Source organism: Mesocricetus auratus, unplaced genomic scaffold (genome assembly GCF_017639785.1).
Source record: "Mesocricetus auratus isolate SY011 unplaced genomic scaffold, BCM_Maur_2.0 Super-Scaffold_100008, whole genome shotgun sequence".
Classification (NCBI taxonomy): domain Eukaryota; kingdom Metazoa; phylum Chordata; class Mammalia; order Rodentia; family Cricetidae; genus Mesocricetus; species Mesocricetus auratus.
Window position 1 is genome coordinate 78,302,585 of NW_024429192.1, and position 69,962 is coordinate 78,372,546.

The window sequence follows — 69,962 nt, forward strand, 5'->3', positions numbered from 1 at the left end:
TAAATAAATCTTTTTTTTAAAAGGCGAACAGTGGAGCTGGAGAGATGGCTTAGAGGTTAAATGCACATGCTGCTCTTTCAGAGGACTGGAGTTCAACCCCACACCCACATCAGGTGGCTGACAATCACCTGTTACTCCAGCTCCAGGAGCATCTGACACCCCGGGCCTCTGTCAGCCTCTGCACTCATGTGCACATACCCACACAGATGGAAAGGATGCGTATTTTAAAATAATAATAAAAGGTGGATGAGGCCGGGCGGTGGTGGCGCCCGCCTTTAATCCCAGCACTCGGGAGGCAGAGGCAGGCGGATCGCTGTGAGTTCGAGGCTGGGCTGGACAGACAGCCTCCAAAACAATACAGAGAAACCCTGTCTCGTAAAACCAAAAAAAAAAAAAAAAAGGTAGATGAGCCAGGTGTGATGGTACACGCCTTTAATCCCAGCACTTGGGAGGCAGAGGCAGGCGGATCTCTGTGAGTTCCAGGCCAGTCTGGTCTACAGAGGGAGTTCTACAACAGGATCCAAAGCTACACAGAGAATCCCTGTCTCGAAAAACCAAAAAAAAAAGTAGAAAAGCAACTGGAGAAGGCACCTGACATGGATCTCTGCCTGTCTCCAACATGCACTCATACCCTCGCCTGTATGTGCCCATGCTTTTAACCACTGAGCTAATTTTCCCGTTGTTTTTGAGATAGAATCTCACACCATAGCCTCAGACTTAGAGTTCCTCTGCCTCCTCTTCCAATGGCTGGTGAGAAAAGCATGCCACCACGCCACCTTGAAACAATCAGCCTATTATCGGCCACAGGTCATTGGGTCAGTGTGATGGCTCTCCTTGATTGTCAACTTGACTGCATCTGGAATGAACTAAAACCCGAGTTAGTGGCTTGGGTACACCAGTGAGGAATTTTTTTCCTAATAAAGTCATTCAAAGTGTGAAGAGCCACTTTTAACCCAGGCTTTAAACACAAGGTTTCTTTGTGTAGTCTCGGTTGTCCTGGAACTCACTTTGTAGATCAGGCTGGCCTAGAATGTAGAGATCTGCCTGCCTCTGCCTCCTGAGTGCTGGGATTAAAGGCGTGTGCCACCACTGCCTGGCTTAATCCATATCTATTGAGACTGGAAGACATAGATTTAATCCAGATCTTCTGAGATGGGAAAATCCATCTTTAATCTGGGCCACACTTTCTGTTGGCAGCCTATATAAAGGACGGGGAAGCAGGAAGCTTTTGATCTTTGACTGCTTGCTCTCTTTCTTGCTGGCGAGCCCGTTCTTTCACTGGTATTAGAGCCTACTTCTCCAGGATTTCAGTGTTTGCTGAAGACTAGCTGAGACATCCAGCCTCGTGGACTAAACAAATACTGGATTCTTGGACCTTCAGTTGTTAGACAGCAGTTGTTGGACTAGCTGGACCACAGCCTGTAAGCCATTATAACAAAGCCCTATATATTTATAAATTGAATAAATATATAGATATAGGTATATCGACTCAGTTTTTCAGTTCTGTTCCTCCAGAGAACTGAGACTAATACAATCAGGCATCCAGTTATTGGCAGCAAATGACATCTGGGGCCAGGGTGGCAGTTGGCTTAACCTGGAGGCTGCCTGGAGCTTCCTCCTCCCTGGTGTTTCCTTGTGGCTATGTCCAATGCCATTAACTTAACCAGGAGAGGACTTGGCTTTCAGGAGCTCATGCAAGGTAGTGACAAGGCACAGGATAGTCTGCTGTGGAGAGAGGCCCATTGGTTACTGGCTGTGTAGTATGATGTCATGTCTTGGCTACAGTTGTTATTGCTGTGACAAAACAACATGGCCAAAATGCAAGTTAGGGAGGAAAAGGCTTACTCAGCTTACACTTCCACATCTCTGTTCATCACCAAAGGAAGTCAGGATGGGAACTCAAGCCGGGCAGGACTTGGGGACAGGAGCTGATGAGCAGACCATGGAGGAGTGTTGCTTACTGACTTGCTCAACCCGCCTTCCTATAGAACCCAGGACCACCAGCCCAGGGATGGCACTATCCACCATGGTCTAGGCCCTCCCCCACTGATAACTAATTAAGAAAATGCCCTACAGCTGGATCTCATGGAGGCATTTCCTCAACTAGGTCTTCTTCCTCTTTGATGACACTAAATTGTGTCAAATTGACACAAAACCAGCCCAAAAATTCGTGTTTCATCTCTGGCCTCAGTTTACTGATCTGTCAAATGGATTATCACTGGTGTTGCTGAGAGGCCCGGGGAGAAGCTTCATAGTGGTGGATGCTCTAGATGCCTTGGATGTGGGATTTCTTTCCCAGCCTCTCAGCCCACTAAATTCAGCTTCTCTGTCTAGAAAGTCTCATGCTCACTAGGTCTCAGAGCCATAAGCCAGTAACATGTCTTTGTCCCCGAGAGCAGCTTGGTGCCCATCTGTAGTTCAGGGAAGTGTTCAGGATTTCCTCTGAGGAAGAATGTTCCTAACAGAGGGCTCAGCGTAGGCTAATTAAATTCCCTGCTGCAATGTTGCAGCAGCAGCAACAACTTCAGGAGACCCATGACCCAGGCATGGTGGTGCATGCCTGTAATCTCAGCACTGAGGGCTTGAGGAAGGAAGATCTTGAGTGCTGGACCAGTCTGGCTACATAGCAGGACCTTGTCTCAAAGATCCAAGGGCTGGGACAGAGAAATGGCTCAGTGAGTAAAGTATTTGTTACACGATGGATATATTCTCCATTCTTCATTATTTTAAAATTAGAGGAGGCTATGGAGTGTGGCTCAGTGGTAGAGCCCCTGCCTAGAATTCCCCCAGTCAGGGGCTCGGGTGTGTGGCTTAGCGGTAGAGCACTTCTGTAGAAGTGGGACCAGGCAGCCATGGCCCAGCAAACAGTCCCTGCACTTGACACCTGAGACCTGTTGGGCAGCTAGCATCCAGCCCTGGGCAAGAGGAAGTCCAGAGAGGCAGCTTTGCCCAGGCAGGGACCGAGACCTGCTTTTCAACAATTGTCTGAAAATAGCCCAGGCAGCTCACAAGGAAATGAATCTTCGTCATGGTCACGGGTAGGGACAGTGGGACAGGAAGAGTTATTGACGCTGGTAGCATGCAGGGGAGGCACCTCTAGGCCTCCTGACCTCAAGAGACTCCTGTGCACTGATTTGTCAGCCCTGGATCCCAAATGCCTGGGGGAAAACAACTAAGAAATCAGGAACGGGGGTGTAGTCAGTGGTCTCCCCTCGAGCCTCCTGGGATGACAGTGAATGTGTGACAGGTCTTTTTCTCCAGGATGGGTGGGCGGGAAGGACTGGCCAGAGCTGGGAGACATTTGGTCCCACCTGACCATGTGTCTATCTTAACTCACCCTCTCCAGGCATCAGGCTTCCTTTCTGTTCTTTTATTTTTAAGATTTCATTTTATTTTCTATATGGGTGCTTGACCTGCATGTCTGTCGATGCACCACATGTATGCCTGGTGCTCTCAAAAACCAGAAGAGCGTATCAGATCTTCTGGAACTGGAGTTATAGACAGTTGTAGGTGCTGGGCACCAAACCTGGGTCCTCTATAAGAGCAGCAAGACTTCTCACCTACTAAGCCATTTCTCTACACCATTCTTTGGTTCTCGTGTGTATATATGTGTACATGCTCCTGTGTGCAGGTGCATGTATGTGTGTGTACATATGCTTGTGTGTGCATATGAATGTAGAGGCTGGAGATTAACTTCAGTGTCATTCCTCTGGCTTCATCTACCTTAAAATATTTATTTATTCATGTATTGTATGTATATGAGTGCTTTGTCTTCATTCACACTAGAAAGAGAAGTCTGATCCCATTACAAATGGTTGTCAGTCACCATGTGGTTGCTGGAAACTACACCCACACCTGCTGGAAGAACAGTCAAGTGCTCTTAACCACTTACCTATCTCTCCAGCCTCATGCATTCTTAAAAAAAAGGATGTTTGCCTTGTCAGGTAGTAATGGCGCACACCTTTAACCCCAGCACTCGGGAGGCAGAGGCAGGCAGATCTCTGTGAATTCAAGACCAGCCTGATCTACAGAGTGAGTTGCAGGACAGCCAGGATTGTTTCACAGAGAAACCCTGTCTCAAAAAGCAAAAAGAAAGAAGAAAGGGAAGAAAGGAAGGAAGGAAGGGAGGGAGGGAGAGAGGGAGGGAGGCAGGGAGGGAGGGAGGGAGGGAGGGAGGGAGGGAGGGAGGGAGGGAGGGAGGGAGGAAGGGAGGAAGAAACTAAACTCAGGTCCTCTGCAAGAGCAGCACACATCCTTAACTCTTGAGCCATCTCTCCAGCTCCCATCTTCTTTGTGAAAAACAGGGTCTTTCACTAGCCAGGAACTCACTCATTCACTAGGCGGGCTGGCCAGTGAACCACAAGGATCTGCCTGTCTCTGCTTTCCCAGTCCTGGGATTACAAGCGCAAGTCACCATGCCTGTGTTTTTCTGTGTGTGTGAGTATAAAACACTGAATTCGGGACCAATAGAACTATCTCTCCAGCCCTCTTTTCTTTTTCTTCTTAAAAAATTATTAGTGTGTGTGTATGTGTGTGTGAGAGGGGAGGGGAGGGAGGGAGGGAGGGAGAGAGGGAGAGAGAGGGAGGGAGGGAGAGAGGGAGGGACGGACGGAGAGGGAGAGAGGGAGAGGGAGAGAGAGAGAGAGAGAGAGAGAGAGAGAGAGAGAGAGAGAGAGAGAGAGAGAGAGAGAGAGAGAGAGAGAGAGAGAGAGAGCGCACCTACCGGCATGCATGTGTGGTGGAGGTCAGAGGACAGCTTTGAGAGTCAGTTCTCAGTTTCCACCCTGTCCCAGCAATGTCTTCTTGTTGTTTCTGCAGCATTGCAAACCCGAGAGTACCAGGCTAGGAGCTTTTGGGTAAAGCCCCTGTCCATTGCTTCCCATCTTTTCATAGGAATGCTGGGATTAAAAATGTGTACCACCTAGGGGATGGAGAGATGGCCCAGGGGTAAGAGCCCTGTCTGCTCTTCCAGAGGTCCTGAGTTAACCCCTGGGCCATCTCTCCATCCCCTAGGTGGTACACATTTTTAATCCCAGCATTCCTACGAAAAGATGGGAAGCAATGGATAGGGGCATTACCCAAAAGCTCCGAGCCTGGTACTCTCGGGTTTGCAATGCCCAGCAGCCACAAGGTGGCTCACAACCATCTGTAACAAGATCTGGTGCCCTCTTCTGGCTTGCTGGGATACATGCAGGCAGAACACTGTATATATAATAAATAAATCTTTAAAAAAAAAGTGCACCACCACATCCATCTTTTCATGTGGACTCCAGGGTTGTCAGGCTTGTGTGGCAAGTACTTTAACTGGTTGATCCATCTCACTAGCCACCTCATTTCTCTTTTGAGACGGGTCTCATTGTGCAATCCAGGCTGTCTTCAAATTCAGGTCCTGTGATAGCTATTCTTTGTGGTCAGCTTGACTACATCTGGAATTACCTAAAACCCAAATGACTGGGCACATCTGTGAGGAATTTTTTCTTTTTTTGTTTTGCCTTTTTAATTTATTTTTAATATGCATTGGTGTTCTGTTTTGCCTTCGGAAAGGCATTGGATTATAGTTACAGACAGTTGTGAGCTGCCATGTGGGTGCTGGGAATTGAACCTGGGTCCTCTGTAAGAACAGCCAGTGCTCTTAACTGCTGAGCCATCTCTCCAGCCCCGGAATTTTTTTTCTTAATTAAATCATTAGAAGTGGGAAGACCCACTTTTTTTCAGGGAGGGGTTTGAGACAGATTTTCCTCTCTGTAGCCCTGGCTGTCCTGGAACTCAGTCTGTAGACCAGGCTGGTCTCGAACTCAGATCCTTCTGCCTCTGCCTCTAGAGTTCTGGGACTAAAGGCATGTGCCACCACTGATCCGCCAGGCAAGATCCACTTCTAGTGCAGATCTTTGAGGTGGGAAGACACACCTCTAATCTGGACCACGCCTTCTGCTAGCAGCCTACATAAAGGACATGGAAACATCCCTTCCCCCATCTCATATTATTCTATAAGCTCTGTTCCTCTAGGGAACCCGAACTAATTCAGGTCCCCTTGCTGGAATAACAGGCCTGGCCTATCACAATGAGCACAGCCTCTTTCCATTCCTAATAACTCCAAGGCCACGCCACAAGGACAAACAGAAGTTCAGGTCTCAACATGTGTCTCTGGAAGCTGGAAAGCACCAACATTTAGACCATGGAAGGCTGTGGGAGGGATTCCTGCCAAACTGGACCATGCAGAGATCAACACAGCACTCCAAAGTCAAGTCAAGCAGAAGAGTTTAGAGGAGCTGGACTAGAGTCGGGTTAGGAATGGTGGACATTGGAGAGGCATCTCTGGCAACCCAGCATACAGGAAGCCGAGGCAGGATTCTGTCTCCAGAAAAAGGACTGGGGCTGGGGGCATAGCCCAGGCAGTAGAGTGCTTGCCTAGCATACACAGGGCTCTGGGTACCATTCCCAGCACTGCATAAACCTAGGATGGTGGCCCACACCTGTAATCCCAGAGTTTGGGAGGTGGCGGCAGGAGGATCAGAAGTTCATGGCTATCCTAGGCTACATAGAGTGCGTGAGGTCAGGAAGATCTGGCTGGGAAATCACCTGCTCACAGTGTCTCCAATCACCCCTAGATGAAATCTACTATAGAACTCTCTAGATCTTTGACGCTTCGCAGAGTGAGCAGCACTGGTGGCTTCCTAGGTAGTGGGAATGTACCTCCCTGAGAGGTACCCCACTCCAGATACACTGCTAAGATACCCAGGGGGAGGGGTGTGCTCTCATAATTGTGACCACCTCTGGCCCATCTCCTCTGTGACTCACGAGGGTTGGTCCACATGTGGGTCCTTGTAGGAATGAATTTGGCCACTTTGGCCACTGAGATGGTGGCTTTGTCACAAGAAACTAAAACAGGTCTGGGTGCTTGCCTAGCAAGCATGAAACTCTGGGATCCATTCTAGTACCACATAAGCCAAACACGATGAAAGGCTCACACCCATACTTCCAGCTCTCAGAGGTAGAGACAGGAGGATCAGGAGTTCAAGGTCATACTTAGCTCCACAGAAGTTCCAGGCCAGCGCTACAACAGAACAAAGTAATGATCGCACCAAAGTCCAAATTGGTAAGCTAATCAGTTTTTTGTGGCATTACTAATGGGAGTATGGGTGTATGTGGGGGGAGGGGATGTTACTTGTGGAGCAGGGATACCCAAAAGTGATTGCATCACAAAAAGTCCACGCCAACAAAGGAGACAACACAGGAAAGCTGCAACCCCGGAGCTCTCTGAAAGACATACAGGCAGCTCGACAGTCTGAGAATCTGTCCTCTCTGTAGGTCAGCTTGTCACATTACTTCACCCGACAGCTATTCCTTTTATAAAACTGGGGACGGGTCTTCAAGAGTGCTCCATATTTTCACTTTCCTGGACACAGTGGCCTTTTGTTTGCCTCCACGAGTCTCCTGGAGGGAATGGTTTAAAGCCAAGGAAGCTGCCATACAATAGGTGCAGTGGCTGCCCCTCAGGAGGCTGAGGCAGAAGGATTACGTGGAATCACAGGAAAGTCGAAAGACTGTTATCTTAAAGAAGAGGTCATGGGCACAGAGATGGGGACAAAAGCCAGGGTGCTTTAGAAAACCTAATTCTACCCACCCCTCTCTCCTATACAGCACTAAGACCCCTCTTCTGGCAGCCCTAGCCAGTCCACCTTCCTTACCCCAGAAGCCATCGTGGGTAAGATGCCTGTAGCTATTCTCCGAGCCCTCAGGTAATGCCGGGATGGGAGCTCAGCACCCCTACTCTTCTGGGAGAGACTGGACTCAGAGAAACACCCCTGAGGGCATAGCTGTGGCTAGACAAGTGAGCTGTGTCTGCTCAGTCTCCATTTGTCCACTCTTTGATTCACCCCCCAGGAAGATGAAGGAGCAGTCCTGGCTAAACACTACATTCCTCATTAGAACAGGAGGCAGTCATTGCACTGGCATGAACTTTCACCTGCCATGACATCCATCTCACGGCCGAGGCAGCAGACTCTGCCCTATCAGCACTGGGAGGGGCCATGCTCCAATGTCTAAGGGGATGCCAGAGAACACCCTGGAGTCTGGCCTCTCCAAGGATCTAGTCTCTTTTTTCAGGGGGTCTGAGCTCATGGGAAAGGAGTTTTAGGGTCACCAAAGTCAATAGAACTGCTACCCTTTCCTATTGGGCTGGTGCTAGCCCACTGCTGTCTGCAGCCTTATTGATTAATGGTCTCTGTTGCTAGCCTCAGTTTACCTCCCCTTTTCCAGCTTTGCCAGGTCTGTCTGAGTTCTTCCCATTTCCTGCTCTCTGGAGGAGGGTAGGGGTGCACTTAATCCTCTTAGGATACCCAGCCTCCCTATGAAGGTGGATTTTCCTTCCCATGATGCCCAATCTTACCATGAAGGTGAATTTCACTCTCCAGGATGCCCAGCCTCCTATGAGGGTGGGTTTCACTCCCCAGGATGCCCAGCATCCCTATGAGGGTGGATTTTCCTCCCCAAAGGACCAGTCTGGCATGAAGGGGCTTGTCTTGTTTTAGCCTCAGGCACTGGTGGTTACAGGACCCTTCCCAGCGCAACAAGGGACAAATTACCAGGGTGTAACCAACATCACCTCTGCCATAAAAGCCATCATAAAAGGGAGCATTTACCTGGGCAAGCCAAGCCATGGCCACCAGTCTCCACAGCCACTCAGCAACTCAACCCATGGGAAATGGGTCGGGTGGGGCACTCGGTCATAATCCCAGCTTTGGGGAGTGGAGATGGGAACCCAGAGTTCCAAAGTCTTGATATATAGATCAGATTGTTAAACTCATGGCCCTCCTGCATCAGCCTCCGGGTGTTGGCATTACAGGTGTGCACCACCACAGCGGGCTGTGACTCTCTCTCTGTCTGTCTGTCTGTCTGTCTGTCTGTCTGTCTGTCTGTCTCTGTGTGTATGTACTCCAGCATGTTGAGACCAGAGGGAAAGCTCAGGTATTGTGTCTTAGTGTTACCCACCTTGTTTCTTCTGACAGGGCCTCTCACTGGTTTGTCAAGTGAGCTCCAGAAATTTGCCTACCTCACCCCTCCAGTGCAGGAATAACATAACACGTGTATACCACCACAGTTGTTGTTATTTATTTAAATGCATATTTTTTTCATGACAGGGTTTTTCTGTATTGTTTTGTAGACCAAGTTGGCCTCAAACTCACAGAGATCCGCCTGCCTCTGCCTCCCGAGTGCTGGGATTAAAGGCGTGCGCCACCAACACCCGGCTTGCATATGGTGTTTTGCTTTCATTTATGTCTGTGTACCACATGCGTGCCTGGTGCCCTCAAAGGCCAGAAAAGGGTGTGTAATTCCTTGGAACTGAAGTTACCGGCAGTTAAGAGTGGCCGTGTGAGTCTTGGAAACTGAAGTTGCCTCTTTTGCAAAACAAACAAACAAAAAAAAGCAAATGCTCTTAACCATTGAGCCATCTCTCCAGTACCATATCTTTTTATTTGGGTTTTTGGACCAAACTCAAATCCTCATGTTTGCCCTGCCCCTGTTTGTCTGGGTTTTTATTTTTGAGACAGGGTCTCTATATGTAGCTCTGGCTGTCCTGGAGCTCGCTATATAAACAAGGTTTAGCACCGAACTCACAGAGATTCACTTCTGCCTCTGCCTTCCCAATGCTGGGATTAAAGGTGGGAGTCACCACCATGCCTGTGTTTTCTGGATCTCTTGCTTTGAGGGAACTAAGTAGCATAAGATAGCCTAACAAAATCTCCACGAGAATAGATTCATGGAGCCAGATAAATGGTACCAAAACCATCTCACCTCAGGGAGAGAGTCCTTCAGAGAGGACCAACTGGAATGGGTCCTGCTGTGCATGGGATTGTGGGAGCACTGGTGAGGATGAAGGAAAGCATCCTCCAAATCTTGAGATAGGCCTTGCTGTCACTGCTGTTGTAGGCAGGTCTTACCTGGCACTGACAGACTTGGATGGCTCCCCCTTGTGGTCAGTGCTGGAAGAATACTTAGACGGAAGACTAGATTGGACCCCTTGTAAGTGGTCATGGTGTCAGCAGCATACTGGGCTACAGCATGAACTGACCATACAGAAAGCCAAGGGCTTCCAGGTACTTACTCACATTGTCCCAACATATGTCCAGAGTGCCTCAAGGCCGTGCGTTGGTGGCGCACGCCTTTAATCCCAGCACTTGGGAGGCAGAGGCAGGCGGATCTCTGTGAGTTCGAGGACAGCCTGGTCTACAGAGTGAGTTCCAGGACAGCCTCCAAAACAATACAGAGAAACCCTGTCTCGAAAAACCAAAAACCAAACCAAAACAAAACAAAACAAAAACAAAGACAAAAACAAAAACAGAGTGCCTCAAGACTCACTTCAAAAAGTCCTGGGAAGGCTCGGTGTTCGGGCTTGAGAGCCTTGGTCACTGTTGCTAGGGCTGGGGAGGAGAGGTGCCTCCTGTTCACCGGGTTCTCAGTCCTGGGCATCATTTAGGTCTGAAAGAAGAATGTTAAAATGCATTCTGGGCATTGCCTCCCATCCAAGGGTGGCAGGACCATCACCCTCCAACTCCGTCCTTCCTTTGAGACAGGAAGAGGGAGGACGTCTCCCATCTGAGGACATCTGGGCACACACTTGGTCTAGGACTCAGACTACTGCATTAGGCTGGAGTAAAGGGGGCTTCGTGTGGGACAGTGTTCTTGTTCTCCACCGAGGCCTAAGGAGGAGAGTCATATGTCAGCATATTCCCACATCGGAGAGAAATGGCTCCCCATTCATTGCTTACTAAATGAGAAATGAAGGTGGGCATGGTGTTGCATGCTTGGGACCCTAGCACTCAGGACGTGGAGGCAGGAGGATCAAGAGCTCCAGGCCAATGCCAGTGAGACGGCTCAGTGGGTAAGGGTACCTGCTGCCACGGCTGACGACCTGAGTTCACTCTCTGGAACCCATATGGTAAATAAAGAACTGACTCCCTAAAGTCACCCTCAGACTTCCACATATGCGAGATAGCATGTACATACCAGTTCACATACATACACACATGTAAGTAAGTAAATATTTTAAAGTTTTATAAGCGTCCCAGCCAGTCTGAGCTGCATACTTAATTAAGACCCTATGCTATCTGTCCCAGACAAGTCAAAAGGTGAGGGTGTGGGTCAGAAGAGGAGGCTAGGTACTCCTTCCCTCTTTGTAGGGTACACCTACCCTGCAGACTATGTGGTGTGACTAACCCACATCGCAGCGCCCAGCTCCCTCTGCTTCCTTCAACTGGAATTGGTATTACGTCCAGAACATGGTCAACGCCCAACTGGTTTCCATCCCGTCTGCCAAGGCCCCGGGAGGACCTGCAGTCGCAGTCTCAGGACCACAGTGGGTAGCACAGACGACAGTGGGTGGTATAGAGACATGGTGCCCAGGCTGAAAAGTCTGAGAAACGTGGGGCGCAGACACCCCGGGTGAGTGTCACGCTCGCCTATCATCCCCCACCTTGGGAAGGGCGCACTGACCCCGCACCGGGCGTGCTGGAGATGAACAGGGACCGGGATTCAGCATCGAGACAACAGCACGTGGATCTAGGTGGAGCCAGCGACTGGGCAGAGATGGGTGTGGCCAATAGGGGGCATGGCTCTAGTGTGTGAAGAGGCGTGAGCAGCTAGAGGCGGGATCGGATAGGGGCGTGGCCATCACGGGGGCGGGTCGGGTCGGTGACGCGCTTCGACGCGCGATCCCGGAAGCGGTGTCAGTACTGGGGAGCCGGCGGCGGGCGGCGGGCGGCGGGGACTTGTTGTTCTTTGCGGAGTCGGAGCGTGGAGTCCGGAGCGCGCAGGCGGAGGCGGCGACTACAGGGAGAGCAAGAACAGAAGCGCGCGTGAAGAGTGCGTGTCCACGAGGAGCCGCCGCGCCCGGCCCCGCGCGCGACCCGGGTAAGTGAGGGGCTTCGGGGACTGGGTAGGGGACCCCAAGTTCGTGCACCTGAAGGCGCCGCACTCCTAAGGCCGTGGGGCCCAGCCTGGGCCTCGAGCACGTGCCACGCGGGACCTCGCTTAGGGCCCACGCGGGACCCGCCACGTGCGGGAGAGCGGTTCCCGGGAGCCTTGCGCACCTGGCCACTTCCGTCGGCGTAGGACCCCCCCCCCAAAGCAGCGATCCCGTAAGGGCCTGGGTAACTGGTGTCCCTTTATAATCAGCTGACCGGCCAGCGGTGCCGGATGTGGAAGCTGTGGGTGGGGAGCAAGGCAGGTGACCGTCTTGGCCAGCCTATCGCTTCCGCCACTTTCTTCAGGTGTGGTCAGGGGCCAAGGTCTCTTCAAACTCTTAAGTGTGAGATCCCCTTGTAGGCTGAGCGGATAGGTGTGTTGAGAGTGTGCGACGAGAAATCGGAAGCAAAATCTAGCAGACCACAGATGGAGAGAGCCTTGTGGGTCCTAGGTTCCTGGATTAGGTCCCTTTGCATTCTGGCATTCTTAAACCCGGAGATGGCAGCCACTCCAGCCTTCCAGAGCGTGCCCTGTTCACAGGCAGTCGATTGTTTGGGAGGGCAGGCAGCATGGTGCTCGTGTTTCTCTTGTGAAGTTGTGCCGAGCCTTGCTTTTCACACAGCTCTTACAGCCAACACAGATGCACTTTAATAATTCATCCGCAGACTGGCCGACACCTTTCTCTTGCCCGGTGCCCCTAGTCCCAAAAAGCCAGCTTATGCCCCAGCTGGTAGTTAGTTCAGAGCATGCCTTTCTGTGGAATCACTAGGAACAGCCCTGGGACCCCGGGGTTGGCGCTGCTGAGGTCTTACTGTGACAACCACGTTTTGGAAAGCATCTGGTGGCTTGCACGTGGGTACTGTGATGCCTCAAGCTGGCATTTTCAGCCTGGTGTTTTTAGATCGAGGGAGCTTTTTTTTTTTTTTTAAGGTATTGATCCAAAACTGTTATGTTATGGTGGGGCCATGCCTGTAATCGGGAGTCTGAGGCAGGAAGATAATGAGTTTGAAGTCAGCTGAGTCTACATGGCTAGTTCAAGACTAGCTTCGGTTACAGGGTGAGACTCTGTCACCAAAAAACCAAATCAAAACAAAAAGGTCTGGATTTAAGCATGAGGATGGAGTCAGGAAAGTTAGTTAGGCAGGGCATACCTACAGCCTGTGTCACTGTGGACAACCCCTACTGATGACAAAACCTTCCTGGCTCCTCAGATAAATCAACAGGTTCTCCTGTCATGAGTTTGACCTTGGTAATGGATATAAGTCCAATGTTATAACTTAAAACTAAACTTCTTGGGATTCCAAAATAAAACATTTATTAGAGCAAAAAAATCAAGCCAGGCTTCTCTGGAGTACATTCCCCTCTTGTTCTTGAACTGAGCTGGGCTTGCAGGGCCGAGTTCCAATTTCAGGGCTGTGTACTTTCCAGGTAGTTGCTAAAAATGGGAGTTGGACAGAGGGTCCCTGGAGGCCATGTTTCCCCGACAGTTGGCTCTTTCTGTGTCCCAGCCCTTTCTCTAGCACCCTGAAGCTTCTGGTGAGACTTTCCGGGTCACTCTATCTCAGGGACCCTCAGTTTTCAATCCTGGACTCTGCGGGCTCCAGGGTTTGTTTACTGTCTCTGGCAACTCTTGATCGCAGTCTAGACCAAGAAGTTGTGTCTGTTGCTGCCCTGGCTGTTCCGAGTCTAAAGGTTTCTTGGAGTGGACTTTCTGGATCTCGGGTCTAGTCCACACGGGAAATGGAAATCAGGCCAGCTGGGAGAATTCTCTGTGTGGCCGATCTCGGGAGCTATAAACAGTGACTCATTCTCCCGCCCCACCCTCCCTGTCCCCCGCTCCAGGAAGATGCCTGGTTGCTTCGTATTTACTTTTGCTTTTTATAAGTCACACATGCGTTATATTTCCTCTTAACTGCAGTTTCAGGAAACTGAAAGTGTTATCTGAAAATCTAGAATTTCACAGAGGTAGACCTGAGCCCTGGTGATCTTGCTCCCAGCTGCCTGATATAGGGGAGGAGACTAAAGCCAAATTGCTTGTTTGATGGCCTGGCCTGAAGTCAGAGGTCAGGGTGAGAGGCTAGGGGCTGCCATGCCTGGTAACACACCTGCCTGTTCTTCCATGGGGCCATCTGGTATGGTAAGGAGAGGGCACACACCCTCTCCTAGGCTTCCTTCCCTGTCTGAATCCCTGGTTCTGCCTCTAACACAGACCTTTTTTAGTGCCTTGATACCCTGAGGGAGCTGGTGTCAGTAACACATGTTCTCTGCTTGACAGGGGCTCATTGTGCAGCAAAGCTACTGAAAGAAAATTCTAGAACCAACTCTAGGTCTGACTCCCCAAAGAGAGCAGTTAGGAGGGCTTTCTGGGGGAAGTGGAAGTTGAGGTAGTGTAGAGACCCCTCATTCACCACAGCCCAGAGGACTCATCAGCCAGAGAAGGAAGCCCAGAGCAGGAAGTTCAGAAGGGAACTCCAAGACCTATGTTATCTGTAGGACTAAGTTTGAGGCACCAAGATCAGAGTTGGGGATCTGTTGTGCCAGGGAGAGAAGCTGAACTATGCTTGGGGCTGGGCAGGAGACCTTGGGGCTGAGGTTAAGAGCTGGTTCTGTAATTCCAGCACTTGGAAGGTGGAGGCAGGAGAAGGTCCGTTCCAGGCTAGCCTGGCCTATATGGACCCTGTCTTAAACAAACTAACAGGTCTGGAGAGATAACTCAGTCGATAAAGTGCTTGCTTGAGCCCATGTAAAGATGTTAGGTGTGGTCACACACTCTGTTATCCTAGTGTTGGGGAAGTAGAGCTAGGAGGATCATCGGCTGGTCCGCTAGCCTAGCCTTAGTGGCTAGTTCCAGGCCACTGAGAGACCCTGTTTCAAAAAGTGAGGCGTGGCTAGTGAGATGGCTCAGGGGGTAAAGGTGCTTGTCATGGAGCCCGATGACCTGAGTTCAGTCCCCAAGACCTACGTCGTGGAAGGAAAGAACTGACTGCTTCAAATTATCCTTTGACCTTTACACACACTTTGGCAAGTATACACATATACATACACACGCTCATGACAGCACACACACATGTGCACGCACCCCCCCCCCCAGATCCACCTGCCTCTGGTACCCAAATGCTAGGATTAAAGGTATACATTACTGAGCCTCAGCAAATAAATGTAATTTTTAAAGGTTTATAGATCAAGACACAAGGTAAACCATCTGAGGAATGACAGCACACACGTACAACATACACAAATATGGGCATAGCTGTTCCCAAGGGACATCGCCAGCGAAACATGGAGGTTAGAAGGTGGCTGAAGGCCGAGGACCACTCAGCTGGTCAGGGAGGGGATGTCTGGGTTAGAGGCAGAGGGAGGGCAGCCACAGCTGAGGGGACTGTGCCATGCAGCCTGCTTGTCAGTCTGGAAGCTGCTTAAGTCACCTCTGGATGTAGCTGGGATGACACAGCTTCCTGAGATTGCAAATGCAAGGTGACCAGACGTCCTCTAGGCTAGGCAGACAGTTGTGGCTTATGGAGGGCGGCCAGCCAGAGCTGGGCGGAGGTGCCCAGCTATGCTCTGTGGGAGGACAGCACAGTATTATCTTAGTGGTCTGTAGTGGGAGGAGGCTCATTTGACTAGCTGTGGTGTGGTTCAGCAGCATGTGCTCACAGTGTGCTGGTGATTGTCAGCCCCTTGTACCCTTGGGGTTCTAGAAAGGGTGCTTGGCTCTGGACACTTGTCAAAGGCTCCCAAGCAGAGGTGGCCACATCCTTAGTGGCTTTAGGTCCTGTGGCTCACAGCTGTTAGAGTGCCCTTGCTGTCTGGGGTTTGAACCTGTTCCCTTGGACAAAATGGGTCTCCTATCCTCCTCCTCATCCACCACGCTCCCTGCTCTGTTTCCCCATTTTGAGAGACCAGGAACCTGAAGAGCACACATTCTTGTCAGCTGGACTGGGCCGCAGGAGCCAGGGGCAGGAGCTGTAGTTTCTATCATATCACCCTGTGGAACAGGGGGCATCATCCAGAACCCTCAGGTTGGTGTCACAGTTGCAGCAGAGAGTGAGATGGGTTATCCAGGCTCACATTACCTTGGAGAACGTGGAGACCCTTTGAGACTGTGGTACCTTCTTTTCTGATCCACCATAGGCCTGGAACAAGGTCCCCATGGCTACCTGTCTGTTTCTCCTTTAGACCTGGACATGGTCCTTCTTGCTGTGTGCTAGGATGGCATGCAGGGAGGGAGGTCCGAGACTGTAAATGCCCTCAGTAGGGTAGTCAGGGCAGTGCAGAGCTATGGGACAGCTAACGGAGAAGTGAGAGAAGTAGGATGGGAGATACTATGCCTGGCTCGCTTACTCTCTGAGAAGGACAGTCTACTATACTATAGTCTACATGGACTATCTGCTATCTCTGAGTGCCCAGGCTGGATTCCCACGCTCTGCAGTATGCCTCCCTCTTTATGTGCAGGGCCTTGCTTCCACCCCAGTCTATCTTGAAATAGAAGGACTGGCCACCCTGTACCCTGCTGGCTGACTGTATTCACCAGAGGATCAAGGACAGATCTTCTTGGCTCCATGTGTCCAGCTTGGATTGATGACTTAGAACTGTCACCCAGGACCCCTGTCTTGACTCTTACTGTTAAATCCCATGATGGCCTTTTCAAATTACAGGTGACAGGAATGAATGGGGGTGGTGGTAAGGTACTGGGGGTTCCTGTGGCTCAGCCTGTTGTCCTGTGTGGTTTGACTGTGGCCATTGAGTCTCTAACCCCAGGCTCAGCAAGGTCTTAGGGCTCCCCAGAGAGCTCATGGCTCATGGCAGCCATTAAGAGTAGTTTGGTTTTGGGCTGGTAGCATGTCTTCAATCCCAGCACTCTGGGAGGCAGAGGCAGGTGAATTTCTGAGTTCAATGCCAGCCTGGTCTACAGAGCAAATTCCAGTACTGCCAGGGCTACACAAGGAAACCCTGTCTTGAAAAACCAAAAAAAAAAAAGAGTAGTTGATTTGTTTTTGTTTAGAGACAGGGTCTCAAGTGGCCCAGTCAGACCAAGGATGACCTTGAATCATCCCTCCTCTTCCTCCCCAGTGCTGTGATGACAGATGGGGCTGCTTTATTTATTATTATCATTATTATTATTGAAACAGGATCTCCCATATACTCCAGGCTGGCTTTGAAATTGCAATGAGCCTTTTTGTCTTTGAGCTCTAAGTGCTGTGATGACTGAGTGAGCTACCACGTGGCTCAATGTTTTGAAATCACATTTGTATTATAAACTTCTGTCACAAACGCAGGGCTCTCTGGTGCTGGGCAAGGCTCAGTGGTGCTCCAAGCCCTGGGGTTTATTCCCAGTACTACAGGAAACCTCCAAACAACACATTCCCTTCTGGACCCCTTTACGTTCTTCGATTTTCTTTAATGGTTCTGTGGATGGGTGCATACCCTAGGTACACAGTCTGCCACTGAGCTACATCCTCTCCCTGCTTTTTGAGACAGGGTCTCACTAAGTTGTCCAGGGTGACCTTGAACACACTCTGCAGCCCAAGCCAGCCTTCAGCTTGTAAACCTCCTGCTGAACAGGGTTCCAGAGGCAGGGTAAGCGGGGATAAACATAAGTGTGTCCCCAGGGCTCCTCAGTGGGGACCTCTCAGCCAGGATCACCTGCCATCTCGGGGGCTCTCTCTCCCATCTTCTTTTTCTGAGGAAGTGACCTGAGCATCGGAGGGGTTGGCATTTGTCCATGGCCTCTTGGCTTCATGTGTGTGTCATCTTTAAGCCAGCTGAGGTCTGAAGACGGGTCCCTGAACGCAGACCCCGGCAGAAGCCCCTGTGGTGGGTGTACCTGGAGAGAGCCAGGGAGGGGCCCTTCCTGCTGGCCAGGTGGCCTCCATTCCGTGGTCAGTTGATTCTCATGGTGTCACCTGGGGGGAAAGCCCCTGCCCTGCGCCATCCTGGCCACCTGGGTGTCACACCGTCCCCATGGGAGTGGAAAGATTGCTGCCCCAGGCTGAGCCCTGGCCTGCGTTTCTCAGCACCCGTGGGTCTGAGTTGAGTCCCCTTTCTTCCCCAGCACCTTCCTTTTCCGCTGGCAGTGGCCCCTGGGGCCCGTGAGCATGCGGTGGGAGGGGTGTCCTTGTGTGGGAATGTGAGTCGGCTCTGTAAACAGCCTGTGACTCACCACATAGCTATGTCACTGACGCTGGGGTTGCAAGTTGGAAGAGATGCCCAACCCCTCCTCCCTCATTACGGAAAACTTTCTCAGGGCTCCCGGGGCTCCTAGGCGCCTGGCTCCTGAGAGTTGCTAATGGGTGGCGGAAGCCCGTGACTTCCCTAGTGCCACTGTAACCCAGCTGGAGCTGGAGGTGATCTGTAAATGCATACTTTGCCCGTGTCCCCTTGTGGTCTCTTATCTCCAATAGATCACCCCCACCAGCTCTAGTCCCAGCTCAGGACCCAGATGGGTACTGTATCAGGATGCATGCTGGTTTACCTGAGCCTCTTCTAGGTTGACTCTGCTCCTGTCCTGCTCTGCCTACGGCCATTGCCTCTGAGCCTGACCAGTGGTGTCACCAGGGTGCTGGGTGTCTATTGCCAGAGTCAATACCTTGTCTCTCACTGATGACTTTCTGGCAGTGAGGGTGATGGGCAAGGGAAACAGGACCCCATCAGAGGTGGGATCACAGGGTAGAGAGATGCCACCTGAGGGTCCCCAGGTCTGTGGGGGAGGGGACAGTGGAGATCACACATTGCCTGTCCTCCACACTGTGTGGTTTCCCTGACGTCCCTTATGTTCTGTGCCTATCTTTGTCAGGGTTTGACATAGAAGAGGTGGGGGTGCATCCCACCAAAGGCCACCCCCCCCCCCGTTCCTCTTGCCCCTTTCCCTGTTGTCACGGAATGAATGGTTTTGTTTACTGCCTGAGAACCTCATGTTGTCTTTCTGCAGACTTGACCCACAAGTCCTGAATGCTTTTGGGCTTCTCTGTTGCCATGGAGACCATGGGGGGGTTGGCTACATCCCAAGGTCGCCATGGTAACTATCAGAGGGGAATCATGCTTGGGATGCTTTGGCTGGCTTTTTCATGAATGATGAGGGTGTGTGACACAATGCAGACTGGAGAATGAGAAGGGCGGGCAAGGGGGCTGGCCACTGGGACAGGTCCTCCAGACAGCCCAATGGGTCTGCCAGGTGGCTGCAGCTCTCTGGCTGGATCCTCTGAACCTGCTACCCACCATTTGCCCCCACCCCAACCATAGGGGTTTTGGGGGTCACTGTAGGGGCTGGGGTGGCCTGGGAGGAGTGGTGATGTCACAGCTGCAGTATCCTTCACAGCGGTAGGTGTCCCATGGTTGCGGGAGGGCGGGGCTGGGGAGGAGTGGCAGGTGTTCTGTACCCCATGTATCTTTGGGGTGAGTGAGGTTTTAGGAAAGGGCTTGCCTTCTGGTGAGCCACTAGGAGCTCTTGCTAAGGGACAGTGTCCCAAGGCCCTCTTTCAGAGCTGAATGCTGCTCTTATAGAGCTGGCTCTGTGGCTGGCAGGTCCCTGTGGTCTTGAGATGCAGCACCTGGTATCCCACGGCTGTAAATATCTTGTCTGAATTCAGGGGGGGTTGCTCATGACCAGCAGTTACTGCACAGTGCTGATGGCTTTAGCATGGACTGGGATAGGGAATGTGACAGCAGCCCCCATTGACCTAGGGGGCCTGTCTGCTCTGGGGGCTGATGCTGGAGCATGAGGCGTGGTTGGGTCTCACTTTTGTCTGTTAGGCAGATACAGACTGGCCAGGATACCCACTCCAGAGTGCTTAAGCCAGTGGTTCTCAACCTGTGGGTCACAACCCCTTTGGGAGTTGAACAGGGCTTACCTAAGGCCATCAGAAAACATAGATATTATGATTCACAGCACAGCAGTAGCAAAATTACAGATATGAAGTAGCAATGAAAATAACATGAAGAACTATATTAAAGGGTCGCAGCATTAGGAAGGTTGAGAACTACTGTCCTAAGTCCTTGTGAACTGGGTGGGAGACATGTTACTTTGTAATTGAATTGGGTTTGTTCTGAAACATGTTGTAGAGTTGCTGGCCAGACATGTGCATTCACTTTGTTTTTTGAACTAAGGTTTTATTGTTATTGGTTCGGGTTGTTGAGAGCAGAACCGTTTCCACCTATTGTTACTCAGAGGCAATGTCCTTAGCCTGCTAGGTCCTAATCCATGCTGTTTCTGTGTCTTTACAGCTACGATTTCCTGGTGGTTCCGTCCTGGTGACAGGGCCCGGGTTATGACGACTAATCCCAAGCCGAACAAGGCATTGAAGGTAAGGTGGACTGGGCCAGCATGGGCTGTGACTGGCACTGTCCTGGCATGGCACAGGGAAGACTCATCCTACCCTGACAGCCCCACTTTCACAGCACTGCCCCTTGAAAATGAGGTCAGCTTTGTCCTCAGGAATTGGAGAAGGATCCCAGAAGGAGAGTGGGACAGTGGTCCAGAAGAGCCTGGCCTTGACGACCAGGGAAGTGGCTTACAGGTGGAGGGCTTGGTGAGGCAGGTGCTGTGGAGATCCTAGCCACCTGGGGCTGCATCCACAGGCCCTTCCTCTGCCCAAGCTTGTCCCCCAGTGCCAGGTGGGCAGACTGGTATCCTCAGGTGAGCTGGTGTCCCTTCTGTCAGCTCAGGCCCTTACTACTTTCTGGGCCTTCTCAACCTCTGTCACCAAAGGTGCTTCTAAGTCAAGCTTTCTTGCCTCATGGGCTCCTGAGCGCTGTGTGCTGGGCTCCCTTGAGTGAGCCCTGACCAGCCAGATTCAGGCTTTGCACCAGTGGATAGATGTCAGGGAAGGGCAAGGACACTATCATTCCTGTCCCTTACCTAGAAGCACTTGGCCAGAGCATCTGAGGGGAATGTGCCAGCCCCTTGTGTGTCTACAAAGCAGTTGACCAAGACCTTACTTCCCGAGGCTGTCAGGTCCTCCCTGTTCAAAGAGAGTTCATAGCAATAGCCACGGGGCTGTTTGTAGCACCCTGCCATGGGCATAGTCTTGGAGTCCCATGCTGCCACCTTGATGTAGAATAGGAGCACAGGGCAGGTGAAGTACACTGTTGGACCAGATCCCAGGCTTTGGTGACTGTGTGCCAGCCCCATGGACCCTGTGTCCCCTGCTGATTCTTGCTCATATGGCTCCTTAGGTTAAGAAGGAGGCGGGCGAGAACGCCCCCGTGCTTAGTGATGATGAGCTGGTGTCCATGTCGGTGCGGGAGCTGAACCAGCACCTGCGGGGGCTCACCAAGGAGGAGGTGACTCGGCTGAAGCAGCGGCGGCGCACACTCAAGAACCGCGGCTACGCAGCCAGCTGTCGCATCAAGCGTGTGACACAGAAGGAGGAGCTGGAGCGGCAGCGTGTAGAGTTGCAGCAGGAAGTAGAGAAGCTGGCCCGGGAGAACAGCAGCATGCGGCTGGAGCTGGATGCCCTGCGCTCCAAGTACGAGGCCCTGCAGACCTTCGCGCGCACAGTGGCCAGAGGGCCTGTCACACCCACCAAGGTGGCCACCACCAGCGTCATCACCATCGTCAAATCCGCCGAGCTGTCCTCCACCTCTGTGCCCTTCTCAGCTGCCTCCTAGTGCCTGTCGGGGCCGGGCAGGGCGCGGGCAGTGGCACAGCCCTCACGCCTATCCCGGGCTCCCTGGCACAGATTCCACATGTCCACTTGCCCACTGTGGACCCCGCGGGGCTGGAGGCAAGGATAGCAGGAACAGGCAGATGCAGGATAAAAGGGAGGCTCTCATGAGCCAGTGCCACAAGCATCCCCTACTCACATGTCTCCTTCTCCCAGGGGTGTGTTCTTAGTTGTCGACAAGAACCACGCGGGCCACCAGGATGAACAACTCCAGGCCCCTGTAGCAGGGAGTGCGGACTCGTCTCCCACTTCTCCGGTGCCTGTCTGTCAGCACCATCAGTGCCATCCTCTTAAAGGCCTCCAACTGGGATGCATACCATACTGTCGCTTTCTGGGTATGGCCTTGTCCTTAGCGAAGGACACTACAAGTCACTTTAGCCCTTAGAGCCAGGTCCATGTCCTGGGAAACAGTTCCCAATATAGCCACCTACAGGGCTTAGTACATGTGTTCCTGTGTGTATGATAAGGCAGGAAGCTATTGGGCCACGTGGCCACACAGGAGAGCCTGTCCAGTATGTATGCTGAGGGTTGCACGAATGTCCTGGAATGTCCCTGGGGGGGGGGTCTGTTAGCTAAGGAGGCTGCCCATTGTGGTGCAGGGGTCCCCTGTCCACAGAGCCAGCAAACAATGGGGCTCGGGTTCTCCGGGTCTTAGAAGAGAGGAGAGGCTGGAGGGGAGCAGGTGAAGCCTGGGAGATGTTTGCGGGATGATGGAAGTGGCAGTTAAGATGTGTCTTGTGAAAAAAACAGGAATGAGGTGAAGGACAGGGTAGAGTCCTGGCCGCCCAGGCCCAGGGGATGTGGAAGAGACCTAAGGGCATGGTATGGAGGGACAGAGGGTGCACCTGGAGGGCCTTGTGGCCACGCCCCTGTGGTGTCAGCGGGGACCCAGGGCAGACTATAGGTGCAGATGCTCTGCATCATTGGTGCCCAGTTGTTACCTGCCTATTCCTCTTTCATAGAGCTCTGGGTCATCGGCCGTCTTGTGCTTTCTTCCTGAAGGAATTATGTCCTCCAGACCCTGAGGAGTAGGGTGGGCAGGGAGTCAGGGTCAGGCCAAGCCAAAGCCAGGCACTTAGAAAGCACTGTTGGAACCATAGCCTTGGTAGGTAATCCATATTGGATATCAATAAGGACCATGGGATATTTAAACAGAGAGAAGATATATATATATATATATAATTATATACACATTTTATCATACAGATTTTTCATAACAATTTTCTTTCCCAGTTTGATACTGTAGATCTTTTATTAATGCAGAGTAGGTTGGACAGTGGGGCGGGGAACTGGCCATGGATGGAGGCCCAGGGTGCCAACAGCCTTCCTCAGTCTTTCTGTGGTGGTGCTAGGCATGCTGGGTCACTGGTGAAGCTTGCACCAGCAGGTGTCACTGATTGAGTGGTCTCTAGGGTGAACTACAGTGGTAGGCAGGTGACCACTGGCCGTGGGTTGCTGCCCACTCCTGGGTGGCGGCTCCATACTGTTGGCCTTCAGGCTAGACGGGGCTTTCAATGCCACCTGGAGTACCTGAGCAGGATACCTGCCTGGAGGGGGCTGGGAAGGGTGTGAGAGTGCCCCATGGCTCTATGTCACTGAAATTTCATTTTCACAATTTAATATATAGATGTTTTTATTTAAGATAAAAATCTTGTTCCTCTGACTTCTCAAAGCAAGCTTTACTTTTTCAAAAGGTGACAGGGACACATACTGACCATGCAGAGGCTTGGTGTCCCCAGCCACCTGCTACGTGGCAGTTTCATTTCAATATTTATTTTTTTGCTTCCTCCCCATGTTATAAATTATTGGGAAGAGATCACAGACTGTTGACCCCTCGTCTGTGCCCTGTCTCATTGCCACCACCTAATTTATTGCTGTACATGTTGCTGTGACTGCTTTTGTATCTTTGCAATAAAGAATTTCCTGTTTGAGATGCTTCTGGTGTGTGGATGGTAAGGTGGTTGAGAATCCCGCATCCTGCCCTACATCTGGGCTGGCCCTTCCCTGATGAGGCCTGGCTTTCTACTCTGCACACCTGGGTCCTCCCCGGGAACCTCCTGAGATGCAGGGACTTCTACAAGGTGATACCTTCCACCTCCACTCCTGGCTCACCTGCAGATATATCCGAATGGCCAGGCTACCCTGGCAAGAGGCCTCTGAGAGCCAGTGCAACCTCTGCTTTATAGGGGGGAACCTCAGGGACCTGAGCCACCCCTTTCTCATAGGGTGAACAATATCACCTGCTTGGCCTCTGGCCCCTGAACAGTGTTGGGTGGGGTCTAGGATGCAGGACATTACGAGATGGGCAAGTCTAAGTAGGGCACAGAGCGGTGCTCCAGTTCATTGAAGCTAACAGAATGCTGAGAAGTCTGACTAGAGCTGGGGTAGCTCAGTTGATTTGGTGAAGTGCCTTGCAAGCATGAGGACCTGGGTTTAATGCCTAGAAACCACACAAAATAGCCAGGTGCATATTTGTAACCTCAGTGTTAGGGAGGCAGAGACAAGTAGATCTCTGGGGCTCACCGGCCAGCTGGCCTAGCCTACTTGGTGAGTTTCAAGACAAACAGTCTAGCCAGATTTCTCTACAGCTGACCCCAGAACCTCTGGGCCCCAGTCTGTGGTCTACTCCTGACCCTGAATGGCAACCAGCCTCTGTGGGCAGACAGACTGTAAAAGGTCCACTTCTGAACCCTCAGCACAGTATAGAGGACTTCAGGTTTTATTTGGGCCACCTTACACACAGACCAGAGGTCAGGACAAGTTCAAAATTGCAGGAGCCCTTCATGGTGGTTCATGCTGTAAATCCCAGTAGTTAGGATGAGGTAGTGGGACCATTCCAGGTCTAAGGGTAGCCTTGGCTACACAGAGTTTGAAGTTACCCTTGGCTATATAGTGAGTTCCAGGACAGCCTAACCTACAAAGTAAGACCCTATCTCAAGGAGTGGGGTCTAGTGTGATGGCTTTAGTAAGGTGCCTGTTGTGTAAATGTGAGGACCTGAGTTTACATATGTGTCACATATGTGTAATCCCAGCAATTGTAGGAGCGAAGACAGGCAGATCTTTGGGGCACATTGACTAGCAAGCCTAGCCAAATTGATAAAGCTTTACGTTCAGTGAGAGACCCTGTCCCAAAAATTAATGTGGAAAACAAGACATCCAGATTTGACCTCTAACCTCCCTCCTAATATATAATGTGCACATGTATACATGCATACATATATACCACAAGCATATATCTGCACACGAAATAGCAGAAGGTTGGGCCCAGTTACTGCATGGCAAGCAGCCCTCTCCTTGGGCCACGTGGGCTGGACTTGCAATTGGTTCTTTTCACCAGTGGCGATGAGACTGAAGCTGCCATCTCCCCCTGGTACTCGAACCCTTCTGCATGCATCACTCTTTGAGCACCTTGGTCAAGTCAAATCCTGAGTCAGTCTGTAGCCACACTCCACCAGAACCCTGGGTACCATGTTATCCCTGCCAGCTTTGCTTTGTGTCACATAGGACTGAAGCATGTCTGAGTGCAGGTGGTGGGGGAGAGGGACGTAAGGCACAGTGATCCCTACTGGTGTCATCCCCTACTGGCTCAGTAGCCTTGGGCAGCTTGTTTAATTTCTTTGGTTGGCACACCTTCCCCTGTACCAGGGTACAGAGGTTCCTGGTTCATGTGTGGGTGTTTAGTGATGTCAGTTTTGCCTGTTCTCTAAAGCACTGACCCCAGATACTGCCCAAGGCCCAGGAACTTACTTTGTGTCTGGGCTCATGGGAGGAGACCCTTCCTAGCTTGTCACTGCACGTGGCCTCTCCAGGGCAGAGGAATGCAGCCCCCTGCTGGCCAAGACCTCTGAGTATAGGTCTCTCAGAGTACGGAGCCCCTCCTTACCCTGTTGACTGTGTGGGCTGCAGGGCCACCCTTGGGCCTGCCAGTCCCAGAAGGCAGATAAGTAGATGTGGGTGGCTCTTTACAGCCAGGTGCAGGGAGGAACAGAGCCTATCTTATCAGCCCAGGAGAGTCAGGGCGAAGCCACTGGCCTTGACTCCTCCTGTCTCTGAGCCCTGAGAACAAGAAGGCAGGGAAGTGCATCCCCCTGTCTGATACCGTGGGCTGTGGGAGCCAGCAACCGGGCAAGTGGTGCTGTTCCTGGGTGGCTTCCACTGGGCATTTCTGTCTGGTTGCCCGCCTGGGCAGCTGGTCACTGGTTCCCCACCCCTGCTACCTTTGTCCTCCGTGTTTCCAAGGTCAGTCTAGTCCATCTCAGACTCCCTGAGCACTGGACCGGTACAAAGAAGAAAGAGAGAAGGGGGCTCCCAGGCCTGAGTCCCCATACCAGGGCATGCTAGGCTGTGCCATGAGCCTTATAAACCTCTTTGGGGGTGTGGCCAACCTGAGGTTCAGAGGGAGGTGCAGCCCCAGCTCCCGTTGGGGCACAGAGCTGGTCATCTGGGGACGAAGTCCACATTCTTCTTTGTACTGCTCTGAGCCACATCATGATGCCCGCCTTGGCTGTTTCTGGCACACAGCCTCACTCCACTGGCTCCGGTGAGCCCTCTACTTAGTGATCCACCACTCAGAAGACAAGCCCCGCAAGAAAAGAAAGCCCGATAAACTCTAGAAAATGCAGTGTTTATCTATAAATAAGCAGTTAGTAGCTGGTAGGCCAGCACACTGGCAACTCTGTTGTGCTAAATAGGCTAGGCTGCCCCAGGGAGGGCTCACCAAGTATCTGCTAGAACGCGGGGCAAGGGGCCTTCCTCATGCGCCCAAGATGGCCACAGCTAGGCCCAGGCTATGTGGATCCCCAGACCTGAGTGACTGGGCCTATTCTCCCTGGCCATCTTTCTCTACAGCCACACAGCCTGGGATTTAACCATCTATTTCTTCTGCCCATGGAAGGAAGGGCCAACTCAGCTCCACCTGCAGGCTGTAACTAGGACATCTCACAGGGTCTTTGGTTTGTCCGTTTTGCCTAGGTGACTTCACTCTGGGCTATACATGGGATAGAGAGGCCCCATGCGCCCCGCATTGAGGCTCTCAGAAGAGGCTGGGCCTCTGTCAAGACATGCTGGTGGGTGGGTCCCCAGCTAGGCTCCACACACCCCACGCCTCTACAGGTCCTCTGAGGGGATCAGCATGTGTTTCTCTATGTTGCGACTCTTCTTACCCCCTCCGGAGCCACTGGCTGGGTCAGGGTGAGTGTTGGGCGATGGGCGTTCACCCTGACCAGGCCCAGGGGCTTCATGTGTGGACTGCTGTGTATACTGCTGGTATGCTGGTGAGAAGTTATGGATGGCATCCTGGACAATGTCCTGTGGGCTGATGGTCTCCTTCAAGCCACTGGATATGCTTTGCATAGGTGCTGGCGGGGCTGGAAGGTACAGCATGTGGGCCTGAGTCACAGGTCCCCTGGTCCAACAACACCCCACTCCACCTCTCAGCCCTGTCTCCCACAGGCCACCGTGAGCTATTTCAGTCTGGGGATCCTGCATGTCCAGGCCTTGCCATTGGCTAGCAGGTGACCTCAGACACCCGAGTCCTAGCTCAGCCCCTGCATCTCAGCATTGGTCTTAGAGCTTATCCTTGAATAGACTCCTGCCCCGGGCAGCCCTGAGCAGATGGGAGCCAGGCACCCACCAGACATGTGGCCAATATGGCACACTCACTAGGCTAGCCAACCCAGCCCCTTTTGACCTCCTCCCCAAGAGACTGGCTTCCTCCATCCACATCTTTCAGAGCTCATAATGCCCCTGGCCTGCATGACTCAGACACCTACAAGGATGTCCCCCTGATGCGTCCTGAAAATCCTGGCTGAGTCATTGCAGGTGCCCAGCTCACCTGGTGAGTTCTTTTTCTCTGAGTACACCTGGCTGGGGAAGGCATAGCGCAGCGCAAGCGAGGCAAACAGCATCTCAATGCAGATGAGGAAATTCTGGTAGCCAGCGGCCAGGGTACCAGCCCCCACCCTGGTGCCGTCCACAGCCTGGACCTCGGGGATGACCCCACACCTCTCCAAGATGGCCAGCAGCATTCCTAGAGACAGAGACAACTATTCTGGTCCCATCCTTGCATGGAAGCTGAGCCCTGACGAAGTTCTCACTGAAGCCCAGGGTACGTAGGGAAAAAGGCTAGCCTCATCTAGCCTCATCCCTGGACTTCTTTGGTACTGACCACATTGGTGGGAGGGCTGTGGTTGAGAAGGGCTGGTTACCTCAAGGTAGGGTTCCTGCTGCTCTCCCAGACATATCCAGTCTGGGTCTAGGAACCCCTGCTCTCATGCTATAGGCCATGAGGACTGGGTTCTCATGGCCTGCTAGGGGCTTGGTGGGGACCAGGGCTCAGGAAGCCAAGCCAGTCTGCCTCCGTCTGCTGATAGACCTCACGGTGCCCCCCATTCCAGGCTCTGCCAGCTCCAAGCTGAGCAGCTGAGCTATTGACTGGGATGGAGGTGAGATTTGAACCCAGGTTCCAGGGAGGCCAGTCATGGCCCCACACCCTTGGCCACCCAGCTTACGCACCCTGCCAGAAGGAGAGGAAGATGATGGCTTTGATGGTGAGGAACTTGAGCACTGGCTCGAAGGGTCTCAGGAGGTCCCTGGTAGCGAAGTAGAAAAGGAACAGAGCGTAGAGAGCCAGGCTGACCGAGGCGTTGTACACGAGGGTCACATACAGGTAGCCACTGTGGATGCTGGGCCAGAGGAGGTGCTGGTTAGAGTAGTCCTGTCCCTCATAGACATTCTTTTAGCTTGTCCCCTGGCTGAGCACCACAATCCCAAGGACAGCTCCACCTAGATCCTCCCTCCAGGGCCTCAGACAGTGTCAAATCGAGCAGTGGTTAGGGGCCTGGAGTTCCCCACTCAGGAACAGGGCATGGTTCTGTTCCGTCCCCAGGAGCTGTTGCCTGTCCTCCTAGACACTCCTCAACCTTAGCAATGTCTTTTTTGTTTCCAGTTTTTTGTTGTTGTTTGTTTCTGGTTTTTTTTTGTTTTTTTGTTTTTTTTTTTTGAGGCAGGATCTCATGTAGCCCAGGCTGGCTTCAAACTCATTATATAGCCAAGGATGACCTCCAGCTTTTAATACTCCTACATCAACCTCTCAAATGTTGGGATTACAAGTGTGTACCACTAGGGCTTTGGTGGTGCACACCTTTAATCCCAGCACACGGGAGGCAGAGGCAGGCGGATCTCTGTGAGTTCGAAACCAGCCTGGTCTACAAGAGCTAGTTCCAGGACAGCCTCCAAAGCTATACAGGGAAACCCTGTCTCGAAAAACAAAAACACAAATAAACAAACAAACAAAAAGTGTGTACCACCATACCTAGATTTTTTGTTTGTTTTTTTCAAGACAGGGTTTCTCTATATTGGCTTGGCAGTTGTCCTGGAACTTGCTCTGTAGACCAGGCTGGCCTCGAACTCACAGAGATTCGCCTGCCTCTGCCTCCCAGTGCTGCTGGGATTAAAGGTGTGGCTACCAATGCCCAGCTCTATACCTAGTTTATATGAAGTTGGAGATGGAACCTAGACCCTCATGCATGCTGAGTAAATACCTTGCCAGCTGAGTTATAACCCACAGAGAGGGGGAATAAGGCCCCTTGAGGAAGGACCTGTGGGGATCCCTGCCTCCCACAGCCTCAGTGAGGCACCTGCTCATAGCCCCTCTTACTTGAAGTCCCCATCGTGGTACTTGTCGAAAGCCTGGAGGATGATGGTGATCAAAGCCATGACTGGTTTCACGATGCAGAACTGTAGTGTGGCCTGGGAGGGGTGGAGGAAGGGAGTGAGGCGGGGATGGGGTGGGACAAGGGCATCGGGCTGGGGTAGGCAGGTCCCCTCACCTGTTTGCAGAAACGTAAGAAAGTGATGGAGTAGGACATGCCACGGAGGCAACAGGTCCCATAGAAGCAGCTGGACCTGTGTGCGAGGAAGAGGTCATTAGGCCACCAGGAAGACAACTAGGGGTCGCCAGTGTGGCCTGGCAGCTGGGCCCTGCCAGGGCAGAGCCTGCAGTGAACTCACCTGATAGGTTTGCCACGGATTTCAGCCATGATGGCGCTCTCTCCCCCCAGGTATTGGAAGCACAAGGTCAGGAAACTGTAGATAACAAATGCTGCAGGGCACAGAGGGGCGACAGTGAGGGCTGGGCACGGAACCCCTCTGCATGCAGGCACCACCAGATCCACTCAGCATACCCGGGGAAGGGGGTGAGCTTACTCAGACTGTGAATCCCGGGCACTGAGGTTGCAGACCGTGCAACCCCTGGAGCAGGTCCCGGATGAGACAGGGCACCTTGGGGGTGGTGGGGGAAGTGTGTGCAGGTGGGTGTGCATGCGTGAGGCTGAGGGTCCCCGCTGAGCTCCCCCAGGCCTAGCCTGGAGTTTCACCTTCGTAGCAGTCTCGCACAGAGTCGAAGTAGACGTAGTATGGATGGCCCCCGAGGAGGAGGAGGCTGAGCCAGGAGTCGAAGGCGTAGATGGGCACAATGAATAGGAGGCGGATGACGAAGCGCTGCTCTCGCGGGACGGTGTAGGAACGCAGGTGGGAGTATATCTGTGGCAGAAGAGTTTCGGTGGCTCCTCTGCCCTGCTCCTGGCCCTGCTGTCCACCACAAGTGTGCCAGCCCAAATGCATGAGGCTGCCCTCCCTCTCCTACACTGCCTAATGTTCTCCAGAGCACAGAACAAGTACAGACGGTGGAGGTAATCAGAGGTATGTTGTAGCACGTGTTAGATGAAGAGCCAAACCTGCTTATGACAGGAGCATCGTGAGTGGGTGCAAGACCAACTTAGCATCCCTGTCTCCAACTAGGAAGTAGGGCTGGTGAGGTGGCTCAGTTGGTAAAATGCTTGCTTTGCAAGCATAAGGACCTTAGTTCAAATCCCCAGCACTCATGGACAGAAACAAAACAAAACAAAAAAACTAGGTACAATGATGCATGCTTGTAGTCCCAGTGCTGGGGAGGTAGAGACAGGCAGCTCTCTAGAACTCACTGGCCAGTCAGTACAGCCAAATCAGGGAACTCCAGGTCTCAGTGAGAGACTGTCCCTTAAAGGCAAGGTTGATCACACACATGCAAAGAAGACTAGGGCATGCCTCAATGGTAGAGCACCTACCTAGCAAAGGGTAGGGGCCTGGCTAAGGTAGAGTCCTTGCCTAACAAGAACAAGACTCTGGATTCAATAGGACATGCCCCCTCCAAATGGAATACACGCTTAATATAGACAAGTATATATTAAATATTTTTTACTTTTGTAAAGTAAAGTGTAGCCTGACTCACCATATAGCCCTAGCTGACCAGGAACTCACTATATAGACCAGGCTGGTCTTGAACTAGTTGAGATCTACCTGCCTTTGTTTCCTGAGTGCTGAGATTAAAGGTGTGAGCCACCACAGCCAGACATTATTATTGAATTTAACCCAAAGTCTTGCACAGGCAAAGCTGTTTAAAATAGTGTTAATGGGTGAGGACTGTGGCTTGGTGGGAAAGCACTTGTCTAGCACGTGTGAATCCCCGGGTTCAATCCCCAGTACCACAAAGAAAAAAAGTATTTGCGATTAACAAAAATGTTATAGCATCTGCATTGAGGATATGACATATGTGTGGATGCCTATGGAGGCCAAAAGAGGGCGCCAAATGACCTGCAGCTGCAGTTACATACAGCTGAGAGCCATCCACTCTGGGTGCTGGGTCCTCTGCAAGAGCATCAGTGCTCTTAACTGCTGAGCCTTTTTTCCAGCTTCTCCTTGGGGGGATTTGCAGGCACATGCTTTATCACTGAGCCACACCCTAGTCCTCTTTTTACCTTTGGGAGGAGGGGCAGAGTTTATTCCAGTCTTATTCCTCAGACACCACCCTCGGTATTATGGAATGAGATCTCTCACTGAATCTGGAACTCACTGATTTGGCTAAACTTACAGCTGGCTGGTAAGTTTCAGGGATCTGATTGATCACCCTTCCTTGGGGTTATAGATGTGTCCCGCTGTGCCTGGCACTTTTTGTGAATCCTAGAGATTGAGCTCTGGACCTCATGCTTGCAAGGCAGGTGCATTTTATGAGCTGAACCATCTCCTGTTTTGATAGACACATAAGAGGCTGAGACTAGCCAACCTCTTGTTTTACTTGCTTCTGGTGTAAAAATCTTTAAAAAAAAATCATTGTTGTTGCTTTTGAGACAGTGTCTCACTATGTAGCCCAAGCTGGCCTTGAACACATGCATCCTTCTGCCTCAGCCTCCCCCAGTGGTGAAGTGACAAGCCAGTCCATCACACCAAGCCTAAAATTCATTCCTTAGGCATTTTCAAGCCTGTACCGTATTTTGATACCCTGTGGGGTCATCTTGAAGAACATTCCAGAAGTCAGGACACTCATTCACTCATCCAGGAAGAGTTTCCTGGGTCCTGCTAAGTGTCAGAACTCAGTAACATGTAGCACAGGTAGGCTCTCAACTTGGGGACCGTGGAAGGCCTCTTGCTCTTTGGCTGCTTCTAGGAATCTGTCCCTATCCAGAAATAAAGAGGAAAGAAATTGTGTACAAAGAGGTTCATCATAGTGAAACACCGGAGCAAATGCTGGGGCTGCGCTTGCCCTGGGAGGCCAGGCTCACACCACAGAGCCTGTGTGTGAAGGAGCCCTATAGAGTCAGTACAAATGATGCTCAGATGCGGTGCTCTATGGAAAGTCCTCTGAGAGGACAAGGCACCTGAGATCAGAATAGGAAACCAAATGGGGGTTCATGTGCACACCTGCCTAACCAATACGGAAGGAAAGGGCTGGGGATGTGCCTCCCTAGCCTGAAGGAAGCCCTGGGCTTCATCCTCAGCTTCATATAAACGGGGAGGTGTGATGCACGATTGTCATCTCAGTACTTGGGAAACGGAAGCAGGAAGATCAGGAGTTCAAGGTTACCCACTCCTACATAGGGAGTTCGAGGCCCATCCTGGGCTACAAGATGCTGTCACAAGCAAAACAAAACAAAATAAAACAAAAACCAATCCAGGAAGATAATTATACTGTTCACCTTAAAGTGTTCTGAATTTTCTGTATTTTCCTACGGGAAACAGAACAGGAACATGCTCCCCACCCCACCCCAGTTCCAGGAACAGAACCCAGGATTGTGCATAGTCAGTGAGCACTCTTACTGAGACATCCTATTTTTTTTGTTTTATTGGGGTTGGTTGGAGGGTGTCTCACTAGCTTGCTCAGGCTGGTCTTGAACACACTATGGACCCCATGGAGGTCTTCACTTGTAACCCCCTTGGGTCAGCCTGTGTCCCTAAGCCCCTCTATACAGAGTCTTTAAGAGGAACTGGGCTGGGCGCTGAGTCCCTCCTTCTCATTCCAGGCCACTGTGGAGAAGGCTCTTCCGGGAGGTGGCCTACGGGGCATGGAGGTCATGCTTGTAGAGGGAGCTGTGTGTATGCAGGGCCTGCGTGGGGTGGGAAGGCTGCTGGCATTAGAGACCAGCTCCTTATCAGTCCCTTCCTCCCTCCTCAGCCGCTGGGGGAGGACATAATGTGACCAGCCAGCAGGAGACCTTTCCCAGGCTAGCACTGCCTGGCTGGTGACCTTGGCAAGCTGCTGCCCTCTCTTGCCTCAGTTTCTCCATTTGTGAATGGAGGTGTTCATCCCCCCCGCTCTGTCTAGCCCCTACCCGTCCCAGAGGTCATTCTGCGGATCCTAACACGTGGCTGACACCTGCCTGGCTTGCCCTCAGTCACGGGTTGTGCCCCACATGCCCTGGTTACTGAGGCACACCTGGCCAGGTACCAGTCAGCAGGTGGCTGCCACAGGCAGAGGTGTTTGCTCTTACTTCCTGCCCCTGGCTCGGGGCCTCCCTGGTGCCAAATGGGTGTTCCAGAGGGCCTGGAGCTTTCAGCTCCCGGCACCAAGCTCCAATTCTCCAGTTCTCTGGCTCCAGCTCTCCAGCTACCCCCATATTGCAGCTGCCCATCTCCCTTGCCCAGTTCTCCACTCTGCCTGCCGAACCCCATTCCCAGCTCCTACTCCCTCCACTCTCCCGCCTCTCTGCTCACTGCCCCTAGCACCCCTCCAGTTCTCCATTGTCCCAGGTCCATACCTCTCAGTCCCCACTCCCCCCAGCTCCTTCCCCCATCTTCTTGTCCCTCCTCCCCAAACTCTGTGTCTGGCTTGAGGTTCTCTATAGAGCAAAGTCCAAGCTCTGGCCATTCCTGGAGGGAAAAGGCCCTTTCTCTTACAGCTGTGCGAGCCTGGAGAAGCCCCCGGTCATCTCTGAGCCTTAGTGTTCTTGTCTGTGACCTGGGTCCAATCACTGACCTTTGGGAGTAGAATAAGAGGCCTCAGACATGACTTTGGGGTACCCATCCAGCAAACTGCCCTCTGTCTGGCAGAGATCACCCATCTCAGGCTCGGCCCCTGCATGGAAGCCCTGGAGAAGGGCCATAGATGGACACCACACCTGGGGTGTCCAGTACTGGGGGCTGTCCCTGGAGGTCCCATGATCCCAGCATCTGTCCAAGGGGTCCATCTGAGCCTTGCCAGGTCCCATAGAGACTTGGAGGCCCAGCAGGGTTTTGGGGTCCTTACCTGGTGGCAGGTTAGCAGCAGAGCAGTCCATACAAATACGCCTGACACGCCTCGGGCCAATGCGCTGGTGAGGAAGAGCTGGGGGGGCCCCTGCGAGCCGTTGTCCACGCGCTCCATCTGTGGCCCGGCTGCCACTGTGGGCATTGCCGGAGGGGGGCTGGGTGGAAGCCAGGTCGCTGACACCAGGGGAGCTCCAGCTGTTTTCAGAAACCCCGAAGCATTCCTCATCTGCCGAAGACAGCAGAGGAGTGAGGACCCAGGGCAGGCCTCCGTGGGAGGGTGAGGGGCAGGAGGTGGGGCAGGAGGTGGGCCAGGCTATGTGGGTGTCACCCAGGGGCCAGCTCTGCCCACTGCAGTTTCTGCCTGCCTGGCCACCGTCCCTAGCACCCCAGCTGTCATCCACAGAAGCTTCCCCGGGAGCCCACCGTGGCCGTCTGTCCCCTTTGTAGGAGTCTGCCCTGACTTTCCCATGGACTCCCCTGACTCTGGGAAGTTGTGAGCTCACACTTGAACAACAGGGACCTGGCTGCTTTCCCTCCTGGGCCTCAGATCCTGGGTGGATGTCCTGGGAAGTCCCCTCAGGTTCCTTTGTGCCCTGGGCTACTTCCTAGGAGGCAAAGACTGCTTCTAACCAGGCCATGATGGCCTGTCCCTGTAATCCTAGCATTGAGGCAGGCGGACTGTTGTGAGTATAAAGCCAGCCTGAGTTACCTAGTTGCTCTGTTTCAGAAAAGAAAAACATCTCCAAACAAACTCAAACTCAAACTCAAAGCAAGCAAGCAAACAAACAAATAAACAAAAAACCAAGCTTATGTCTATCATGGTCTGGGAAGTGAGGATCCACCTGCCTGGGGATTTGGGAGAGATGGCCAGTAATCATACCTTCCGTCAGGGCAGGAGAAAGTGCTCCACCCTCATCCTCAGAGCCAGTCTGCCCCCACCCAGCCGCTGCCTGCCTCTGACCCTGGTGGAAACTCTTAGTGTCTCCACAAGCTCCAGCAGCAAGTAGTAGAATGTGTCTGCTGGGGAGCAGCGACACTGGGACCTCCTTTCTACCCTCAGTTGTCTGTCGTGGGAGCGGGAGCCTACCTCTGTGAGCAGGAAGCTCTTTGGCCCAGGCCTGGGAGGCCTAGCCTCCTCTGGGGAAGGCTGGCTGGTCATTCACCCGGCCTCATGGCCCCCACTGGAGGCCAAGCTTCAGGTGGGGGCAAGGCCAGTCCCTGGAGGGTTGTGTTAGGCCCGGAAAGGTATCACCTGGCCAATGGCCCACCTGGGCTCCGGGCTGAGGGAGGGGCAAAGGGAGGAGAATCTAAGGCTTGTCCCCGCCTCTGTCGACACTCTATCCCTCTGGGGCTGTTTGCTCAGCAGCAGCTGGCTTCCAGGAACTGCCTGGCTGGCAGGTGCATTCACCTGCTAGCTCCAGGTAGTCAGGCCGCTGAGCAGGCAGAGCCAGGAGGGAAAGGTGTGAGCTGCGCCATCTCAAGGGAAAAGGCCATAGGGATTCATGGACACAGGAATTCTTTTTTGGGTGACAAGAAAGGTGTAGAACTAGACAAAGTGGTGGTTACTTACGGTGGGCATCCCTACTACTCCAGAATTGTGTGCTTAAAACTGGGCAGGGCTGTCAGGCGGTGGTGGCGCACGCCTTTAATCCCAGTACTGGGGATGGGGGCAGAGACACGTGGATCTCTGTGAGTTTGAGGCCAGCCTGGTCTACAGAGCTAGTTCCAGGACAGCCAGAAAACCTGTCTGGAAAAACCAAACCAAACCAAACCAAAACTGGGCAGGGATGAGGCTCCGTTGGTGGAGTGCTTGCCTAGCATGCATGAAGCTCAGGGTTCCATTCCCTGCATTGCATAAACCAGGAACCGTGATACATGCCTGTTTTCCTAGCACGTCCAGGGTGAAGCCAGGAGCATTAGAAGTTCAAGGTCATCCTTGCTACATACTCTGATAGCCAAACTTGGCTATATGAGAGCCTGTCTCACTGAATGAATATACATATTCATGAATGAATATATAAATGAGTGAAAAAAGTCAAAATGGGTGAGTTTAACCAAATCTCATGGCACAGGTCTGTCAACCCAGCTACTTGGGAATCTGAGGCAGCACTAAAAATTCAAGACCTGCCTAGGATACAGAGCAAGTTCAAGACCAGCTTGGGCAACTTAGTGAGACCCTATCTAAAAATAAAATGTAAAAAGCATGCTGGGAATGTGTAGTTCATCTTTAGACTGTCTGCCAAGAATCCACTAGTGAGGGGCTGGGGGTGTGGCTCAGTGGTAGAATACCTGGCTGAAATCCCCCAGTGAGGGGCTGGGGTGTGGCTCAGTGGTAGAGCCTTTGCCTAGCATTCATGCTCTGGGTTCCATCTCTAACATTCAAAAAGGGTCTGGAAGGGCCTCAAATGTGACACTTCTACGGAAAGAGACTCACCGGCCCGGCTCCTGGAGTAGGTGAGGGCTCTGGCCATATCTCAGGTCCACATTGGTTATATCACTATGGGTACTGTTATGATGTCATTCATGTCTGGTCCTTTTTGCCATCTGACCCTACTGATGACTTAGTAGACATGGCTTCAGGCTGCTTTCCTTTTGGAGTTGAGACGTGAACACTGGGGGCTTAGCATGTGTCTGGGATACTCCAAAAGTACACAATGGCACGAGGTTGCGATCTGTCAACCCTATGCTCCCCTACTGCTCCATTCATGTTTGCCCACCAGGGACTTCTCAAGGTTGCACATGCTATGGAGGTCATTCCCTGACTGCTTAGGCTTGTCCCTGACACAGAGGCCTTGGACCATGGTCATCGCACCCTCGCCTCTCAGATACCGATGCCCCTACCTTCTGTCTCTTGTAGCAAAGTTTCCGCATCCATTGTTGGAAACTTTCATCTGAGATCTGTTTGTGTGTTTATCTGTCCTCCTTGGTAGGAGTTCCTGGGACCTGGCACTGTGCCAGAGTTGTGGATGGCCTTGGGCTGTGCATCTCCTCTTGGATGGAGTTGCTACTTCAAGGGGAGTTGCTACTGTGCGGAAAGCCCCCACCTGCACTCCGCCCTGACCCCCAGAGGTCACCATTGGGTATATGGGGACAGATTGTCATCCTTGGTAATGCTGAAGGTCAGAGCCAGCTCTGTCCGTGGCATTAATGGCTTCGGGGCTTTGCAGGGACTGTGATTCATCTCACCTTACCCGCTTCTGCTGCAGGAGGGGAACTCGGGGCCTCTGGCCCTTGACTGTTTTGTTTCCAGAACCCAGCACAAGAAATGAACCCCAGGATCTTCCTCAGGCCAAGTGGAGGAAGTGATTGACCAGACAGCAGGAAGTACTGCGTCTTGACATCAGAAGGCCTTCCCTGCCTGGCATCAAAGGGCTAGTCTTCTAAGAAGAGAGTGCTGGACAGGAGGCAAGGAGGCCTGCTTCCTGGGATCAGGGCCAAGTGGCATCAACCAGAAGTGTCCTTGACTCTTGGGAAGACCCTTGACTCATGACTGCTCTCTGCTCTGAGAGTGGCAGCCAGGCCCAGAGGCATGGCTGTTGTCCTCAAGCTGTCCTGCCCCTGGTGTGTTCATGCTTAGCTACCATCTCAGGAAGGCTTTGGAAGCTCTGTCTCAGCCTATCCCAGACCTTGAAGGCTCTTCAGAAACCCAGGAAGAGTTGTGAGAGCCCTTACCATCTCTACACAACTTCATGAGGCCATTTCCAGAAGTGGCCTCAGCCTTCAACCCTTTATCCTGCTTGTGATCATGGACCCTTTTGCCTCTCTAGGCCTCATTTTGCCCATAGGTAAAGTAGGTTAAGTCAGAAACTGGGCTGCCCAGCTGGCCTTTATTTCTGTTAACACAGGCTTCTTTCTTGTCCTTTCCATCCAGGCAGGGCAGTGTGGGAGACATTTCTGATCAATAGGCCTGACAAACACTCTAGAATTCTGGGTATGCCCCACCATGACAGTTTGAGTGTGTCTGAGCCTCAGTGTTTCCACCTGCAAGATGGGACAGCAATGACTGCCTCTGGGCTGTAAGATACAGTCTGACCCACCTTCTTCTTGTTCCTGCTCCTGCTCTTCCTCCTTTTTTCAAATCAGGGTTTTCCTGAGTAGCTTTGGAACCTGTCCTGGAACTAGCTCTTGTAGACCAGGCTGCTCTCAAACTCACAGAGCTCCGTCTGCCTCTGCCTCCCAAGAGCTGGGATTAAAGGCAGGGGCCACCACTGCCTGGCCTGACCCACCTTCTTGAAGAAGCACAGTAGCCCCCACCCATTCCTGGGCCTCCTGGTCATGCCCCCATCTCAGCAGGCTCTTCCCCCTGCTGGACACCTACGGTCACTGCAGCATCTTCCCAGTGGGAACCAAGCTGTGAGGATTATCACTCAAGGTGGAAGGTATCCATCTCAGTAATGGGCTCTAATGGAGGTGATAACACCTTTCTGGGTGGTGGAGCCTCCTTCCTGGCTCCCAACTGGGACAGGTGATGTGGGGGTGGAGATGTGTCTTTGCTGGGTGCACAGTATGGCTTTGACACACACATCCCTGTCATGGCTAGGGCTGGGGACTGTCTTTGCTGCCTGGCTCTGGGACAAGGGAAGGGCTTGCTAAATGACTCTACACACAGGACAACATTCCAGCTGAAGAAGGAAGGGGAGGAGCTGTGCTGTGCTGAGTTCAGGGCCGCAGGGGAAGGCAGCAAGAAAGAGGCTAGCCTCTTGTCCCTGCTCCTTCACACGCTGCTGAGTGAGGGAAACCTCACCAGAGGCCAGTATCTACCGCAGGCCACACTCACAGAGGGCTTGACCCTGGCTGCACCCATATCAGGATAGCCCTGTTAGCCCAAATGGGGCATCAGGACCTCCAACCACTGTTTACTGTGACCAGAACATCAGGATCCTGGCCAATCCAGAAAGCTGTATTGAGAGAGCTGGCGGGGAGGGGCAGTAAGAGAGCCTCAGGCTGTTCCTCCCTTCAGCCGCTGTCCTGCTGTCGCTGTCCCGTGGCCTCCACCTCTGATGCAGGCTGAGGCTCCCACACTTGCTTCAGGCTGGTCTCTGACAAGCTGCCTATCTATCCTGTCTCCAGAGTCAGGGTCAGGCTTTGCTTGCCTGGGCTTCAAGGCTACTTGCTAAGTAACCTCCTGCTAGTAGCACCAGTTGGCTGACAAGTCCAGGTGGGGGCCTGCAGAGTGGGCAGTGCAATCTTGGCATCCAGTTGCCCCAGGCTAGCCTCCAACTCCTCTGGATCCCCGACTAGTGTCCACTGGGGGACAGACAGACAGCCCTTGCCAGTGAGGTTTGTTTCTGCCAGTGTTCTGGCCCTGATCCAACTAGCGCCTACACCTGAGGTGTGGCTGGGCAGAGATGAAGCCAAGAGCTCCCTGTGGGTCAAGGTGCTCAGATAGGCTGAGAGGCCACGGGTGTTTCTCTTTGCAGGTTCCTGAAAGCCTGGGTGATGAGACCAGAGTGTTGACCTTCCATGTCGGGGACCCCCACAGCTACTCATTCCCTCAGTCTGTGCCTCCTCCAGCTGAGTCTTCCAGTATACCTGCCTGGGCCCCTCACTTGGATGGAACAAGCCTTGAGAAAGGGAGGCAGGCCCAGACAAGTCGACAAGACCAAGCCTTGCCTCAGTTTCCCCAGGCTGTTTATCTCTGTTTATGGCTCCCCAGAGGGTCTGGACACTCAGCTTGGGATTTGGGTTGCTAATCTCAGGTGGCTACAGGCCCTCTTACCAGGCCAGTGAGGACCTGGGACTCAGAGCCCAGCCATCTCAGCTCTCCCGGTATCAAATGAAGTACAGGTGGATCCCTGGCTTCCGCCCATGGGGATGACTAGGGTCTGCTTGTGCCCAGTGGCCCTAGACCCCATGGTGGGGCATCCTAGCAATATGTAGACACTGCTCCTTATACCTCCTGCCAACTGTGCCCCTGTCTGCTCCTGTACCCACCTCTCTCTCCAGACCCACCTCTTCAGTCTTCGGAGAATCTGTCAGGGCCTGTTCATGTTTGACTCTGTCCCACAGCCAGACGCCAGACTTGGGTGTGGACCGAGGGCCCCTCCACTTAGAGATGGGCAAAGCCTTGCCCTGGGCCTGAGACCCTTTGTAGGAAGGAGGGAGTCTGGACGCAGGGGCAAGAAGGGTGGACGGGGGCGTGATGCTCTGATTCGTGGCAGCAAGTGTTCCCCACCCTGTTGGTGTTATGGGGCCACCATCTAGTCCTGAGCCAGCCCCACATGCATACACACTCACACCCACACAGCTCACCTCCCTGGTGGCTCTGGGCAGCTGCAGGGCTCACTGGGCTGGTGCGTTGCTTTGATTTCTCAGTACACACTCTGCAGTTTGGGGGCCTGAGGAGGTCCCTCCTCAGTGTGGTCTCCAGCTCTCTCTGCTGTCCTCCTTCTCAGCAGCCGGGGCAACCCAGGCCCCTTGGATACTATTGCTGCTGCCTGAGCATGACTTCTCGGAGGCCCTGAAACTCCTCCCAGTCCTGCCTGGCCTGCCTTGCCTGCCCAACAGCCTTGTTGGAACACACCCTTCACCAGGACACACCCTCTGTCATCCTGGATTCTGGAACTAGTGTTTCTTTCCCTGTTCTGGTCAATAGTGTCCACAGGCCTACTCCTTCGACCTACTGATGTCTAGACAGGTTTGTGACCACGAACCCAGGGGGAGCTGGTCTCCACATCCAACTTGGGTTCTCAGGTAGGATTAGGATGCCAGTGACACGTGTGTACTGGGGGGGGGCAGGGATGACTTCCAGCTTTCCCCTCTATGCACCCAGCTCTCGCCTTTCATCTCTGAAGCACCTGAAGGCACACTTCACCTGTAACATCTGATCAAGGTCACTGACATCTGTCACAGGATGCTGGCAACAAGAGACACAGGCCAAGTAAGTGACCACCATGGTTTTCCAGGGGCTTGGAAGAGCTTTGAAAGTGGGCGGGTCAGGGTGCTATCAGAATCTTGTGTATTGGGGTCAGTAAGATGGCTCAGTGAACAAAAGGGTGTTTGCCACCAAGCCTGGTGACCTGCGTTTGATCCTTGGGGCCCACATGATAGGAGAAAAAATACTTCCTGACTGTCCCCCATATGTATGCAATGGGACATATATGCCCACACATACAAATGATTGACTGAATATTAATATTAATAATAATAATAATAAAATTTTGTGTGTCCCCATCTTTGGTATGGCCTTGGGTCCTATTTGTGAGGTATGCCCAATGCTTCTCATTCTCTGGATGGTCCCTTCTGGATCTTTATGACATTCTTTTGTTTTGTTTTTGTTTTTTCAAGACAGGTTTTCTCTGTGTAGCTCTGTAGACCAGGCTGGCCTTCAACTCACAGAGATCCACCTGCCTCTGCCTCCCTAGTGCTGGGATTAAAGGGGTGTGCCATTACCACCGGGTGGCCTGGGTCTTTCTCTTGAAGATCTCTCCCCATCTCCCTGCTTCTTCCAATCCCCCTTTATCCTCATGCCTTCACTTGTGTTCAGCCCTGCATCAAGATGGAGGCAGTCTGTCCTCACCCTCCAGGTCTTTGTGTCTGTGTGGTGGGGCTGGGCTCAGGGCTCCATGTGGCCTTATATGCTGTGTCCACTCTGCAGTGACCTCTGAGGCCTAGGGCATAGCTTTCTTCAAGCTGTCCTTCTTGGGCTTGTATCTAGAGATTTCCCTCACTCTCACATAGGACTTTAATCGTTGAACAAACGAACCGAGCAGGGCTCAGGGGTCTTCCACCTTGTGGTCCCTGTAGACTGTTTATTCTCTCTCCCAGTCGAGCCTAGCACTGATGTGTGATAACAAACTGTACGCGATAGTGGTAGTGTCCCTGCAGTCACCCTGTGCATCACATAGGCTCCTGACCTCAGTCACCACTGGCCCCTGCTCCAGTGGTCACTCAGGACTTGTGTTTTTCTTTTGATATGTGGTGTGTGTGCATTCTGGAAAACTGCTTCACCTGCTTGGCTTTTCCATGGGTTCTGGAGACTGAACTCTGGTCCTCAAGCTTTCATCCCAGCTCTGGGACTCTTTGATTTCCCAGTCCTCAACCTCAAGCCAGGACAGTTCATTGGCTTGCCCTGTGTGCTGCTTAATTTGGTTATAGGGAGCTGGGTGGGGCTTGGTCAAGCTCCTGGAAGGCCCCTGAAGGGACCCCTGATGATAGTTAACTTTCCCAGATTCACTTGGCCTCTACAGTGGCAAATCACTGACTGAGCAAGAAAACAGTGTCCTAGCCACTGGGAGGCTGCTTGCTCTCAGCAGAAAACTGCTAAAAGACCTCATGGTAGTGAAGGCACAGACCTTGGGAGGCAGACATGTGACAGGCTGAGTAATCTGCGTTTGTTTTACGTGCACTAGTTGGTTACAGATCTACCTGGGGTGTGTGCCAGGTGCAGCCCCTCTATCCACAGAAATATGTTCCAACCAGAAATTGCTCGTGCTGTGGATCTCTTTGAGGTGACATGGGTCTCTTCTGAGTTATTGTGGTAACAGACTACAGAGGAAGCCCTGCCCAGGTCCTTTCTCTGGTAGAGCCTTGTCTGATATATACAGCAGATCTGGGCAAGGGGCACTGCTTAGATGATTAAGGCATTTGGTATGGGTCTGTATTTTATGGTTACCAGATGGCTCCAGACAGCTCAGAGCAGCTGTAAATACTGCCCAGCTTGGAGAGGGAGCTGGTTCAATTACAGGTCAGTTTCAGTACCCCTTCCCAAGCAGGCAGCCTCTAGCCCTGTAGAGAGAGTGAAGCTGCCTTTATGTCCCCAGCTGTCACTTATGGGAATACACTCTGACCGTCCTGAGGCTCAAGTGTCCCAGCACTTGCTTTTTAGGGTGGTGGAGGACTCAAGGAGATGGTGGAAAGGAAACTGATTGAACCAGGACCAGAAGCCTGGAGGCAAAACCAGCATCTCTGAGCCTTATTGGCTGATGGAGCCGACACTGATGAATAAGCTGTCAAAGGGCCTGGCAGCTGGAAGCAACAGGGCAGTGCCTGGGCGGGGGGGCTCTATCTGGGCTCAGATCCCAGCTCTGCCACCTGGGAGCAGCTGCTGCATGGCCTCTCTGGGGCACAGGTGTCAGGAACTCGTTGTTGAAAGGGATGTAATGGGTCACCCAATGGGCCATGTGAGCTGGCTCCATTGTCTGCTTAGTGACCAAATTAGAAAGGCAAAGCCACAAACCTGAACTTGGAACTGGCCTTGAGCTCCACCCAGGGTGTTCTCTATCTGTTAAGGCAGGGACACTGGGGCTTGCTGGTTGGTCATTCATCTGAATAATCACAGGCTGATACCAAGCAGAGACCTTTGTACAGCACCACCCCACAGGGCTCACCTGAGCATGCCCTGCCCTGGCTGGATCTGCCAGCTGTTTGTACCCCACAATGGGCCTTCCTCTTTGTGGCCTGTGAGATTCCTGATGGCCTAAGCTCTCCAGAGCCTGGTGGCAACTGGGATGATGGGTAAGAGGTTATAGAGGGGACATGTGGGTGGGAACTGCCAGACTCCAACACCTGTCTACTCAGGGGACATAGAGGAGGGGAAACCGGGGTCTGGGAAAGGATGGACAAAGGGCGAAGCTGTGTGGGAGAGCGGCCTGCAGACACGGTGGTTGGAAACCGCAGGCACAGGGCTGCCAGAGGCTTTTGGGACACTCCTGTTACAGCTCGACACCTTCCAGAAGTTGGGCAGAACTCCCGACTCCCACCCCAGCTGAGTTTGTTTCATCCTACAGCCCTCCCAGCTGTCTCTGGACCTGCCCAAGCATCAGCACTCGAGGCTAGCCAGTCCCAATTCATTCTAAGTGAAAACTGGCCACCCAAGCTCACTGCCCACCGCTGGACCTAGTGGTCACTCCTGAGCCAACTGGTGACTTGCCAAGTCAGCAATTCCATCATTTCCAGAGCACATGGGTGACATCCTGGATCCCTGGAAAGGTGCCAGTTTACTCTCCATTCTGGACTTCTACCTGGCTTCTCTGTGGCTTCTTCTCCACTGATGACCGTCAGAATGTCATAGCAGATTCACTATCAGACTTTAGACATGCCCACTCAGCTGTGATCAGAGACGCCATGGGTCCCAGGATGCCACTCTTCAGAGGAATCAACTCTGGGCATAAATGCCAGTCTAATGTCAAGGCCTGATACTCGTCCCCCAAGCCTTGCAGGGAGCCTTGGAAGTATTTGTAAAGGGGGGGACCCCAACTCCATTCGGAACCCCTCCTCTCTGAGCTCAGGATCACTCTTAGACCTCCTACACCCCCCATGGATTTCCCATCCACCTAACCTTATGGAATCCACCTGCATGGTCACTTTGTTCTGCTTGTCAAACGTTCAGTCTGCACACGCCTGTCTCTCACTTTATTCTGTAACCTGAGGCTCTGGCTCATGCCCCCACAGAGGAGGGACAGTAGCCAATGCTTGCTGACCGCACACCTGGGATCTACCTCATATGCCAGCAAGCATGTACTGTGCTTTCGCTAAACAGGGTTTCCTCCCACCTCAGGTGCCCTGAAGTGAACCTTGATACATGGCCATAATGTCTCAGCATTATCCACAAGACTAGCCAAGTATTTTAGATTTATTTTTTTAAAAAAAAAGTCTCCCCACAAGTGCTGCTGCACACCTATGGCTGCCAGTCCCCCAAACCAGCTGATGATTTCCACTCAGCAGGTGTCTCTGCTGCAGCTCAAAACCCTTTCTTTCCAGTGCCCCAGGTGGAACACAGTAGCCACACAGGGAGAGTCCCCTGAGATCTGAATGTTGTTTCTAGCTCCAAGGGCTAAAGCCAAAATGAGCCTCCACTTGACTGTCCTGGCGCTGGAAAGAAGGGCCTCATGGACCCTGCCGAGCATCCGCCAGATCCCACTGTCATGCGCTGACTGCAGGTCACCACACCTGGCACAGCCGGATCACCTCCTTCAGGGCCTTCAGCCCCTCCATGCTCTTGTCCTTCACAGCCATGGCCAGGAGGACAGCTCTGTTTCCTGCTTCTTGAGACACAAACGCTACCAGGTTCTTCGCAAAGACATGGATGAGAGGCTGTGGAGAGGGGAAGACAGGACCATGACTGCAAGAAACCTCACTTCTTTTTTTTTTTTTAAAGACCATTTATCAATTTCCATAGGCCAGGCTAGTTTAGAATTCATATAGCCTCAGTTATTGAACTCATGGTGATCTTACTGCCTCAGCCTCCTGAGTGCTAGGATTCCAGGTATATGTTATCATACCTAGTTGTGTTTTTTTTTAAAGATTTATTTATTTATTCTGAATACAACATTATGCCTCCATGTATGTCTGCATGCCAGAAGAGGGCACCAGATTTCATTACGTGTGGCTGTGATCCACCATGTGGTTGCTGGGAATTGAACTCAGGACCTCTGGAAGAGCCATCTCTCCAGCCCCCACCTAATTTGTTTTTAAAAAAAAGAGTGTGCATGTGCGTGGGCTTGAGGAGGCCCAAAGACAACCCCAGGTATCAGCTGTAGGTAGAACACCATCCTCTACTTTGAGACAGGATCTCATTGACCTGGAGTTCTCGAGACTGCATGGCCAGCAAGCCCTAGGATCCTTCTGTCTCTGAGGCTGGCTTAGCCTCCCTAGTCTAGATTTAAAAGCATTCACCACCAAGCCAGCTCAAACCAGATTTTTTTATGTGAGTTCAGAGGATTGAACTCAGGTCATGCTTGCAAGGACTTTAGGAATTGAGCTAATTCCTAAGTCTCCACTCTATCCATCCATCCATCCATCCATCCACCAACTCATCCATCCATCCTTTATTTATTTGTGATGCAAGAGTTCACTGTGTAGCCCTGGTTGATCTGGAACTTGCTATGTAGACCAGGTCTACTTTCATATCCTAAGTGTTAAGATTAAAGATGAGCACTGATACATATGGCTATTTAGTCTCCACTTAATATATAGTGTATATATATGAGAGAGTACAACTTGTGGCAGTTAGTTCTTTCCTGCCACTGTGGGTTCAGGAGGGTGAACACAGGCTTGCACGCCAAGTGCCTTTACCCCTGAGCTATCTCAACGTTCCCTGCATTTTAAATAGAGAGGGTCTCATGTAGCTCACATTGGCCTTATGTAGTCAGCAATGACCAGCCTGGAACAGAGGGAGTTTCAGGATAGCCAGGACTACACAGAGAAACCCTATCTCTAAAAACAAAAAATAACAACAAGAAAAGGAGAAATTGGGGCTGGAGAGATGGCTCAGAGGTTAAGAGCACTGACTGCTCTTCCAGAGGTCTTGAGTTCAATTCCCAGCAACCACATGGTGGCTGACAACCACCCATAATGAAATCTGGTGTATATGTAATAAATAAACAAATCTTAAAAAAAAAAAAACAAAGAAAAGGAGAAATTGAATCCCTGATTCTCTTGCTCCCAACTCCCAAGTGCTGGAACCACACCTTGGGCTTTTTGTTTGCTTGTATTTTGTCTTTTGTTGTTGGAAACTCCTGGAACTCACTATGTAGACCTTGAACTGGAAGAGATCCACCTGCCTCTGCCTCCCAAGTGCTGGGATTAAAGGCATGTGCCACCACCACCCCTCTGTTTTTAAAAAATATATTTATTTGTCTTTAGGTATTTGGATGTTTTGCCTGCCTATATGACTGCACCACGCACGTGCCCACAGAGGAAGGTGCTGGATCTTCTAGGACTGGAGTTACAGATGGTTGTGAGCCACCATGTGGGTGCTGGGAATCAAACCCAGACTCTTTGGAAGAATAGTCAGTGCTCTTATCTGCTGAGCCATCTCTCCAGCCCTGGTTTTTGTTTTTTTTTTAAGGGGGAAGAGGAGCATCTATCCCTAGCTGGTCTCAAACTCACTCCACAGCTCAGTCTGATCATAAACTTGTAGCAACCCTTCTGCTCCAGTCTCCCAAGTGAGAGGATTATAGGTCTGCACAACCACACCAGCTCAAACACTGTATCTTCCTGATGTTCTCCTAAGCATCCGTCATGGATCCAGACCAGCTTCCTACACCTCCCCTAAGTCACCTCCAGGGAAGCCAAGGCAACAGTGGTTTGGAGCACAGAGTGGACTGCACACCGAAGATAAAACAAACAGCTGACGAGGCATCGTTAGGATTTTCTCTGTTGGTGCCTCTGCATACCATCTCTCTGGTTATCCCTAATCCAGACAGATATGCACACAAAGGGGAATGCTGTCAAGACTCAAGAAGCAGACATAAACATAAAGCCTTCATTAACATAAGGCCATCACGACGGGTCAAACTGAGGAGATGGCTGTGTCACAAAATCAATACCTCCACTGAGTGTTGAGTAAAAATGCTGACATGCTGGGAAAAGCAGCACTAGGGGCAGCCAGGGCACCCTCAGATCTGAAAGGTCTGGAGAATGCTGACTGTGTCCTTGGGTGTGTACGGAGGGGTGCCTATCAGACACCCCATATCCTTATGGAAAAATGACACCAGAGTAAGGATTGTTCTCCCAACCCCTTTACCTCGTCCTGCCCGAGGAGGACTTTTGTGGTGAGCACTGGCTTGCTGATGTCATTGGCCACGCTGCTGGGCTCCAAGGAGACCAGTGTACCCATCTTCCCGAACTGGGTCACCACAACCAAGATGTGACTGCTGAAGGCCGTGCAGATCACCTGGGTGGGCACACCGCATACCACTTCTGTCTTCTGTTTAGATACTACCAACGGTTTGTCTTCCATGGTCCCGGTCTTCAGTGGAGGCTTCAATTTTAAAGAAAAGGGAAAAGGGAGGGAGCAGTCAGAGTCAGATATAACCTGGAGCTACAAAGCAGAAATGCCCGGCAGGTCATTCCAAGCTGCAAGTGGTGGCACATGCCTATCATCCCGGCACAAGGGAGGCCGAAGCTGGAGGACTCTCCCAAGTTCGAGGCCAGCCTTGGTTACTTGGCATAGACAATATCCTAATACCCCGCCGCAACTCAAAACCAAGTGTGCGCATGCTCAGACAGGCTTCGTTGGTTTCTTTGTCCAGTCGCACTGCCTGCTGTTACAGCCCACCTCCCGCCCGGCTGTCGCCTATTTGCAAATACAAGGGGGAATGGAAACCGCCAAGCTCACCGGGGAACCCCGACCGCGCAGGGCTGGGAACGGTTGGGGCACTACTGACTACAGCCGGGCGGAAACCTGCAGCCACCAGCGCTCACTGCATCAACCGCGCCAAAAATGATTGTCAGTGAACAATGTAGCCAGCTCTCGCTTAGCAGAAGCGCGGGCCGAGAACTTCCGGTTCCGGTCCCTGGTCCGGTCCGTGGGTCTCCGCAGTCCAAGAGCCCTTAGGTTCCGCGTTGCAACGGAGACGCCAGGCTTCGTGTTAAAGAACAGGGAGCTTCAAGATTCCTTGGGCGGTGCTTGGGACCCCAGTGTAGGGGGCTTTGTGTCTCAGCTGTGGAGTGGAATGGCAGTAATAGTTACCATTTCTTTTCTTTTTTGTATTTTCGAGACAGGGTTTCTCTGTGTAGCCAGGCTAACCTCGAACTCGATATTTGCCTGCTTCTGCCTCCCAAGTGCTGGGATTAAAGGCGTGTGCCACCACCTCCCGGTTTATCTTTATTTTCATTTGGTGTGTACCTGGCTTTGGTTAAGGCACTCTATCTAGTTTTGTTTATTTCGAGACAGGGTATCTTTATGTAGCCCTGGTTGTTGTGGAACTCACTATGTAGAACAGGCTGGCCTCGAATTTAGAGGGATTTGCCTGCCTCTGCCTTCAGAATTCTGGGATTATTTTCTTCTTTTTTGAGACAGGTTCTTAAATAGTTTATGTTGGCCAAGGATAACCTTGAACTCCTGATTCTCCTGCTTCCACCTTCCATGTGCTGGGATGACAAACATACACCACTATGCGTGGTTTATGTGGTGTGGAGATAAAAATACAGGAGTTTGGCGTTGCTGTCACACACCTTTAATCCCTTTAACACTCGGGAGGCAGAGGCAGATCTCTGTGAGTTTGAGGATGGCCTGGTCTATGGAATGAACTCCAGGACAGCCAGGGATACAAAGAAACCCTGTCTCAAAAAACAACAACAACAACAACAAAAAACAACCAAACAACAACAACAAAAACAACCAAACAAACAAACAAATAAAAAACCAAAAAGCAAGAGCCCCAGGAGTTTGTGCAAACTAAGCAAGCATTCACCAGCTGAGCTGAATTTCAGCCCCCATTTAATATTTTTCCTCTTCATTTTTCACTTCCTTCTTTTCTTTTGGGTTTTGAGGAACAAGTCTATGCATTAGGTACTGATCATGTTACAGAATTTTTAAAAAATTAAAAGCATTTATTTGTTAATTTTTTTATTTGTATGAGTATTTTTGCCTGCCTGAATGTATGTGTACCATGTGAATGCAGTACCCTCAGAGGCCAGGCATTGGATTCCCTGGAACTGGAGTTACAGACAGTTGTAGGCTGCCATGTAGGGGCTGGGAACCAAACCTGGTCCTTTGCAGGAGCAGCAAGTGCTCTTAGCATTGAACCATTAAATTAAAAGTTTTTCTTAAAAGTATAGTTTGCAAATTGAGCATATTCCTTCTACCTGCCCTCCCCCTCCCTTCCTGTTAGTCCTCTTCGTTTTCCTAAACAAATTCATTTCTTTCACTTAACACACAGACACACAGACAGGCAGACAGACACACACACACACACACACGCACACTCGAGTTTCAGAGAAAACACAATATCTGTCTTTCTGAGACTGGCTTAATTTGTTTAACATTATTATCTCCAGCTTCATCTATTTTCAAGAATGTCATGACCTCATTTTTGTGGGTTCCTGCACACACACACATATGTGTGGAGGTCAGAGGTCAATTTAGGTACTGTTTCTCGGGAGCTGTATACCCACCTTCTCACCTTCTTTCTGTTCTGTTCTTTGTACCCTCCTTGAGACAGGATCTCACTCTGTAGCCTTGGCTGGCCTGGAACTCATTATGCAGATGAGGCTGGTCTTAGACTCCTAGATTCATCTGCCTCTGCTAGGGTTAAACGTATGTGCCAGCCGAGCGTTGGTGGCGCACGCCTTTAATCCCAGCACTCGAGAGACAGAGGCAGGCGGATCTCTGTGAGTTCGAGGCCAGCCTGGTCTGCAGAGCTAGTTCCAGGACAGCCTCCAAAACAATACAGAGAAACCCTGTCTCGAAAAACCAAAAAAAAAAAAAAAAAAAAAAAAGAAAGAAAAGAAAAGAAAAAAAAAGATATGTGCCGCCGGGCGGTGGTGGCGCATGTCTTAAATCCCAGCACTCGGGAGGCAGAGGCAGGCAGATCTCTGTGAGTTCGAGGCTGGGCTGGACCGACAGCCTCCAAAACAATACAGAGAAACCCTGTCTCGTAAAAACAAAAAACAAAACAAAACAAAAAAGGTATGTGCCACCATACCCAGCTACACCTTGTTTCTTGAGCTAGGTAGGGTCTTTCACTGGTCTAGAGCTCATTAGTTAGGCTAGATTGGCTGCTAGCAAGCCCAGGGATATCCCCAGTATTAGGGTTACAGGCTGTACCAGATCTCCAGGCTTTTAAATATGGCTTCTGGCGATGGAAGTTTGTTTTTTGTGCTTGCAAGGTGAGAACTTTACCAACAGCCATCTTCTTAGCCCCACCCCATTTTTCTCTATGGCTGCAGCTCCACTGTGTGTATACTTCATATTTTCCTTAACCATTTCTTTGTTGCTGCATGCCTAGATCATTTCATCTTCGCAGCTCCCTTAGAAACACCGTGAGCCCCCATTGAAAATAGAATGTGCAAATCGTGGTCTGACCCCACCCTGACCTTCCCTGATGTTCAGCTTGATGCCTGACCCTGTTCCTTGACCCTTGCTGAGGATACTTGAGCCTGAGCCACTGACCCTCACCAGGTCCCAGTGATGCCTGGAACCCCTGATCTTCACAGAGGCTCAGGGGAAAGCAGGAGGAAGCCCGTGTACTGCAGGGTGAGTTTTGCACCCAAACCAGAAAGCTCCACTGTTTCATTGCAGGAGGTTTCACCGACTGGGAAAGTCCTGGGCAAACACTAGGAGAAATTGCAGCCTTGAGACCCTTTCCCAGAGGTCAATAGCCCTGGAAACCCCACCTCTGAAGCCTTTCAATGTACTCTGCTGACTGCCCAAAAAAAGCCACGCTTCTGCTTACACACTAAAGTCCTTAGACAGCTCAGGCATTCTTCTCAACAAATTCGCTCCCTCCTTCCTTGAGTTAATGACTCCTTATCCAAGCTCCATCGAGTTGTATGAAGCTTGCTTCCAAAATGATTTCTTGGTGGTGTAAAAGAAAAGGCATGCATACAAAGCATGATGGGAATAGACACAGATCGAGAGGAAAACTCGTTTCTGAGCATTCTTGCAGTTGGCACGTGAAGAGGGGAAGATTAGGGTTTCATGGCACTAATACTCAAGAAGCAAGGAGCGTATAGATTTCTCAGCAAAGTCTTTTTGTCGGTTCTAAATTTAAACACGCATCCGCCCACACACCGCAAAAGCAAATTGCTGGCGTGTTGCTTTGCCTAGAGAAATCTTCAAAAGCTTTTGATCCACCTTGTTATTCGTTCTCTTTCAGAGACAGAGGTCCAGGAACTCTGCCTCCCCAGCATGTGGAAGCCCTGGAAGCATAGCAATCATCTTTACAAAAGTGATATTGAGGAACAAGGTGGACAGCATTCTGGTTACATTGTTAAGCAGCTAGGCGAGGGACTGACTCCAGACTGGTTTACATCTGTGTCTGTTGATCAAGTCAGAAGGAAAATGGGGAAAAGGTTGTGTCTGACTGATGTGCTGTTGTTTCAGGGAGGAGACCTCCCAATAGCTTAAATAGATGCATGGGCAGGACCGCACAATCAGAGCTCAGTGGGTAAATCACTCTCTGTGCAAGAGTAAGGACCTGAGTTCAAATCCTCGGACCCCTTGTAAAAAGCCTGCTGCAGCAATGTGTGTTTGTCATCCCAATGTGTTTGCGGAGAGATGGGAGGTGCAGATGGGAATCTCTAGAAGCTCAAGGGCCAGCTAGTGTGGCGTATGCAGCAGTAAACAAGAGACCCTGCCTCAAACAAGGTAGCAGGTGAGGTGAAAGTCAGAGCCTGTCCTCTGATGGGAGCATGAGAACCTCCCCATCATAAACATCCTACATACATCACACACAAAGATAATTTTAAAAATGGAGGCATCTCATTTCTTGTTTGACTGTTCTTCAGTGTGTGTTGGAGAGGCTATTGCACTGGAAAGAAAGGATCATCCCCCACCCCCACTTTCTTATTTTTGAGACAGGGTCTCACTGTGTAGCCCTGGCTGTCCTGCAACTCACTCTGTAGACCAGACCAGCTTCAAACTCACAGAGCTCCACCTGACTCTGCCTCCTAGTGTTGGAATTAAAGGTGTGCACCACCACTAGGCTGGGCTGGAAAAAAAAAAGACTCTCAAGTAGACACATTTAAACTAGCAGTTGTTGGGACTAGAGAGATGGTTCAGCGGTTATGAGCATTTGCCGCTCCTGTTCTTGTGAGTGTGGTCCCGGCACCCACATTGGAGAGCTCACAACCACCTGTAATTCCAGCTCCAGGGAATCTGATGTTCATCAAGGTGCATGCACATGCACACACACACACACACACACACACACACACACACACACACACACACAATAATAATAATAATAATAATAATAATAATAATAATAATAAAATGACAATTGTAGTTTGAGTCTGAAATATCTCCTTTAGGCTCATGAGTAGGTGATGTGGAGCCTTGAAGAGGTAGAGCCTGGCTGGAGGAACTGGGTCATAGAGGGTGGGCCTTGAGGCTTTATAGAAAGATTCCACTTTCCCCTTCATGCTCTGCTTCCTGAGTACTGGATGCAATGTGGCCTGCCAGCCTCCTGCTTCTGCCACCACACTTGCCTGTGACCATTCTGTCTCCCTACAGTGGGCTTTATCCCTCTGGACCTGTGAGCCAGGATTCCCCTTTCTTCCTTGCTGTTCTTGTCAGGGTCTTCTATGACAGCAACAGAAAAACAAAATAAGTCAACAATGGAATTAATAGTGCCAATTCTGGGGTAAGAGTGTTATTGAGGCCAAGTGTGGTAGTGCATGCCTGAACTCCAGCACTTGGGAGACTGAGGCAGGAAGATGGTGAATTTGAGGCTAGCCTGGGCTGTATGATGAGTTCTGATCCTGATTGAAAAGGATATTGACTTGAGAGCTTGGAGATGAGGCTCTGTTGATAGAACACTTGCCTAGCGTGCATATTTTGACTCCCAGCACTGCATAAAATGGAATGTGGCTGTGCGTGCCTTTCATGCTAGTACTGGGAAGTCAAAGCAGGAGAGTCAGGAGTTCAAAGACAGCCTGGGCCACATGGTGAGTTCAAGGCTATCCTGGGATGCATGAGATCATGTATCCACAAAAAGAAAAAAAATAAAGAAACAAAAACAAAAAACAGAAAAGAAAAAAGGTAGAGGTGACTAGAGAGATGGCTCAAGCCTGAGGAGATCTGCTTTGAATTAAAGTGCCCGCAAGACCACCAACAGTCACCTGCATTTCCAGTTCCAGGAGGCCCACCATCCTCTTCTCGTGTCTTCCTTGACTAGGCAGGCACACAGACACATATGCTGGCAAAGCACTCACATGCATAAAACATTGAAAGTACAAAAGTACTAAGAATGAAATAAGTCGACTGAGAGGTTGTGAGGTCTGGAGAGACACCTCAGGTAGGTCTGAAGAGACACCTCAGGTCTGGAGAGACACCTCAGGTAGGTCTTGAGAGACACCTCAGGTAGGTCTGGAGAGACACCTCAGGTAGGTCTGGAGAGACACCTCAGGTAGGTCTGGAGAGACACCTCAGGTAGGTCTGGAGAGACACCTCAGGTAGGTCTGGAGAGACACCTCAGGTAGGTCTGGAGAGATACCTCAGGTCTGGAGAGACACCTCAGGTCTGGAGAGACACCTCAGGTCTGGAGAGACACCTCAGGTCTGGAGAGACACCTCAGGTCTGGAGAGACACCTCAGGTCTGGAGAGAGACCTCAGCAGCTGGGAGTGCTGGCTCTCCTTCCAGCGCCCATATCCTGTGACTTACAACCTCCTACAACTCCAGCTCCAGGAGACCCCATGCCTTATTCTGCCCCTCAACTCACCCATATATACATTGCATACCCTAACATAAACACATACACATAAATAAATCCTTTTTGGGGTTTTTTTTTGAGACAGGGTTTCTCTGCACAGCCTTGAATGTCCTAGATCTCACTTTGTAGGCCAGGTTGGCCCCAAACTCACATAGATCCGACTATCTCTGCCTCCCAAGTGCTGGGATTAAAGGCGTGCGCTGCTACTGCCTGGCTAAGATAAATCTTAAAAATATTATTTAAAAAATTAAAGTTGTCTTTAAAATTAAAACTCTAGATGCCACAAGTTTGTCTAATACTTGACACATTTTGGGTTGTGAATGTAGTTAGGGCTCACCAACAGAAATAACAAAAGATTTCAGAGTTGATCTGCATATCAAGGGGGCCTGGTGGTTTTGTACTTATTTACTTTTTTCTTTTTGCAAAGGTGCTACTTCCTTGTTGAATACACAGATCAAATAGCTTCCATTTGGCCTCCTGGCCACCGTTCTCGGGGCTGACATATGTGCACCATGCGTGTCAGAGGACAACTTCAGGGATCTGTCCTTGGGCCCCTTCCACCTTTTGTTTTGAGACAGAATCTATTGTTGGCCTGGAATTCACTAAGTAGGTTAGGGCAGCTGGCCTGCATGCTTTGGAGATGGCTTTTGTCCACCACTCACCTCTTTTAGACAGTTCATGCAAAGGCTTCCTACAGCCTGTGATGTTTGTTCATTTGGCTTCTTTATTGAACATCACGCCTCCAAAGTTCTCTCACAGCGTGGCCTTGTGTCTGTACTTCCTTCATGCTGGGTCCTTGCAGGGATTAAGTGACATCCCACTTGCTGAAAAGCTTCATTTTGGGGGACCAGGCACACCCAAGAGACTCACTAGAGTTTCTTATTCTTCTCATGTCAATAGAAGACACAGACATGTGGATGCAAGAGGTGAATCTTGGCTTGCTCTCTGCTCTCTCCACTCATGAGCGTTTGCAGGTAGAAGCAGGGTGAGTCAGGCAGGTGGCACGCCTGTATTCCCAGAGCTTGGGAGGCCACAACATGAGAAGCATGAGTCCTACATAGACCGGGCTACTTAGTGAGACTGTGCAATGCATAGTCTTGGTTGTTATTGTGAGTGAATACAAACTCAGCCAGCAGGTAAGCCGTTGGGCACACTTGTGAGGGACCGATCCGTTTAACTGAGGTGGAAAGCCCCACCATTCTTGTGGGCAGTGCCTTCCACTGGCAGCTCATGTAAAAAGAGGTCTGAGAAGGAAAAGCTTTTGATTTTTTGCCTGATCACCTTCATGTCCCGCTGGCAGGTGCATCTACTCTGGTTGGCACCTTGCTACCACTGCCATGGGAACCCAGCTTCTTTAGCTTTCTAGCATGGACCAAAGACCAGAACCTCTGCAGGAGTCCTCTGCCTTCAGCATGGACCTGCTGAGACATCCAGGCAGGGCACTGTCTAAGTGGATACCAAGTTTTCAGCTTCTGCAGTGTAAAACAGCCATCGCCAGACCACCCAGAAGACATCATATAAGCCAAATCTAGTAAGTCTCCTTTTTTTCCCCTCAAATGCAGGAGACCTTGTGTTTGAGGCATAGATGTTCAGAATTGCGATTTCCTCTTGATGGATTTTTCCTGTGATAAATATGAAATGCCTTTTTTTTATTGATTTTAGTTTGAAGTCTATTTTGTTAGATATTAGGATAGTTGTTACAACAGCTTGTCTTCTATGTCATTTGACTGGAAAATTTTTTCCCAATCCTTTACTCTGAGGTAATGTCTGTCTGTGAGGTTGCTGTGTGTTTCTTGTCTGCAGCAGAAGGATGGATTCTGTTTTTTGTATCCAATCTGTCAGCCTGTGTCTTTTTATAGGTGAATTGAGACCATTTATACTAATGGATGTTAATAAACACTGATTGCTAATTCCTGTTATTTTTGTTGTTGGTAATGGTATTGTGTGTTCAATTCCCTTCTTTGGGATTTGTTGCTGTAAGCTCATCTATTTCCTATGTTCTTGTGGACATAGGTGATGTAAGTCTCTTTTTAACATAAAACTAACAAGCCATTCTGTTCCTCTTGAGAACCCTGACTTATATATCCTGTTTCCAAAAACAAAAATAAAAATATTAAAAATAATAAAAGAAAGACAAGTTTTGGCAGTGTGGGTAATGTACCTGCCTCTGTAACTCCTGCCTCATGCTTGATAAACCTAAAATCAGTCTCAGAGATATAGCTCCACCCTCCAGAAGTTCTGGGATGATGTCTCAGAAGCAGGTAACAAATAAGGAGCCAGGCCAGAGGGAGTGACTGCCTTTGGAGCTTTCCTTACTCTGGCCACTCTGCAGCTGAGGTGATGGATAGATGGGTGGATGGGTGGATGGGTAGGTGGATGGGTAGATAGGTGGGTGGATAGGTGGATGGATGGATAGGTGGATGGATGGATGGATGGATGGATGGGTAGGTGGATGGGTAGATAGGTGGGTGGATAGGTGGATGGATGGATGGGTGGGTAGGTGGATGGATGGATCGGTGTGTGGATAGGTGGGTGGATAGGTGGATGGATGGATGGATGGGTAGGTGGATGGATGGATAGGTGGGTGGATAGGTGGATGGATGGATGGATGGATGGATAGGTGGATGGATGGATGGATGGATGGATGGATGGGTAGGTGGATGGGTAGATAGGTGGGTGGATAGGTGGATGGATGGATGGGTGGATGGGTGGATGGATGGATGGATAGGTGGATGGATGGATGGATGGGTAGGTGGATGGATGGATCGGTGTGTGGATAGGTGGGTGGATAGGTGGATGGATGGATGGATGGATAGGTGGATGGATGGATAGATGGACGGATGGATGGATGTCTTGCTCTCTCCACACTCCCATCCTAAGTTCTTCAGTTGACACTCAGCCTAATCCCTTGCTTGCCTCCTGTTGGGTGACTCTCAGGGTTTCATTGAGGGTTCATTTATTTAGTGTGTCTGACACACACACACACACACACACACACACCCATATGTGCGTGCATGCGTGAGTGAGTGCGTGAGTGCGTGCGTGTGTGTGTGTGTGTGTGTGTGTGTGTATGTTTGTGTGTGTTGGTAGAAGTTAGTTGAGTGCTTGTCTAGCATGCACAAAGCTCTGGGGTTTATCCTCAGCATTGAATGAAACAGTAATCCCAGTACTCAGGAGATAAAGGCAGGAGGATCAGGAGCTCAATCCAGTTCAAGACTAAACAAATGAAATCCACAAGGAAGGAAAATCCCACAAAGGACATCCTTGTTGTCAGTCCAGATCCCACAGCGGTACAGAATTAAGAGTTAGCGTGTCACCTCGTTTGTGCCTGAACCAGTCAAGCTCAAATACAACAATCTTTTCACTCCTCAACCGAGGCTCTCTGCCTTCAGTACAGATATTGGAAAGTACCACCTCACATCTTGAAATATTTGTTTAAGTCTCTAAGAAACGAAACTTTGATCCACGTGCAATTGCTGAAGGCTTTATTTCAATATTTCAAGAAGTTATTTCCCCTGGCAAAGAAGCCCACTGTCTTCTTTACCTCTGCCAGAATCGCCAGTCTAGATGTAAGCGTCTTGCTGCGTGCACTTTTTCACCTCCAGGAGATATGAAGGGGCTGGGTATGACTTGGCAGTAGGATACCTATCTAGAATCCTCCAAAATGGGGCTGGGCTCATGGATCAACGATTCAGTATTTGTTTAGAATTATGGCAATCATAGTAGCAGAAACCTTGGGCCATCTTACCATTTGTTCATTTCTGTCCCTTACCTTTCCCGCCCCAGACCATAGCCTTGGAGCCTTCTGTTTGCTCATCAGCACCATCTGTCATGATGGGGACTGAACCCAGATACTTGGGCAACTAGGTAAGTGTTCTATTATTGATCCTTTCCTCCTTACTGGGGGCATCTAGGCAGTGACCTATTGTGGAGTCATGCACCCTACCCCTCACTGGGGAAATTCTAGGCAAGAGCTCTACTACTGAACTATATTTTCAGCCCTCTCTTTACTACACCCTTGAGACAGGGTGAATTGCCCAGACTGGCCCTGAATTCACTGCGGAGCTCAAGTATGCCTTGAGCTTGCAATTCTCCTGCCTCGGCTTCCTGCAGAGCTGGGATTACAGGCCTGGGACACCGGATCCAACTTCAGGGCTGACTGTTTTCCTTCAGGAGCAAAGTAGTGTTATGAAGTGGGAGAGTACGGCGTGATGACTCTTAAATGCATTATCTGTGTCACTGGGCTGGTGCAGAGGTTCATAGGACAGCAGTCAACACAGGGCTTTCTGGTCTTGAAACTTTTAGGAAGGTCACCAAATGGAACCCTAGGGGTTATGTGGAAGAAGGACCCACAACAGGAATTTCTGCATTTTACATGTTTGGAAGGCTTTCCCACACCTCAATGTCTACTGCTATGCAAAGAGTCGGGAAGGCTTTCCCACATCCAAATGTCGACAGCACTGTAAGTTAAGAGCCGATCCAAACACTCACCATGAGACAGCTGCTGCTAAATCCTGCCCAGGCAAAACAAACGCAATGCTAAGGATGAGCCAACAATGCCAAGTGCTGACAAGGGTGCAGAGCAACCGGAACACCTGCTATTGTTGGCAGCCATGCAAAGAAGTTTGAACGAATTGGAAAGCAGTTGGATAACCGGCTTTGTTTTGTTGTCAGTGCTGGGAATAAAACCCAGAGCCTTAGATATGATGTAAGGGTGGGTGCTCCACCACTTAGCTACACTGCCCCACTTGGCATTTTCTCTTTTCAGTACTGGGGATTGAATTTAGGGTCTCACACATGCACTTCAGACAACTAAGGTTGGTAAAGATAAGCACTCTCTCGACTCACTCCATCTCCAGCCTTCTAGAATAATCTTGGAGCTGCACCTTTGGGTGTGCCTGTGCAGGATTATCTTGGATGTGTTAATTGAGGTGGGAAAAAGTCTCCTAATGTGGTTGGCGCCATTTCCTGGCTGGCATCCTCAGATGTATAGGTGGAGAAAGGGAGCCAGCTGAGCAGCAGCATGCACTCATGACTTTCTAGTTCTTTTTTTTTTTAAGATTTTATTTATTTATTAATATGTATACAATGTTCTGCCTGCATGCCAGAAGAGGGCACCAGATCTCATTACAGATGGTTGTGAGCCACCATATGGTTGCTGGGAATTGAACTCAGGACCTCTGGAAGAGCAGCCAGCCCCGACTTTCTAGTTCTTGACTGCGGATTCAGTGTGACCAGTGGCTTCAAGCTGAAGCCTTGACCTCCCAGCCATCATGGACTGTACAAGCAAGAATAAACCCCTACTCACTTAAGTTGCTTTTGTCAGAGTATTTTCTCACAGCAGCAGAAAAGTAAGACGGTAAAATACTTGCCTTGCAAGCATGAAGACCTGATTAACTGGAAACCACATGACAAAGACGAACATGGAGACATGTGTCTATAACTCCAGCACTGGGCAAGCAGAGATAGGAAGATCTCTGAGGCTCACTGGTCAGTCAGCCTAGCTGAACTGGGGGATACCAGGCCAAGGGAGAAACCCTGTTTCAAAAAACAAGGGATGTTACCTAAAGAATGACACCTGGGATTGACCTCTGGCCTCCACATGCATGCACACACATATGTACTTGCACACAGATGAACACACGCACTCGCACACACACACACAATAGCAACAGTATCGCAGAGGCATTTGCACATCCATGCTCACAGCTGCACCATTCACAACCAGTGACTGAGCATATGGTAGAGCAAAGTCACCCATTAACCAGGGTGAAGGAGAGAGGTGACACCTAATGACATGAAGACCTCCAAAATGTTTCATCACCCTCAAATAGGATCACCCCGAAGACCTGGCTTTAACTCAGAGTCCCGCGTGAACTAAGTCTATCAGTTACTATTGTTGTTGGTAGTGGTGGTGGTGGTGGTGGTGTGTGTGTGCCTCTGATAGCACATGATACCATCATCCTGCCCACATTCCCTCACCATCAATACCTCAGTTCACACAGGTCTCTTTGCTATGACTGTGCCTGCATTGCACTGCTGCTCAAGTCACTAACCCATCTGTAATGGTGTTCCTACCCAGTTCTGTAGCCACCTTTGAGCCCCCAAATAAACACAGAAACTATATTAATTATGAAACTGTGGCTGTTGGCTTGGGTTTCTATTGGCTAGCTCTATTAATCTAAGTATTTCCACATGGTCTTATCTTACTGGGGAATGCTGGACCTGCAATTCCTTTGCCTGCTACATTGTGACTACTCAGCATCTCTGCAGAGAAGAGAGCGATTTCCTGTTTGTCCCTGCTTATATCCTCTTTATGCCCAGTTATATCACCTCCTGCCTGTCTGTACAGACCTCTAGACCTCTATGGTTAGCTAGTGGCAGTTTCTGCCCAGCTATGTCACTTCCTGGGATCACATGATGACTCCTCTCTGTCTACACTTCCCAGAATCTTCCTTGTCTCCTAGTCCTACCTATCACCCTACTTGACCAATCAGTGTTTTATTTATTAACCAATAAGAGAAACATATATACAGAAGAACATTCCCCATCACCCATCCACCTATTAGCCATCATCCATCCATCCATCCATCCATCCATCCATCCATCCATCCATCCATCCATCTATCCATCCATCCACCCACCCACCCAGCAACCTATCCATGCATCTATCCAACCATCCATCTTGTCCATCTATCCAGCCATCATCCATCCATCCATCATCCATCCATCCTTCTATCCATCCATTCATCCATTCATCCATCTATCCATACATTTATCCAACCATCCATCTCATCTACCTACCCAGCATCATCTATCCATCCATTCATCCAGAATCCTATCCAACTATCCAACCATCCATCTTTTCCATCTACCCTGCCATCGCCCTTCCATCCATCATTCAGCAACCTTTCCATGCATCTATCCAACCATCCATCTTGTCCATTCATCCACCTATTACCCATGCATGCATGTACCCATCAACACGCATGGATCCATCCATCCATCCATCCATCCATCCATCCATCCACCTGCTCACCCCTGTATTGCTTATTCATCCATACCCCACCCGTTCATTGATGCATCCATGCATCCACGCATCCATGCATCCATCCTTCCAACCTGTCACTCACCTACTCATCATCCATCAATCTACCTACCCATCCACCTACTCACCCATCCACTTAGCCACCCAGAAAAGAAATGCTTGCTTGGCTCTTCATTCAGTGAGAAGAACTGCCCCAAGGACTTCCTGGTGCAACCATGTCCCTACAGAGTTTAGACAGATGTGGAACCAAGAGTCACAGGTACTGTCAGCATGGGATGAAAACAAGAATAGGAATAGCCCACTTCCAGCCAGATCAACAGGCAACAAAAGAATGGAGAAAACACACTGCTTGGAGAAGAGGCATTAAGCAGCACAGGGGTTCCTACTTGGTGGACAAGGCTAGTAGTGACATACCAGTGAGATTATTTGGGGCTCACTGGGGGGTGGGGAATCAGGTTGGTGTTTGTTTCCATGTTCACACACATGTGTTACGTGTTTGTTTGTTTGTTAGGAGGTGGAGGCAAGTTAATCATAGTTCAAGGTCATCCTTGGCTGCATATAAAGTTTGAGGCCAGCCTGAGCTACGTGAGACTGTGTCTCAAACCACAAAGTCAATCAGACAAATAAAAAGCACAAAATAAACCAAAGGAAAATGTGTGCAGCAGGGTCGCCAGTCTGATAGACAGCATGTATTACCAGACATCATATCTAGGGGGCAGCAGAGGCCATAGAATGCTGAAGCATGCATGCCCAGGCCTTGTGTGTTGAGATCTGACTTCCTTCCTCTCTCCTGAAAAGCTGTGAATCCCACTCCTTCCTCTGGGTGCACCAGGACAATTTATGTCTCCCAGGAGGATGGGAGCTAATTCTGTCCCTCTCTCTATGCCTCTCCTCTTTTTTATCTGACGTCTCTACATTTGTGTCCCTCAAAGGTGTGGGCAATTATGTCAGAGACACCTGCTGAGCCCATGTGTATAGGCTAGGATAGATTCTGCACACTGTAGATACAGGCATACAAGGCAAGCCCACTCCAGACTGAACTCCATACCCAGTCCTAGAATGTCATGAGATGAACTGTTACAGTGGACACTGGCCATGAGCCTAACCCTTCAGTCATGACACAGGGCCTGTGCCATCCAGCTGGTTCATTGAGGACCTGCATTTGAGTTTTACTTTCCTATGGCCTCTTGTGGTTAGGACATGGCAGTGATAATGCCTGCATGTGCCCCCCACACACCCACCCAGAGTGGGGGTCTGCTGCCTATCAGGTTCCTGGTGGGGCTTGTGGTTGGTACTGTGCTCTCTCTCTCTCCCGATTAGTCTCTCTATATCTGGTGGCCTTTGTGTCACATCCCATCCATCATCCTGCCTTAGGTCCTCCACATGGAGCCTATGCCTTGGGAATTAAGAGCCATCATGTTTCTTCTGTACCTTACCTTAGGCAGTCACTTAGAAGTGACACTCTAGGTCCCATCCTAGTTTAGATAGCTTATCTTGGGCACCACCCAGCAGCATCCCCAAAGGACTCAGTTCACACAGGTGTGTGTCCAAACACCACACTGGGACACTGTGGGCGTGGTTTTACTCCCTGCCTCTCCATTCCTTTCTGTAGGGAGAGAACATGTACCTGTAGCATTGACCACACCCGTTGGGCGTGGTTACAGGTACATGGGAGAAATCAGGGATAAAAGAGGGTACAGGAGGGGACCCCTCTCTCTCTTGGATTCCAGTAGAGATTCGGAGACCATAGAGCGCTGACCCTGGTTCTCAGCTTCTCATGTAAAGTGATCTTTCTATCTAATAAATTATCTTTGACCCCCCTTTTTTCGGTATCCTCAGTATGGCCGGTTTACAGGTGACATCTGGTGTCAGAAGTGGGATCACGTACCTGCAGCACTGACCACTCCTGTTGGACATGGTTACAGGTACTTGATCTCTCCCTACACTCCCCTTCTGCTGTTCTTTCTCTCCTTTTCACATTTTTTGAGATAGGGCCTCACTATGTAGCCCAGGTCAGCCTTGACCTTACAATCTTCTCAACTCAGCCACCCAAGCAGCTGCCTGGCATATCCTCACCAGGCCTGGCTTCACTGTTATTTTCTGGTCTTGCTCTCACAGAAGGTGTCTGTGCACATGAAGGCCAGAGATTAACCTTGATTGTCATTACAGACCCAGCCCCCCAGAGACACACACCTACAGACATTGGGGACACTAGGGAGAATGGAATAGCAGAGGTAACCTAACTGGGTTTATTAATCCATACTTTTAATAAATCTATTTAAAAAGCCAGGTGGTGGTGGCATACGCCTTTAGTCCCAGCACTTGGGAGGCAGAGGCAGGCAGATCTCTATGAGTTCAAGGTCAGCCTGGTTTACAGAGTGAGTTCCAGGCCAGCCGGTACTGTTACATAGAGAAACCCAGTCTTGAAAATAACAACAACAATAAAAACAAACTAACAAACAAAAACATGAAGTTGCATTGGGTGTAGTGGTGCAGGTCTTTAATCTTAGCTCAGGAGGCAGAGGCAGGTGGATCTCTGTGAGTTTGAGGCCAGCCTGGTCTACACAGAGAGTTCCAGGCCAGCCAGGACTGCATAGTGAGGCCCTGTCTAAAAAACATGACATTTCTACTCATGATCCTGTGATGTTTTCTGGGTGCCCTCCCAGGGGAGCTTCTCTGTCTCCCGTGTGCCTATGTGGCTGAAATTAAAATCTGGGACCATGTGGCTCTGGAGTAAGACCTTGTAGGACTCTCTACTTGGGGTTTCCTAACTCTGGGGCTGGTGTGCATGAAGGTGTGTATCTGTAGAGGTTGTAGGTCTATTTTTCTGTTACCAGCTTGTGCAAATTCCTTGGACATCAGAAGTGTCTCCAAACCCTCTGCCACCTCTCTCTCTTCTCTCTCTTCTCTCTCTCTCTCTCTCTCTCTCTCTCTCTCTCTCTCTCTCTCTCTCTCTCTCTCTCTCTCTCTCTCTCTCTCTCCCAAAAGTTCATCTGGATCCCTTTGCAGATCCCTAGGGCCTGTGGCTCCCAAGAGGCTTGAAGTCAGGAAGAAAGACACGGGTTGGAACTTAAACTCATTAAATCTGTTGAATCTCTCGCCGAATGTGGCCATTAAAATGTCGGCCTTTTAATCTCATTGGGGCTGGGGGTAATTTATTTAGCTGAGCTGATTGAGTGGAGGTTAATTCAATTGGACTTGTGGGTTTTTTGTTTTGTTTGCTGCCCGGATTTGCTAAGTGTCATGAAGGTGTATGAGGTCACTATTTTGGGGGTGACGGGGTGCTGAAGGCTTTGTGGGTCTGGGCTGGGTAGTTCTAGATCCTTCTACTGCTTCTGATTCCATTAGCTTGTGTGTCTGCATAGGCCCAAAAGAGTCTTGTGAGGCCTCAGGCCTGAAGGTTTCTTTCAGGTTTCTGTATGTGCATCCACACATGGAAAGCCTTGCTGGCCTTGCTCTGGGGGTAGCCAGGCAAGTTCCCATTGTTGCACATGGCCACAGGTGTCTCAGAGAAGGTGACTCACAGTCTGAGCGACCAGGGCTCACTCAAGCCATTGGGATCACCTCCGGGATGTTGCAAATGCGAGAGTGAGGAGGTTGTCTACGCAGGATGGTGGAGTGCGGATAACCTGCTCAGGAGGGTGCAGATCCTCAGCTGTCTGGGTCCTGCCTGGGCACTGTGTTTTCCCAGCTTGGGATGGGTAGATGGGCAAGGGAGGCTGTAGTTGTGACACCGCCCTCTGGTCACCTGCCCTGCTGGCACACAATCCAGACTGTGAGAGGATGATGAACAGAGGTCTGATTTTGTGTGGGTCACCAGGGGGCACATCCACCCAGAAGGCCAGGCAAGGAAGCATCCAGATGGAACATCTGGGTAACAGCTGTCTTAGGTCCCTGCACTCAGGCCTTGATCACACAGACACCAAGGATACTGGTCTCCAGTATGGTCTGGGTATGGCCTCAGGCTGCAGGAGCTGGCTGAGCTTCCTTGTGTCTGAAGACCCAGACCCATGCTCTCAAAACACAGAGATGTGGGTGGAACCCAGGGACCCTTGTATGCTGAGAAATGCCTGCCACAGAGCCATTTCCCAGTTATATAGGCTACAGGGAGCATTCAGCAGGTGCATATTTATTGCAGGATGGATGAGTGAGGGCCAGGCTGCTGCTCATTTCAGCTTTCCCTAGGGCCAGCTGCCTGGCAGTGAGTGTCCTTCTGGGGCTGTGGGCGGCACTTCCTCTCCTGCCACCATGCTTCCACATCCGCTCACAGGCTTCCCACACCTGCCCTTCCCGTAGGCTTCCCACATTCCTCCGCCTTCCCCCAGACTGCCTTTTCCTTGCACTGTCAGCCAAAATCCAATTCCCCCAAGATTCTGCCTCATCAAATATCCTTCGTCCTCATTACCATAATTTTGCATTTGTAGGTTAGGCCGCACCTGGGGTTTCCGGAGCTCACTGCTAACTCTCTGGCACCCACAGAACTTCAGTGCCAAATGCCTCTCCCTCCCTGGCCTGCCCCTGCTCTGAGAGGTAGGAGTGGAAGGGAAGAGAGGTGTCTGCGGATGAGGTTGCTGGGAGGCCATCCCTGACTACACATGTGTCTAAGGGAGATGATGGTTTCTAGACTCCTCAGTCACTTGGCAGAACTGTTTGCCACTGAGCAGTGGGGCAGATGTCATGCTGCCAGCTGTAGGGAAGGCAGACACTCTCCTCCATCTGCATCCATCCCTCCATCTTTTTGGAGACTGGGATTTCAGAGATCAGTGGGCTCAGATGAGAGGTTGCTGTCCTGGAAATTGGAGTGAATCTGTGGTTGGGGATGGCATCTGGTCATCCTGGTAGGAGGAAGGAAGCTTGGGAATGGATGGATCTCTAATTATTATTATTTATTATTATTTTTAAAATCAGGATCTCAAATAGCCCAAGCTGACCTTGAAGTTACTATGGTGCCAAGGGTGACCTTGAATTTCTTCATGGATGCTGAGGTTACTGGCAGGCACCAGGGTGGTGGTTTGAATTAAAATGGCCCTCACAGGTCTGTAGGGAGTGGCACTATTAGGAGGTGTGGCCTTGTTGGAGAAGGTGTGGTCTTGTTTGAGGAATTTTGTCACTGGGGGTGGGCTTTGAGGAGTCAGATGCTCAAGCCAGGCCCAGTGGTTCATTCTCTTTTCCTGCTGCCTGCTGATCTGGATGTAGAACCCTTAACTCCTACTCTAGCACCATGTCTGCCTGCACACCACCATACTTCCCATCATGGTGATAATGGACTAAATCTCTGAACTGTAAGCCAACCCCAATGAAATGTTTTCCTTTATAAGAGTTGCCATGGTTATGGTGTTTCTTCACAGCAATAGAAACCCTAACTAAGACAACCACCAAGCCTGGGATATACAGTTCTGGGAATGGAACTGAGAGATTTGCATATGCTAAACCAGTGCTCTACCAAACATCAGCTGCATGTTACCAAGATGGCTGAGGGGTCCTGCTCCATCCAACTAGAAATCACAGTTAAATGGGGTAAAGTAGGATAGAGGCCAGTCCTGGCCCCTTGAGTGCCAAGGGTTTATGTGCTGAGCTAACATATCTCCAAGCCCTAAGAGCTAGATGTGTACGGCTCTGACCTCTAGAAGCTGGAGACTAATGGCTGTTGGTGCTTGTGGTAGAGGCTCCGAGCTTCTACTGTGCCCGTAATCTCACCAGCTCGTGTTCCTCAGTGGAGTAGACAGCGGCAGCAGGAGCAGCAGCAGTGTCTGCTAGCATTACAGATGGGCTCTGGGTATTGAGAGTCCCATAATTATAGGCCAGGGGTCCCAGCTTCTCAGATCTGTGGTCTCTGGACCCTGATCCCTTAAGGCTCCGCAGTTTCCTGACCACGTCTCATGGCTGGGCCATACACCTTTTGTCTTTGGCTTTTCATGGCTTTCTTCTCCTTCAGTCTCAGCTCTGCCTTCTCCTTAACTTCTACTGTGTCCAATGGTTGAGATCTGGGCCGAGTGTTTCTAGGTCCTTGGCCTCTTGGCCAAAGAACTCAGAATAAGGATTTATACAGTTTGTAGAAGAAGCAAAACCATTTAATACAGGATAAAGTGGTAATGCTGGCTACAGAAGGGTCCCACTGTCAATACTGACAGGTCACATGAGTCAGAGTATGCAAGGGCCCCAGAGTACAGCTGTGTCTCTTTATGGGACCTAAAGGGTAGGAAATTGGGTTACTAAGGGGCATAGTTGGGTAGTTCTCTGTTTTGATTGATAGGTTAGGTCATACAATCATTCTCTACTTTACATATCCTTTCCCATAATGCATCTTATTTTAATAATATGCATGCCCAATTATGCATAGGCATATGATGGTAAATAGGGGATTCTTCCTAAAAGCTTTCCAGAGGATACAGATTTTGCCTTTCTGAGTATGTATTCAAAACAGTTCGGGCCAGATCAGCCCTTTTAGTCTTCATACCTGGATATCTGGGAAAATACTTGAATAGATGCTGCCTAAATTTGATTGTTACCAGGACCTGATTACTTAACTACTTGTCAGAGATGGGAGTATGTGTAGCTTGATGTAAGTATACAGAGAGGAGTACATGTCAAAGCATTCTAAGGCTGCTAAATGAATTTTTTTGAGGGATGTAGACAGTATATGCATTTGAAGGAACTAAACTGCCAAGTGTTTTATTACGAGGAGTACCCCAAGTCAAATGGGGCATCCTACTCTCCTTCTGCTTGTTTGCTTCACCAGTATTCCTTGTCTTCATTTCTCTCCTGGTTTTGTTTGTATTGGTGTTTGCTTGTATGTGTGTAGGGTGCTGGATCTCCCGGACCTGGAGTTACAGACAGTTGTGAGCTGCCATGTGGTTGCTGGGAATTGAACCCAGGACCTCTGGAAGAACAGCCAATGCTCTTAACTGCTGAGCCATCTCTCCAGACCCTTGCCTAGGACCCTTTAGTCAGTTATCCTCTCACTGCTTCTTCTTACATGCATGTTGCCTTTCCTTATGCCACCAGCCCGTTTGTTCTTCTGAACAGTCTGATGACTCAGGAGGCTTTTGTTGTATATAATGCTACAGCACAAGATGGGCAGCTTGGGAGAGCTTTTCTAGGCTAACTGGAACAGTGAGCCAAAAACCCTACTTATGTAGCCAGAGAAGGGGTGTAACAGGGATGTTTGAACCAATCCAAGCATAGTGTTTCATGCAAATGAAGGATTGTATCTACACCAATCACAGCCTAGAATGCCTCATACAAATGAAGGGATCTATCTACACTAATCACAGCACAGTGCTGCACACAATTGAAGGCTTTCACTTGTATCAACCATAGGCATCCTGCTGAGCTTGCTAGAGAGACCCTTCCCTTTTGGTATCCATGGAAATGGCTTCAGTGTGATGGAGACTTTGTTGAGGCATGTGTTGGCATCCAGTGCGAACTGAAACAGTTGTGACTGGACAACTCCTTCAGCAGCAAGCAGTTGCACGTGCTGTGCAGCTTCCTCATGTGTCTGTGTAGTGGTCAAAGTGGTGCAGCCTACTGCTTGGCTGGCAGCCCTCAGCACAGCAGCCAACAGTGAAGAACGGTTTAGAAGCTATCAATTAACGAGTCAAATTGTCTGGACCCCAGCACCTCGGCATATTTAAAGGCAAAATAAACATTAAAATTAACACTTACATGGTTTAACAACATTGCACAGTGTTGTGCTCTTTGCCAATATTATCACTTTATCTCTTTCACTGGGACCATGGGAAACTGTCACAAGGAGGAATGGGCAGCGACCCACAGGGAAGAAAGGTGGGATTGTCGGGCAACCTCTGAGGTCAGAACACTGTTGTTTTTCCCAAGCTCCCCAGCCTCCCTTCTAGAAGAGGGCTGGAACCTCTGGCCAGGGATGCTATTCTGCTTCTTTGCCTCCCCATTCTCTCCTTTCCCCCTTTCCTCACTCTCTCCTTTCCTCTGTCCTTTCCTCCTCTCCTCTTGTTCCCTCCAAACTTCCCCCTTTCCTTCCTTTTTCCTTCCTCCTCCTTCCCCCACCTCATTATCCTCCCCACATCCCTGTAACCGTGCCCCCTCCCCAAGTCCCAAGCCTACCTCTGCCTGCTCAGCATAGGAAGGCAGCTGAGCTGGACTTAGAGGCAGTGGGGTGAGCAAGCCTGGAATTCCCCAGTTCCGCCTGAGCTCTGCTCAGTGGGAGAGTGAAAAGACAACAAACACAGCAGCCCACATTCACATGTGCAGCCCGGGGCCAGCAGGACCGTTTGGCTGCGGGGGTGGGGGGGTTGGGGGTGGCGGCAGAGGACCTGAGAGACGGCGCTCCTGCTGGGAGGGGAAGCTGGAGCCCCAGGCTGAGAGGCGGGGAGGAGGCTATGTCAGTGCCAGTTTATATGCGGGCCGGCTAGGGACAGCACAGAAGACCAGGCAAGTGAGTGTGTTTCACAGCAAGTGTCTAGTCTGCCATGTCCCTCCCCAAGCCTTCCCTTGCCAGACAGGGACCTGTCAGCTCATCTGAGTTTGGGAGGGAAGTGGCATCAGGGGACAGAGGTTTAATGAGAAAGATGATCCCCTCCCCAAGTCACCTCCTGCTTCTCCAAACAGTGGAAGCTTATTATTACTCACCCAGGAGCCTGCGCTGGCTT

General features: G+C 50.7%; 3 protein-coding genes across 4 annotated transcripts; 1 reads left to right on the forward strand and 2 right to left on the reverse strand.

Annotated features, from left to right (window-relative positions):
- The first annotated feature begins 11,715 nt into the window (after positions 1–11,715).
- Mafk (MAF bZIP transcription factor K) lies at positions 11,716–23,557 on the forward strand. Its single transcript, XM_005079985.4, has 3 exons — positions 11,716–11,910; positions 20,185–20,264; positions 21,136–23,557. The coding sequence occupies exons 2-3, from the start codon at positions 20,229–20,231 to the stop codon at positions 21,568–21,570; spliced, it is 471 nt and encodes a 156-aa protein (XP_005080042.1). The 5' UTR covers positions 11,716–11,910; positions 20,185–20,228; the 3' UTR covers positions 21,571–23,557.
- A 2,674-nt stretch (positions 23,558–26,231) lies between these two features.
- On the reverse strand, positions 26,232–40,593 carry Tmem184a (transmembrane protein 184A). 2 transcript variants are annotated; one of them, XM_040751258.1, is made up of 9 exons: positions 40,437–40,593; positions 34,183–34,410; positions 30,002–30,167; positions 29,637–29,727; positions 29,456–29,531; positions 29,284–29,375; positions 28,140–28,309; positions 27,460–27,654; positions 26,232–26,992 (listed from the first exon to the last, which is right to left on the reverse strand). In XM_040751258.1, exons 2-9 carry the CDS (start codon positions 34,408–34,410, stop codon positions 26,733–26,735), a joined length of 1,278 nt encoding a protein of 425 aa, XP_040607192.1. In that variant the 5' UTR covers positions 40,437–40,593; the 3' UTR covers positions 26,232–26,732. The 2 variants fall into 2 exon arrangements, with proteins under 2 accessions (XP_040607192.1, XP_005080041.1); XM_005079984.4 differs by lacking the exon at positions 40,437–40,593 and adding an exon at positions 35,272–35,431.
- A 4,146-nt stretch (positions 40,594–44,739) lies between these two features.
- Psmg3 (proteasome assembly chaperone 3) lies at positions 44,740–48,415 on the reverse strand. Its single transcript, XM_005079983.4, has 3 exons — positions 48,247–48,415; positions 47,653–47,889; positions 44,740–45,218 (listed from the first exon to the last, which is right to left on the reverse strand). The coding sequence occupies exons 2-3, from the start codon at positions 47,866–47,868 to the stop codon at positions 45,066–45,068; spliced, it is 369 nt and encodes a 122-aa protein (XP_005080040.1). The 5' UTR covers positions 47,869–47,889; positions 48,247–48,415; the 3' UTR covers positions 44,740–45,065.
- Positions 48,416–69,962: the final 21,547 nt, after the last annotated feature.

Bases quoted from the DNA above. Each gene is read 5' to 3' on its own strand.
- Psmg3 (XM_005079983.4), bottom strand. From the start codon at position 47,868: ATGGAAGACAAACCGTTGGTAGTATCTAAACAGAAGACAGAAGTGGTA. The intron at 45,219-47,652 runs GTAAAGGGGTTG...CCCTCTCCACAG, and splicing joins TCCTCCTCGGGCAGGACGAG to CCTCTCATCCATGTCTTTGC.
- Mafk (XM_005079985.4), top strand. From the start codon at position 20,229: ATGACGACTAATCCCAAGCCGAACAAGGCATTGAAG. The intron at 20,265-21,135 runs GTAAGGTGGACT...ATGGCTCCTTAG, and splicing joins AGCCGAACAAGGCATTGAAG to GTTAAGAAGGAGGCGGGCGA.
- Tmem184a (XM_005079984.4), bottom strand. From the start codon at position 35,343: ATGACCAGCCAGCCTTCCCCAGAGGAGGCTAGGCCTCCCAGGCCTGGG. The intron at 29,728-30,001 runs GTGAAACTCCAG...TGTGCCCTGCAG, and splicing joins TGTGCGAGACTGCTACGAAG to CATTTGTTATCTACAGTTTC. The intron at 29,532-29,636 runs GTGAGTTCACTG...CCTCGCACACAG, and splicing joins ATCCGTGGCAAACCTATCAG to GTCCAGCTGCTTCTATGGGA.